General features: G+C 50.6%; 1 protein-coding gene and 1 long non-coding RNA gene across 2 annotated transcripts; one reads left to right on the forward strand and one right to left on the reverse strand.

Moving 5' to 3' along the window:
- Positions 1 to 3,881: 3,881 nt before the first annotated feature.
- Positions 3,882 to 45,727, reverse strand: RGMA (repulsive guidance molecule BMP co-receptor a). The gene is made up of 4 exons (XM_032469462.1): positions 45,354 to 45,727; positions 27,165 to 27,280; positions 13,472 to 13,986; positions 3,882 to 6,303 (listed from the first exon to the last, which is right to left on the reverse strand). The coding sequence occupies exons 1-4, from the start codon at positions 45,365 to 45,367 to the stop codon at positions 5,593 to 5,595; spliced, it is 1,356 nt and encodes a 451-aa protein (XP_032325353.1). The 5' UTR covers positions 45,368 to 45,727; the 3' UTR covers positions 3,882 to 5,592.
- Positions 45,582 to 48,009, forward strand: LOC116660294. Its single transcript, XR_004315748.1, has 4 exons — positions 45,582 to 45,715; positions 46,231 to 46,294; positions 46,676 to 46,735; positions 47,946 to 48,009. It is a non-coding gene; the product is annotated as an uncharacterized LOC116660294 (long non-coding RNA).
- The last annotated feature ends 22,831 nt before the right edge of the window (positions 48,010 to 70,840 follow it).

Below are 70,840 nucleotides of genomic sequence, written 5' to 3' on the forward strand. Positions count from 1 at the left end.
CACCTGAGCTCTGGGAAGGAGGCGGCTGGAAGGGGCTCCGCCGTGATAAATCAGTCCTTGGAGCAAACACTTGGCAGGGCGCCCGGCACATGGCAGGTATCCAAAAACGGAGCTGTCATGGCATTGGCTGGGGTGACTCCAGTCTCCAGGCATTCGGGAGTGGGGTCCACACCTGCAGGATCAAGTCTGGGATTGCCAACACGGCCTCCCCCCACCTGGGACAGCTGATGGCCATCCCTGGACTGGTGACCCAGTCCAAAACCCACAGCACCCCTGGGCCATCTCCTCCTTTGACCCCAAGCCTCTCAGGCTTCAGACCAGGGGGACCCTCTCTCCTGTCCCTTCTCTTCACGGTCCACCTTCGTTTGGTGGATGAAGAACCGCCTGCAGATCACGTGGCCAGCAAGTGGCAAGGCCACAGCTTGAAGGGGACTCTTTCTAGTCTACAGAGGTTCCACTACATCAGTCTGGTAGCTGGGGGAGTTAACATGCCCCACCCAGGTTTCCCTGCTATTCTTTTAAGTAAAATTTTTCAAATTTAGCATCATTATCCCCATCAGAATCAAGACTTTGGTTCATGCATAATTGGATATTTATGAGCATGATATTAAGCTCAATCTTAGAGAAGCCAGCTGTCTTTTCCCAAGGGTGTGGCCCAGGCCACCTAACCCACGGGGCTGCCAAGATTCTCTGCTCGGGCACGGCCTTCAAACATCTTCACCTCCCTCACAACAGCCAGGAGACCCCTGCCAGGCCTCTTACCAACCATGGCTTCGCAATCGACTTGGGCAACTACAAATAACACTTTCCCTTTGTTTGGGAGGTTTATGTTGAACCCTTCACTCCTTACAAATTTGCTCTTGGAATTTTCACCATTTAGATTTAAAAATTAAGAACAGTCCAGCTACGTGCGGATACTGGTGTCGGTTTCCCAGAGCCACTCCCCACCTGGTCCCCTTGGTCTCAGTATGTATTACTCCGGCTTTCCCCGGAGCCCAGCCCCCACACCTGGAGGCAGCATCTTGGTTCTCTCTCAAATTCTTTCACTCCCCAAACCCTGCCAGCTCCATCTGCACATTAAACTCCAAAGCCCATCTTCCGCATCATCTCTGGCTTTGCCTCTGACATCCCACCTCTGACTGGCTTCGTGCTGCAGCCCCTGACCATCTCCCCTGATGGTCCCACTCTTTCCTGCAGTGATTCCTTTGAAACCAGAGTCAGGCCCATCTCTCCATGCTCAAAGCCTGCTGGCGGCTTCCTAGGGCAACTGGAATAACTAGGCCTTCCCTGCCCCGGCCACTTTGTGGCCTCACTCTGGACCCTGGTCTGTCCACTCACTGCTCCCCAGTCACATTGCTTCCTGCTGCCACTAAACTCTCTGGGCTGCTGCTCTCAGGGCCTTTGCACTCACCGTACTTTCCATGGAGAACACTCTCCCCAGATCTTTGCACGGCCTGTTCCCCAGATTCACGCAGGTGAACTAGTCAGAGGTCCCTGCTGACCTCACAGGAGAGGGAGGCTCCTCCCCACCCTCCCCTAGTCTGGGGTGCATCTGTCTCCGAACCTTTGCCCCATGAACCCTTTTCTTCATGTCGCTGTCACCATGGGGCACTCACTTCCAGAAGTGCTTAGTGACGGACCTGTGTCTCCAACGAGAACGCAAGCTAGCGTGCACGTGCCTCTGCTGTGCCTCCCAGCACCAGCGATCCTGAAAGCGGTATCCGATGAACCAAGGAACACAGGCAATCGCAAAGGGAGATGATGGCCGTTTCTGGCGGCCTCCCGGCGCTGCCCGGGCGCGCCAGGGCCCATGTGCGAGGCAATTTATGAGCGTTAGCTCATTGGAGTTCTGTCATGGCCTTGGGAGGCTGGTACTCATAATTCCATTTTACAAATAAGGAATCTAAGGTTCAAAAAATCCAAGGGAGACCACACAGTCAGCGACAGGCAGAGGCAGTCTGGAGGCCAAGTCGGCCTGCCGCCCAAGACCAAGTGCCACCCCTGCTCCACCCGCCGGCTGGCTGGCCCGACTCTGACGAGCCCCCCTCTGGCCTGGCTCCAGCGGGTCTCTGTCCAAGTGTTCTGGTGATCATTTTCATCCCCAGATTTGCCCCCTGCATTATAAATGACTCGCATTGATTTGTTTCTGGTAGCTCCTTGTCTCCCGTCTTCTATTCTGACAAATTCTGCTTCACCAAGCGGGATCTCCGGGAGTTCTCGCCGCTGCGTGTGCCTCCAGGCCACCCGGCCGGGCCGAGCTGCGCAGGGTCTCTGCTCCAGACCCGGCCCGCCCAGCAAGATGACCCTACTTCTTGGGGACCACGGAGCTCGAGACTCTGTTCCATATTCACGATGAATGCAAACTTCCATGTTCACCAGCAGCATAGTACTTGGAAAAGAATTCCAGCAGGTTAAGTTCAGGGTCCTGAACGAATTCCAACCCAAGACTAGTTTCTGGCAAGTGCCGTAGCATTTTCACCTGATGGTGAATGAGACATTTTTTTTTTCCCCTCCCGTGTGCCCTGGCTTCTCAATAATGTGTTCTTCTGTGCTGGCCAAGGGCCAACAGGGGTGTCAACACCTCCCCACCCCCAACCCCCAAGTGAGTAATTTATTTCATCCCAGTTGCTAGCGAGGATGAGTCTGGGCAACTAGGTAAGGTGCGTGGGGGTGGTCCAGCCTGGTTTTGTCCCTTCCAGGCTGGTTTCGTCCCTTCCAGGCTGATTTCTCCCTCCCGAAGCCCAGGTTCCCCTGTTCTCTCTGGGAGCCTGTGTAAGAAAAGGAAGTTCTCTCTTCCTATTTTTAGCTTCCTCCTCGGCTTGGGACTGGTGTACACAGTCACTCTCTGGGCTTCTCAGTTCCTCTCCCTACCAAGATTCCAGGGTCCATGTGGCCCTCTCCCCCTCCTTTCACACATCTTCCCACTCAACCCCTCTAGCTTGGGCTAAGAATGGCACCAACACTGGACATTCACTGTGTGCCAGGTTCTGTCCTAAGTACTTTACATGAATTAATTCACTGTATCTTCAAACAACTCTATGGGATGGGCAAGCCCATTTTACAGAAGAGGGAATGGAGGCTCAGAGAGGTTAAGTGACTTGCTCAAGGTCACACAGCTAGGAAAGTGGAGAAGCTGAGATGTGGTCTGGCTTAACTCTGCTGCTCATTTAGTATTCACAGCAGGGATTTGGGGGCAAAACAGACCTAAGTGTACATTGTGGCCTTGCCCTTGCTAAGTAACCCTAGGCAAATCAATCCAGCTCCCCGAGCCTCCCTTTTCTGATCTGTAAAATGGGCAGGCATTTGTTCTTGACTCACTGGTAGTTTCAAAAGATAAAATGTGAATACAGCCAGCAGTTAACCTGGCCCCAAAAAAGCTTCGGTCTCTTGCAGGCTGACAGACCCCTCCACAGTGCCATCACCCTATCCCTGGGCTGCGAGCCAGGAGGGGGACCTTTGGGAAGGAAGCAGCCACTCCCAGCTTGGGGGTCCTAGCCTGATGGTAGCAGCAGAGATGGTCTCATCCTGAATCTCAGGCCAGCCCACCCAACCTCATCCCAGAAGGCCCTTCCTTGTCCCTCCACCATGTGGCCATCTGTCTTCCAGATGGTTCCAGCTCTGCAAGGGAACCTGGACCCCTCAAGCCCTAAAGATAGCTCATTATAAGGAGAAAAAGTAATTTTAGAGAAGCATGAGGATTTGGTTGTTACACTGCTTCACCTTCTGCAGGCATTCACAACACTCAGCTCACACATGCACACGCACTGTCCCCCACCCCAGGTACACACACTGTAATGGGACACCTACCACCAAAGTCAACCCTCCACCCTCAAAGGAACCAAAGCCTGTTCAGAAAACAAACTCCAACACGTAGTCCAAAAGAAAATAACAAAACAAAACCCAAACTTTACTTGCATTTAGCCATTAATAAATAATTTACAGTATGTACATGTGGTGACACTCCACACAGGTCGCAGACACAGGACGCAGTGAGGGGTCCCCACTTCCAAGCAGAACTCGATCAAACACAACCAAAATAAAGTGCTTCACTTTTGACTTCCAACAGAGGGACCATCTAAAAACCAGCAGGGAGGGGCTGGGCCACGCCTCCCACCCACCTGCCCGCCCACCCGCCCATGCCCACGGCTTGGCAGGGAGAGAGGACCTCTTGGAGGGGGAGGCAGGGACATCCGCAGCCTCCTGGGCCAGTGTATGAGAGGTCCCGGGGGAACAGCAGAGAGGCTGCCGGGGATGTGGCGGGCGAGTGGGGACAGTGTGGGCCTGTGGGGGCTTCTGGGAGGATCGCCCTCTGGGGCCCAGCCGTACCTTTGGGAGTGGAGCCCAGCCCAGTGCTGGTCCCTGGGGTTCTCTGAAACAGCAGCAGAGGTGGGGCTGGTTCGGGGCTCCTGGGACGGGCAGCCTGGCTGACAAGAGGCTGGAGCCAGGCCCAGCGGCAAGACTCCTGGTTGTGTGGCCACTGGGCTTAAGGGAAAGGCTGAGATGGAGGAGACCCTGCCAGGGACGCTAAGGGCTAAGACCCCTTCCAGAACCTGCTCCTCTCCCCAGAATGCATACCTGGGTGGACAGGGTGGGGAGGGGGGCTCTGAGAGGCAGGTGAGGAGACAGCAGAGGATCAGGGCAGGCCAGCTGGCCCTATCCACTGGGTCTCCAGCCCACACCCTGTGGCCCCAGCCCCGCTGCCCACAGGCTCCTGCCACCTGCTGGAGAGGAAGGAACAGAAATCAAGGGAGCAGTTCTCTGTTTAGACGTTTAGAAACAAAGACTCGACTTCCTTAGAACAGTAGGGAACAGGGGACAGGAGGGTGGGGGAAGGGCCATCGCTCAGAGCACGTGCCAACATGTGTTGTCCTCCACCTGCAGGGCTGAACCCGCACCCACAGCAGCCGGGGCGCACACGGTGGTCTCTCCCTGGCTCTCAGGGAGGCCATGGGCAGAAAGGCACCGGGAGGGCACAACCTTTTGGCCTAAGGGTTCTATCAGTTTCCTAACGATGCTCAGCAAGCCCTGGGGGTGTCCTCAAGCCCAAGGGGAAAGGATGCCCTGCCTGCCCAGGGGGGTCCAGCCTTGAGGCTGCCTCAGACCCTGGCTTCATGTGTGCGAGTGTGTGTGAGTGTGTGCGTGGGCGTGGGTGTGGGCGCGGGCGCGGGCGGCCCCAGGATGCGCGTGCAGCAGTCAGCCGGGCCTGTTTCAGTGCATTGCGAGGGGTGGGGGCAGCTCGACTCTGCCCACGCCCAGTGTCTCTGGCGGGGTGGGGGCTTCGGGCGGGGGCTTGGGCCTGAGGGGCTCTGATTTGCACATTCACACGGCGGGGCGGGCGGAGAGGAGCGGCTCTCCCTCTGCACAGCTCTACTGTCACAAACATCACAGCACCGGTCACCACAACCTTGTCACAGGCCCCGGGGAGGGGAGGGGATGCCCCACGCCCCCAGCCCTTGCCAGCAGGCAGCCCCAGGCAGCTCGGAGGTAACCGTCCCATGTGGCTGGCTGGGTTCCAGACCCCTGCAGGGAGTGCGGGGCCACCAGCCCTCGCGTGCAGCCGCCGACCAGCTTGCAGACGCCTGGCTCTCCGTCCTACGCAGCCTCCAAGAGCGCAGGGAGCAGAGTCAGGAGCAGAAGGCTGCTGAAGAGGGGCTGGGGGGCCGAGGGCGGCCCCGCAGAGGCTGCCCGGCCCGGGGGCTCCCGAGTCCTCTCGTACAGGTGCAACTTGTCCTTGTTGGAGTGGAGCATCTTGACGTCCTCCAGCGCGTAGTAGGCGGCCAGGGTGAAGTTCACGTCTCCCGTGGTGAGCAGGTCGAAGACGCAGGCCTGGTAGTAGAGGTCCTCCACGGGCAGCTTCTCCTTACACTTGGCCACGGCCGTCTCGTACGGGAAGGTGTCAGGGGCCGCTGGGGCGGGGCTGGCGGCTGGCGGCCGGCGGGCACCGGGGCCCTCGGCGCGGAAGGCCTGGAAGTCGATCTGCTGGTTGAGGGGGCAGCCCCGCAGGCAGAGGTAGAGGCCCTGGCTGTCCCGGTCTTCCACGGCGTTGACCACCTCCTCGGGCATGCGGACCGCGAAAGTCAGGTAGCGGCCCACCTGGCGGACCACGATGGTGGTGCCGATGTACTTGGCCTGGATCTCCACGTGCTGGCCCGACACCTTCTCCGTGATCTTCAGGCTGTTGGCCCCGTGCTTGTCCCCGCCGTTCTTGGAGCCGTCGGCAAAGGCGGCCGGGAGCTCGTCCATCTCAGCCTGGTACACCTTCTGGTCCACACACTCCTGGAAGTTCTTGAAGATGATGGTGAGCTGCGCGGAAGGGGACAGAGAGAGGGCGTGAGGCCCAGCCCCGTTTTTATGATGCTCTGGACTCCGAGGAAGGATGGCAGGAGCCCCCAGGTGCCCCAGACTGTCCGTCCCCCATTCTGGTCACAGCTCAGTGCCACCTGCACTGTTATGCATTTCATATTTTTCTTTAAAACAATTTGCTTTTTTGCTTAAAATTTTTTTTCTGACTAGAAGGGGAACTTCATACTACTACACTAAGTGGGAACCAGTTCATTGACCATAAGCAGAGGTGAACCATAAAAAGAAAAGCCCAGCCAATTAAAAATAAAAAGGTCCTTGTCCACTGTAGTGGGCCGAATCATGGCCTCCGAGGTATCAGGCCCTAATCCCTAGAACCTGTGAACGTGTGACCTCATATGGCAAACGGGCTTGTGCAGGTGGGATTACGTTATGGTTACTGAGATGGAGAAGTGAGTCTGGATTTTCCTGGTGGGCCCTAAAAGTGATCACATGCGATCAAAAGGCGGAGGCAGAGGGAGATCTGACCACAGAATAGAAGGCTGCATTTCCATGGAGACAGAGATGATGCGGCCTCAAGCTGAAGGATGCCGGCAGCCCCCAGAGGCTGAAAGAGGTAACAAACAGATTTCCCCCTGGAGCTGCCGGAAGCATCTGCCTTGATGTTAGCCCTGTAAGACCCATTTCAGACTTTCGCCTTCAGAAGTGTAAGGGAGTAAGTTTCTGTTTGAACCACTCGGTTTGTGGTACTTGTTACAGCAGCAATAGGAAATGCATAGGCCCACAACCATCTAACATCACCTCTCACACTGCCAGGGGACCCGCAGCAGAATTCCTGGAAAAGGGCTGCAAGCCACTGGCCGAACGTAACAGCAGGTGAAATGGAAAAGGCTGATGTTCAAAGAAAGAACAAGCAAACAAAATCCATGCAGGTGACCAGAGGCCAGCAGAGGCCACCACAGCAGGGCTGCCCCGAGGGGTAACCAGCTGGGCCTTGGAGGTGAGCAGGAGGCACAGGGAGGAGAGGGAGGGGCCGGTCAGCAAAAGGGAGAAGGGGGCTCCAGACTGGGACAGCCAGGGGAGCAGGGAGGCCCTTTTCTGCTGGAGCCTGCAGCTGGGGCAAGGGGAAGCGCTGAGCTGCTAGAGAAGCAGAGGGCTGAGTGGCTCCATCAGTAACTGTCCTCCTGAGAACCACAGACACGCTCGCTACATTCATTACTTCTTGTCCTGTGCGGTGCAGCAGGGCAGGTGACATCACCTCCGATTTACAGATAAGGAAATTCGGGTTCAGAGAGGGAAAGTGACTTGCCCGAGGTCACACAGCGAGCAAGAGGCAGAGGTGGGATTAGGCTCTTGGTTTCCAGTGCCTGGGCATTTCATTGGCCACAGAGCCATAGGGTGGGAGGCTTGGGAGAAGGATAAGAGACAGAAACAGCCCAGGGAATGGTGTGTTTCCCCGGCACCCAGGGTGAAACGTCCAGCTGCTCCTTCCTCCGTAATCCTAACCAGGAAGACTGTATGAGGCGGAGACATGAGGGAAACTGGGAAACGGCCCCGCTGACGTTCCTGCTGCGGGTGCCAGTGGCTTTACCACTGGTGGCTCTGGGTGCCTCTGTGGTCACAGCACCCCCGGGCCCAAGGGCCACTGGAACCTGGACTCCCAGCCCAAAGCCAGGGAGGGAGGCAGGGTGATGGGGGCAAGTCGGTGCCCAGGCTTTTTGGAACCCCCTGCTAAAAGGACCCCCCACCCCAACTTCTACACGGCCCCTGTACACCACTCCAGGCTTTGTTTGTCCCCTCACCCATGCCACCAAGCCTGGAGAAGAAAAGGCCTCGCCAGCTGGCTCACAAGGCTCCCTGAGGGGTACCATGCCTCCTCATAACATATTAGACCTGGGGGGCTCCAGCAAGGGGCAGGGAGCTGCTGATGACACGTATGGCTGGCCATGGCTGAATTCTCTGCCTGGGAAGCCCGGGGTACATGGCTGTTCAGGGGCATGAAGATGGCCTGGGTGGCCTGGGTGGCCTGCGGGCTGAGGGCAGCACCTCAAGGCACTAAGGCAATTTCCTGCCAGGCACCAAAGAGGAGACCCAGAGCAACTGTGATGGGGAAGGGATGGTGGGGAGAGCTGCAGACAGACCTCAGCTCAGGCAGAGGGTAGGGAGAGGCCAGCCGAGACAGGCAGGACCCAGGCCTGGAGCATGTCTGGCTGCAGTTCTGGGGTGGCTGGGGCACAGCCAGGAGGCCTAGGGGGAGGCTGGCAGGGAGTGGCCTCTGCCTGGGGCCTCAGGAACAGGTGCTGAGGACTGGAGAGAGAGGTGGCCCAGAGGCTGCAGAAATTTCAAGGCTGAGCACCCCAACAGGGTGGCAAGAGCTGGGGTGGAGGTGTCCCTGGCTCTGATTCATCACTGCACAGGTGGGTCCCCCTGCCCACACCACCAGAGTAAAGCTCAGTGGTGACCAGGCAGGGAGCGTATGAGGAGCCTGAGGCCTTTAGAGGGAACTCAGAGGAGACCCTGGCCCTTCTTACCCTGCTCCTGAGAAATGCAGGGACGAGAGGGTGTTAGGGGCGCACGCAGGCCGCAGTGTGACGCCTGAGAACTCTAGGCACTTGAGGCTTTGTGGGGCCCGCCCTCCATCAGAAAGGTTGAAAGCTGCATTTCTGGACCGCGTTGGTGTGAAGGCTAATACAGTCTAGGTGGGATGACACTGACTTTTCCCTTCTGCCTTGAGAAGAAAGGAAAGCCTCCTCGTGGGCCCTAGAAGCCTCGGGGCCACCATGCTGTGCCTGTGGGACCTGACAGATGACGGCGGGGTGGGCAGGGGGCACACTCTGGAGTCTTCCCAGGACACAAGGAGGGGCTGGGCTCGGAAGCTGAATGCCAGGGGGCCCCATGCACAGCTCCCTGGGCCCGGGGCTCCCTGGAGGTCATAGGCTGTGGGATGTCCAAGGCGGCTGTAGCCTCTCCATCCCGCCTTGAGCGAGTCCTACGTATTGAACCACAGGGAATGGCTGCCCCCCTCCCGCCCAGACCTACCACTTCACCTGGATCCACCTCCTGCTCCAACCGAGGCTCCTGCCCTGATGTGGAGGCTGCCTGCGGGGGGCCGGGAGGTGGGCCAGCCGGGTGGTCTGGGCGCTGGGTGGTCCTGCCTTTGAGGGAGGGGAATGGGATGAGGGGCTCCGATGTCCCTGCCTGGTGTGCCTGGTGTGCAGGGCCACACAGACACAGAGACACTGGGGGCGGGAAGGGGGGAGCGGCTTTCCAAGGGCCATCAGCCTCCCTGGAACAGGAAAGGCTGGTTTCGCTCTAACCGCCATCTCTCGTGGAGACAGTCTCCTGGAAGGCTGACAGGCCGCTTGACTCTTCTTGGCACCAGTGCCAGGGACTCAACCACAAGTAACAGCATGAAGGGGGCCTGTCGAAAGCCGGGCGGCTCGCTGCCAATGCGGCCACGGGTGCGGCCGCCGCTCCCCTCTGCTGCCCCCCTTCCCGGAGGGGCCCGCGCCCTCTCCACCGCCGGGCAGGGGGCAGAGCCCCACTTCACTGACAGCTATTTAGGGAGCACTGACTATGTGCCAGGCCTGGGACTGGGGGCTGTGTCCCCAGGAGGGGAGGAAACAGGCCAAGTCCCAGGTTCTCATGAAGCTCACATTCCGGGGGGTGAGGGGTGGTATCACAGACAAGCCGAGCAGTGATGCTGGGTGAGGGGACGTCAGTGCTCCCGGGGGGCCTGCAAGGGGGCTGGGGGAGGGGGGAAGGCAGGGACCCCGGAGTTCCTCTCCTCCCTAAGGCTCAGTTTCCCCACCTGTAAAATGCACAGCTGGCAAGAGGGAGACAGAGCAGGGGGGGGTCAGGGATGGGGTCGGGCAGGGGAGGCAGTCCCCGGGAGCAGGAAGCTGGCTGGGAAACACTAGATCTTGACCCTCCAAAGAACAGAGGGATGGGAAGGGCTGGACCAGCCAACAGCACACTCTCGGGCGGGCACTGTGGCTGAGGGGAGTGGGTTCCTGTGAGCAGGGAGTCAGGCAGAGGGCTCTTGCAGGGGGAGGGGGTACCACAAGAGCCCCCGGCCCGAACACCTCAGAGATAAAAGCCCACATTCTGCTTGGCTCTGCTGCCACCTACTCCTGTCCATCCTTCGGGGTGCAAGCTCGGTGCAAGTACTTGCAGGAGCCCTCCCCTCAGGCGCCCCCAGGCCCTCAGCATCCTGCTGCCCAAGCACCCATTGCCAGCACCCCTTGGCCGGCTTCTTCTCCATCATTAGCCTGGGAGCTGTTGGGAGGGAAGCATCCCCAAGAACAGAGACCGTCACAAAAGAGCTGCCTGGTCAGTGTCTTCTGAATCAACGAAGGAACAAACACAGCTGAGTAATGGAGGCCCACGAGAACAGGCAGAGGCAGGCTGAGGGTGCTGGCAACCAGCCACCGACATCTCTCACCTGGGTACCATGAGGCCCCCAGTCTGCCCTGAGACCTGAGACCCGCCAGGCCACAGACACTGAGCCTGTCACTGCCTGGCCTCCAGCCAAGAGCCTTGCGCTGCCTCCTGGCTGATGGGAAGACAATAGAAGGCTGTCAGAGGGCCCTTAGCCTGCTGACAAGAGCAAGGGGGTCCCTGGTTGCAGCAGGAACGGTCTGGGTTGGTTAAGGGGCCCAGCTGCCGAGCTCCCTACTCTTCTGGAGGCTCCACACTGGGAGAGGAAGGGAGGCCTCCCCCCCCAATGTCCGCTTGGGCAGGTCTGCTGACCACAGTGTCCAGCAGTGAGTCTGGAACAGAGTGGGCATTTGAAAAATGTGGGCTGAATGAATGAATGGAACACAGGAATGAATGATTCATCCATGTGGTTTCTGGACTGCCTTGCTGAGCTCAGGGTCCTTCTGCGTGTCAGCGGAGAGCCTAGGGTGGGGTCCAGGGTCTAAGCCCAGGCGCATCACCCCAGCCTGTGGGACCCCCCAGTGTGGGACCTAAAGACTTGCTCTACCTGTCACCCCCCTCCCCAAAGAGGGCAGCAGCTCCGCCTTGCTGGTCACCGACCACTATTCCTCCCAGGTCTGTTATCACATTTGATGCCCCACCCTGGGTCAGGAGGGGCAGGCCTCCTGAGGTCCACAGCCCTCTCACCCCCTGGACCTCCTGGGCGCCCCCTGTCAGGATGGGACAGGGAGGTGGGGTCCCCCTCCACAGTATGTTTGCTGCTAGATTTAGAAGCTGCAGCCTCAGACTCCCAGCGTTCATTTATCTTGGCTCTGGGGACGGAGGCGGGAAGGTGAAGGGGCCGCAGAGAAGGCGGCCGGGTCCTTGACTCATGCCCCCCTTGGTCTGCGGAGGGCGGGGAATAGGGATGGGGCAGAAGGACCACCAGCCACAATTTTCTGCCCACTAGGCTTCAATGGCCTGGGGCCAAGGCCGGCTTGTTTCCTACCCAGCAGTTGGTCCCACAGAGAGACCCCTGCAGGCATGCAAGGGCCACCAGAGCAGAGGGAGGTGGCAGGAATTTTCCTGGCTGCCAGGTCACCTCACTGTCCTCCTCTGGGGTGTGGAGGGACAAGAAGGAACAGAAACGCCCTTGTGGGCCAGCCTGGCGCTGCCCCACATGCCGCCTTGCAATGTGCTCTTCCTGGGAAAACAGACCCACTGCCAAACCGGAAACCCCAGGGGCTCTGGCCAGGCCCAGGGGAGGCAGAGGTGCCCCCATCGTGGGGACTCTGATCACCCACCAGCCTCCTGGACTGGAGGCGACACCCACCCTTGCAGGAGACCCTCCTGGAAAACGGGAGGGAGAATCTAGGGTGGACAGGAATGTCCCATTGCCTGGGCCACGGGCCACATCACAGCTGCCTCTGGCTGTGGACCCATGAGCAGAGCTCAAGTCCTGCCACCCAGACACTGAGGCCTCCCTAGGTCAGAAAATGACCAGCTCTCGGTTGCCTCTGGGGCTTCAGATGGGAACCGCCTGTCCTGGCAGTGAGAACACACCATGCTCCGGCCCAGGTCAGATCCTAGCTTGGTGTTCTCAGCTGACTGCACGTTGGGTGGGGAGGCCACTTCGCCTCTTAGAGCCTCAGGTTCTGGATGTGTCAAATGGAAGTGCCTGGCTGGGCAGGGCAGGGCAGGGCTAGCCCAAGGGAGGATGGAGAGGCTGCATGGGGTGCCCAGCGGACTGAAGCTCTGTCTTCACTTGTTCTGTCTTCCCTGTACCCAGACACCATGGCCCTCTCTGCTCTGAGGCTGCGGCCTTTCGGTGTCTGTGAGGGGCAGAGACAAAGGGCAGGATGGAACCCCGCAGCCTGGACTGGCCCCAGCAGCAGCCTATAGCCCTGGCTTCCCACCAGCCTCCCCAGCGCCCACCAGGCACCAGAATCACTAGGGACTTTAAAAAAAGAACAAGTCTGACCTCACTCAGAGATTTGGAGTCAGACCGGCCTGGGGGGCTGAGAATCACTATCTTTTAAAATCTGCTTAGTTTGTAAATGTGCAGCCACAACGAGAACCTCTGGGTAGGACGGTCGCCTTCAGGAGGCTGCAGGGTCCACTTGTCCTCTCACTAGACAGGAAGCTCCGAGAGGGCAACGATGAACACGTACCACAAAGAGGTTTCCCTTTATCGGAATCGGTTTCTCTTTATTGGGATTTACCACTGGAATTCTACCGAAACATCGTTTGGGGGGTGGTGGGCAAGAAAAGAATATTCCAGAAGTTTGAAACTAGATGTACTGGGAGTGTTTCTAAACTTCCTGCACTGTAACTCCAGTAAGAAATCCATCTTACATCTAGACCCAATGCGTGTATACACAGGAACTGTTTCCTAAATCTTGACCCTTCCACCTACAAAGTATTCACAAACTGCCTTTAATGGATGCTAGGTTTGGCTTGTCCAAATGAAAAAAAAATGTACGTGTGTATGCTGGTTTCTGACCCCAGAATGCTGATTTGACAGACCCCCAGTGCATGGTGTCCAGATGAGAAACATCACATTCTAGGAAAATGTGCAGAAGTGGTTCCAGGGTGGTTTTTAACCTATGCCAAAGAATCTCCAGAACATTCCTTTCTAAAGAATGTGCTCATTTACTGACAGTAACATCACAGTGGGTGCAGGAGGCGTCTGGGCCGGGCGCTGTGACCCCACCCCCACCAAGGGCGGCCCCACCTGCCCACCGCCCCTTACCTTGCTGGTGGCAGTGGCTGCGGAGCCTGGCAGCACTGGCGTGTTGGTGACCTGCACGTTCAGGTAATTGTTGTCGATGAGCGGCCAGGCGCCCTGCACCTTGCAGGTCTGGAAGCGATCTGTGAAAGTCCGGAGGTGCGGGTCCCCGAAGAGGCCGCAGTGCGTGTAGTTGGGTGCGGCCGCGTGCTTGTGGAAGCTCTTCTCGTAGTGACAGATCTCGGGGCTGTCGGAGCGCTCCTGGCTGTCCCCTGGTGGCGGCAGCGTGCGCACATGCGGCTGCGACGTGGGACCATCCTTGGAGCAGTTGTGCTGGCTCATGAGGTCCTCGATGCCATGGACGGCCGAGTGGTAGGCGAGGTCGCCCCGGCAGGTGCGGGCCGTGCGCCGTGTGCACAGGGCGTAGGTGCGCAGCGCCGCGCAGAACTCGGGGGCGTCGTCCGGGGCTGGCGCGTGGCTGCCCGCGGTGGCGCTCCAGAACTCAGAGTTACACTTGAGGATCTTGCACGGGGAGGTGGCTGTGGGGATGGGAAGGCATGCACAGTCAGGGGGGTGTGGCCAGCCCAGGCCTCCTCCACTCCTGGGGGGCTAGGGCTGAGGGCCGGGCCAGGGACCAAGGATGCCTCAACTCAGACGGCACCACCCACACGGCCCGTTTGCACACAGAGGACAGGAAAAGTTCCTGCAGGTGGCAGTTCAGTGTGGGACCTGCCCCTCCCACCTTCTGGATCCTTTCTGCAGCCTGTAATGACCCCGAAAAAACAGGCCTGCAGACTTACAGGCTGAAAGGGCTGGCGCCCCGCATTGGGGGAGTGGTTTGTGTTTCAAGGCAGCAGAACCGTGGGAGCTGACAGGCCACCCTTGGGCCTCTGACATCTGTTGGCACCTTCACAACCATTCCCAAGAATTTGGCAAAAGCAACAGAAATCTGGCAGAGAATTAAGGCCCACTATTCCGTATGTGTCCTGATCTCTGCCACTGTGTGACCTTGTACACATCCCTTAACTTCTCTGTGCCTCATTATACCTATCTGGAAAATGGAATCACATAATAATAGTATCGACTGTATGAGGTTGCAGAAAATGTTAAAGGGCTTAGCACAGCACCACTGAAGAGCAGAAGCTCAATGAATGTTGGCCAGTGTGATGATTATATTCGCCCTGCTCACTGAGGACCTGGTTCCATGACTTTGTCTGCAGAGTGAGGGTACCTTCACTCTTAGCTGCTACAGCCCCATCCCTCTCTCTCCTGCTTGAGAGAGCAAGGTGGGAAGCAACTGAGAGTGTTAACCTTGGATCTGCTCTAATTCATGTCTTTTTAAAAATGTTTACGGTCACTCACAAACTTTGAGACCTTAGAGTTAATTAGCTACGTATAACCATGCCTGAGAATGGCGGCTTTAACACACCTGATTCCTGTCCCTAGACACACGTAACCTGTCCTTTCCTGGCCTCCTGGATTCCGCCGCACAGTGACCACAGGTGGCAGCAGGAGGGAAGTTTCTACACAGGCTCCAGGTAAAGTGGTCAGAAGACCAGCTGGGAGGCCCGGCCCTGGGGGTCTCAGCCACTCCTGGCTGGGCCACCAACCTGGCTTGTGACCTTGGGAATGTCAGTTTACTTCTCTGGTGCTGGCTTTCTACCCTCGTCTGTGCTGCCAGACCCCGCACCTGGATGCCTGGACGACCTCCCTCCTGGGGCTCGCCCACCCCTGCAGGTGCAGGCACCGCACTCTCGGAGCTGAGGTGACCTGCCCAAGTCACACACCCGGGTGTAGGGGAGCCGGGGCTCGACCTAAAAGTCAGGCTTTTCCCTTAACTTGGCCTGTGTTTGTCACACTGTAGGCACAACAAGGTCGTTTCAGGTAGTATCCAGGTGAGCATTTTTCTTTTTATTTGAGACCCAGCCGGCCCTGAGGCCCTGGCTTCCGCACATCTGTCAGGCTCCCAGGGGACAGAGAGGGTCATTTTCTTTTCAACAGCCTCAGAGGGGCCAAGTCGGCACCCCCTGCAGCCTGGCCAGTCTGGAGTGTGTGAACGGAGCTTGTCCTTGTGGGCTGGAGGGGCTGGGGGGGGGGGCAGTCAGAGGGAGCCAGGTCTCCCAAGATGCAAACCCAGCAGGGTCGCAGCTGCCAACCCTGAGCGACCCGGGGCACTCAGGCTGCCAGCCCTCAGAGACAAGGCCTTTCATCTCTGTTCAGTGTGGCTCCTTCTCTTGCTCCCTTCCCCCTCCCAGAGCCCCCAGTTGGATCTAGGCCGCCCCCAGAGGGGGATATGGCAGCTCCGTGCACCACCCCTAGGTGGCGTGGTGACAGTGGTCACTCTCCAGCTGCCCTTGCACCCAGGAGCTGGGGGTGGGGGTGTGTGTGTGTGTGTGTGTGTGTGTGTATGTGTGTGTGTGTGTGTTTGTGAGCTCCTTTTGCCCCCCACTCCCTTGAGGTCCTGCCAATTCCATTTCTTAGCCATCTAGAGAATGTTCTCGATGCTACCACCCAGGACTGGGCCAAAAATGAAGAAGCCTGAAGGGGACACTGACTGTGCAGGATGATGGGCAAAGGAGGGGGAGAGTCTGGCCCACAGCCCTGCCCTGTCCCCTACCAGTAGTTGTGGGGAAATCTGACTCTGCCTCAGTTTCCCTGTCTATGAGGCAGGAAGTACCCGCCTCCGAGGCTGCTGAAGAGATGTACATGGCCTGCCTGGGACCAGTGAGCACTCCACTTACAAACAGGGTCCCCGAAAAAGGTCTCAGAGGGGGACAAATTCAACCCCCTGTGAGGTCAGAGGTTAAGGGTCACCAGGTAGAGTATGGAAGGGCACTGGGTGGGAGCCATCCCCTCCCTCTGCCTCTCCCCTAGTGAATCTCAGGCACTGCCCTCCCCACCCCCTCAGGTTAGGGACCTGGCCAGCACACCTTTCCACCTCGATTCAGATTGGTTCAGTCTAGGCAGCTCTTCCTGCCCACTGACCACTCACACCCCTTTGGGCGTGACTGTCCCCACAGTCCACCTGGATTGGTCCAGGACCATGATGACTGGGGGCTACACTTCTCTGCTGTCCTGGGTTTCCCCAGCTGCCCTGAACCCTTGGGCCTTGTACATCTTTCCTAAGAGTTTAAAGAAGTCCAAGCACTCCCATTATACAGGAGAAGCTGCAGATCAGGGTGGGGGAGTGGTCTGTAAGAGGCCACCGAGAGTAACACGAACTGGGCCCAGACCCGAGGGATCCCAGTCCCCTGGGCCATCTCTCCAGGCAGTAACACAGCTCTCCTGGGCCCTGCTGCCTCAGGCGGGCCTTCAGTAGCCTCCTGGGGGCCTCAGGGGAGTGTGCTGCGGATGCCAGGGCTGGACAGTCCCCACGGGTGGTGAGCCAAGGGGCCCCAACCCCCATGGAGTCATCCTGCCACCCCGTGTCCACTCTAGTAAATCACAGGCCAAACGTCCCGCAGGTCAGGGACCTGAGTGTAACCTGGCCCAGCATCAAAAGGAAAAGCCCTGGGCTGGGGCGGCACCTGCCAAAGAGACCCCAGAGGGCTGAGTTTTATGTGCTGTAAGTTAAAAAAAAAAAAAAAAAAAAGCAGGAGATCTGAATTCCAGACAGTAAACCTGGGACTTTCTGATGTGAGTGTGCAAGGAAGGAAGGAAGGAGAAGAAAGCCTGAAGAGTCTGAAACATCTTTCTGCAACTTGCGTGAGCAGGAACAGGAAACGAGGTTTTTCTGAGTGGGCCTCCCCTGGTGCTTGCAGTGTGACGGAAGGCCGCCAGCTGCCCGGTTCCTGCCTGGCTCCTGCAGACGGCAAAACGGCCCTGTGGCCCGCCAGCCACCTCCTGACGGGGCCACGCCGGCCCCTTTGTGCAGAGCCAGGGGATTAAAGAACTTGACTGGAAGTAAGAAGTTTCCCTGGGCTTCTGTTTCCATCTCAGCCACTGTGTCCTTGGGTGGGGGTAGGGTGGGGGGTGGCTGACCCTTGGTACCTGGAGCTCCATTTCTGACACCCAGGAAAAGGCAGAGGCTGCCTCAGAAGCCTATAAGAGGTGTGTTTTGACTCAAGCCTCTTCAGACTTAGGACTTTCGGGATTTGCTACTAGGGAACAAACTGAGAAGAATCCAAAGACAGTGGCCAGCCCGGGCTCACCAACAGGAAGCCCCCGAGCTCCCTCTGGTGCCCATGAGGTGGGACCCTTGGCTCAAAGGGTGGGGGTGCAGGCAGCGCCCTCGGTGCTCAGGTTGAGCCCCTGGGCAACCATTGGACCCATATGCCCCCAACCTGTGCAATTAGGGCCAGAGCTCCCTGCTTCTCTGTGCAACTGACTTTGTCAAGATCACTTTATCTAATGATCACTTTGTGACCAAACTCCATGCTGGTTTCTCAAGGTGGGCCAAGGACCCTGGGGCCCAAAGGACGCCAGAGGTCACTGGTTTGCACCTCCAGCCAGCAGGAGATCTCCCTGCAGCATCCCTGCCCGGTGGGAGGCCAGCCTCTGGCCTCCACTGCCATCGGAATTCTGCCGGGCAGGGTTGGCCCCTCCTGCCCTGGGCAACCCCGGCTGTGGACCCACAGCGGCCTCCCAGGGAGATCCGTGAAGTCCTGGCCCATCCCTAGAGCCAGAGAGAAAGGGCTCAAATGTAACCCTCCAAACACTGGAGATGACCCCTCTGCTCCCCAGAGTCCCCTTCTTCGGTCTCCCTCTCTGGCTGCTCCTCTCTGTGGGCCTCGTTGAACTGTGTGTCAACCATGGATGCCCTAGAGAGGGTGCCCGCAAATCCCAAGAGCAGGGGGCCCCCATCTCTGTCCAAGACTCCTCTGATTCCCACCCTCCACACTCAGAGCATCTGTGCCGCAGCCCCTCACAAACGTACCCTCTCACTTGGGAGGAGGTGGACTGAGACACAGCAGGGAGAGAAATCACTGCCACACAGCTTGCCTGATTTAACTCCTTTCCTTTAAACAGCAATCCAGCGCCTCTCTCTCTGAGAAACAGAAAGACTGATAGGGGTGGGCAGGGAGCTGTGGGAGCACCAGCTGTACCAACCCAGGCAGGATGAAAATATTTATGCACCAGTGTGGCGTTCACTGCTTTCAGAGACCTCCTTTGAACTGTTAATCAAGCCCAATCTTTCAGAATAATAGCCTGATTATTACCGTCTTGTTTGCATAACAAAGAAGCCCAATCAAACTTATTTCGCCGAACGCCAAGGGGTGGGAAGGCTCGGCCCTGAGAAAGGAGTCTTAGGAATGCGGGAGCCACTCCTCAGCCTGAACCCGGGAATAAAGACAATGCAATTTGCCACCAAGAAAAGCCCAACAGACCAATAAATTACCCGCGTGCCAAGGGATTAGATCAGGTTTCAGTCGCCGCGTAGGGAGGGTGGGGTGGGCTGGGAAGAGAAAAACCTGCCTCTTCTTGAAGGAAGAAGGCTGTCACGGGGGTTCTGCCCAGCTCGGTGGATTACAGAGGAACTGCTGGGATTCGTGGACTTGCTGAAGGTTCTGGACCCCACTGTGTGCCACGCACCGTGCCTCCTGCTGTCCCCGGCACAAGCCCCAGTGGGTTTCTGTGTTCAGGTGGGGTCAGCCACACAGACTGCCAGGACGCAGGGCAGATAAGGTCCATCTGAACACTGAGGTTTGAGGACGGAGGCGGAGAGGGTATCAGGGCAGCGGCCTTTGCACGGGGGCTTGAAATGCACTGGGATTTGGTGGGTGATGCGGGGCAAATGTCCCGAAGCCCAAGGGGCTTCCAAAACAACTGGCATTGGTCAGAGGCAAGATGCCGGATGGTGAGATTGTGGCTGGGAGTTTGGGGCCAGATGTGAAAGTCCTGAGTGAAAGTCGTGATGAAGTAAAAGTCACTCAGCTTCACACCGCTCTCCCCTGCTCCGTGTAGGGCCAGGACTCCGCAAACCCCATTTCCCCAGTCACTCAGCTTCCTGTTAGATTCCACCACCAGGGGGCACTAGATGAGGCCCAAGCGGGTTTACCTTGTCCCCTGGCTGTTTCTATCACCACTGCCCAGCAGTGGTTCTTCTTTCCCTCCAGCAGCCGCTGGTGCTGCTCCGAAGCACCAAGACCAGCAGGGCAGCGGGCCCTCTACCGAGCCCTGGGTCCCCAGGTTCCTCTTCCCTTTGTCCCCCCCAGCCCAGGGGTGGAAGCTGCTCCCTGCAACTCTGTGCGCCTCTGTGGTCCCTTGCAGCCTTTTCTGTTCTCTCACGCCCGTACAGACACAGTCCCCTATATTAAGTTCCCTCCGTGGCAATACCTTGTATGGTTTCTGTTTTCCAGACTGGACCCTGGTACACCAGCCTAAGGATTTTAGACTAGGTCCAGTGGATCACGGTGAGCCCCCCAGATAATTTCCAGTAAGTGCATGGCATGACCAGAACGCTATTCTAGGAAGTGGTATAACTTAAGAGGCCATGGCTTTAATTAGGATAGAAGTAGGCAGAGCACAGGGAAAGTAGCTTCAGAGAGAAATTGCCACACAGCCTTGGTGGAAAGGGCAGGACTGAAGCCTGACACTGCCTGTCCCCTGTCTTCACCGCCCACCTGCCCAGGCAGCATGGACGCTGAGGCTGTTAGCAACATGTTGGGGTGGGGATCCCAAAGGAGGTGGGACGTCTGCCCGCGCTCAGAGGGAGACCTGTGCTGCCGCGTGGCCACTCTCCACCATCTCCCATCCCTTAGCACCGAATCTGAGAGGTGACAGCAAATGGATCTAGTGCCAGGATTTGGCAAACACTAGCCAGGGCAGTGTTCTGGCGTCTCCTTGCTTGCAAGATGCCAGAGGCTGCTGGTCCGTGTCACTCCATCGTCCTGACGTAAACATCCAGGTGTCTGGCCTCAGATACCGAGAGGAACACGCCCAGGTGAGGGACTGGAGGTTTCACCAGGTGCAGCGGACCCTACCTTACTTAACCCACAAACAGCCAGAACCGATCACCTCTCCTAAAAGGTGTCCCTCCCAGTTCAGCTTAAGAATATTCCAGGGGGCTGATCTAGCCTGTGACTCCAGTGTGTCTCTCACCCCTTGAACGCACTGGGAGTTTTCTCAAGGACTGGCCTCCAGGAGAAAGAGCGAAGCAAGAGGAGCCTCTCCGAGAATCTGGATTGACCTAGGATGGGAGGAGGGAAGGCTGGGGAGCTGGGGGTTAACTCACTGCCAAGTGTGGGCAGAGGTGGCGGAGTGCCACTCGCCGGGCTGAGGCAGGAGGCACTGCCCCTTCGTCACACCCAGCCAGGCTGCTCTGTCCCAGCCTCCACACATGCCAAGTCGCTGCAAGAAACCACGCTGAGTGCCAAGGAAAAGGGCACACCTCAGCTTTCCAAACTGGACCCGCTCCCCCAGCTCCCAAGGGGGCCACACAGAGCCAGATCAACAGCAAAGAGGACATGAAAAAGCACGTGTGCTGGCCCTCGGGCCCAAGGCCGTAAGCAGTCGGGCAGCTGTGGGCTTCTCTGGGGAAGCGGGGCCCACGGTGGGCGGGGGCCAGGCCCGAGATTCCGTGCCGAGACCAGCCTGTCTTAGGGCAGAGACCTAAGCGACCCTGGGTTCCACCAGGAAGGTGGTTACAGGCAAAGACATCATTTTTCAGGTACAAACGAAGCTTGCAGGTGAGCAATCTGGGTTTCCTGTTCTGAGGCAGACCCCTTTCTCCTGAGTCCTGGCTTTCGAGATGATAATTTTCCATTCTGGCTCTGCCTCCAGCAACCCTGGGCTCATGTGCTTGGCTGCTCTGGGCCAAAATTCATTTGAAGTGGCTTTTCTCCCCTCAGCCCTGCCATCTGCAAGCAGGCCCTCCTCCACCGTCCTGATGAGTGGGAGGGCACCCGCCCGGCCAGCACACACACGTGTGTGAGCCTGTGTTCACGGAACATTCCTTAGCACGGGGAGCAATAATGGGTTCCTTTCTGCGGGGACCTGGGCGCAGAGGGATCACTTTAATAGGCGTCTCAGTATTGGGACTGCCCGGGTGAAATGGGACGTGAAATGAATAAATAAGCAAAACCCCAAAGACATAAATCTGACTTGGGAAAATCTGCACCATGACAGCACTGCCAAAGTCGTTTTCCTAACCTATGGCTTGATGGCATCTTCTCTGGAATGCTAAGCCAGGGATGGAGAGGGAGCGGAGAGGCCTTTGGGAAGAGGCAACTACCCGAGATCCGTGGTCACTCTTCATTCTGCTATCTAATCACATCTCCCAAGTTTCTTATTTTTTCCCCACCTTGAAGCCTTATATGCTACACAGCACAGAGTCTAAAACGCTCCCTAGCAAGTTTAAGGAGTGTGTTTATCCAAAATGTGGTATATGGAAAAGGGCAGGGGTCTGGGGTCTACTGGTTCTGCCACTAACTAGCTGTGTAATGTTAGGCAGCCTCTCTGACCCTCTGTTTCCTCCTTGATACAGTGGGAATGATGACGGTCATTGGGGAGGGGTGACCATCTCATGAGGGGACATATTTATAGCATCTAGCAAAGTGCCTGGTACACTGTGGCCTCTCAATAAATGGAGGAGCTTTAAAAGATATTGTACTGCTTCAAATGATCCTATTTTGGAGAGAACAACATGAAGAAATTATGTCTCAAAGGCTGATTGTGAGTGTTAATTCGTGATGGGAGCCCGTGGAAGTTGGAACGTGGTTATTTTCATTTTCTTATTTATCCTTTTTGGCATGAGTCTTGTTTTTATGACCAGAAAACCTTTTTTTTTTTTTTTGAAAAAAAGATTAGGGTATCTGGATAAAAAAAAAAATCAAAAAACCCGTAGTCTCCGCCTACTGAGCAAAAACTTAAAAAACCCCCAGAAACACAAATAACTTGTTGAAGGTCCTGTAGGGCCGGGTACACTTGGGGTGTGTTGCAAGGAGGGGGCATAAAGAAACAGGAAATGGGGTTCCTGCCTTTATAAACAGACCTAGTGATTTAGAGGAGGACAAAACCCACAAGACCCAGGAAGCAAGAGGCAGCACAGACGCCAGCAGCCAAGATGACAGGCACCCAGGTCACTGGAGGGATGGCACTGACCTTGGACTCTAATCCAGTGGGCACTCCCATTCCAACCTGGGCAGTGGCATGAGCAAGGCCCAGGGGCTGCCCACGGATGGTACAGAGTACCAGGAGGCCAGGGGAACCTGGAGCCTGGGGATGTGACAGAAGCCATGAGGATGAGGCGGGGGAGGAGTGTGCGACCAGATGTCAGAGAGTTCTCCCTTGTGGATGCTCCAAAGAGGGCCATGGGGAGCTGCGAGTTTCCAAGCAGGAGTTTTAGAGTGAGTGATTCATCTGCCTACTTGGAGGGCAGGGTGGGGGGCACTGGGGAGGCAGGTCCTAGGGCTGGTGAGGGTCTTGAAGCAAAGTGACAGTGGGCACTGGCAGGAAAGGGCAGAGGAAGGAGCCCAGCCCCAGGTGAATGGGCAGAAGGAAGAGGCCACTTCACACCCAGGACTTCATGGTCCCGGGCCGGGGGTGGGGGTGGGGCGTCTAACAGACACAGGCCAGGCACTAGTCCAGGCGACAGGGGAAGAGTTGAGGGTGACCAGCCATCCTGGTGTGCTCAGGACGAAGAGCACTTCTAAAAACATGGGATTCTTCAGTTTTAAAGCTAGCAAACTGAGATGAGTTGGTCGCACTAGAAGAAACAGCACCATCAATTTTAGGCAGGCTGAACGTCGCCAGGGCTGTAAAACAGGGTGGCACCTAACCACTCAACCGAACGTAAAGTCGGAGCTCTCTGCCCAGTTCCGCCAAGTGCCTTGCACATTGCGCCCCAGAGGGAAATTTCAGCAGGAATCACATGCCCCCCAAAACCTGTACCGTGGTCCCCACCCCATCCTCACCTACACAGAGACCCGGGACCCCACTTCCTCATCTTACGGAGCATCCCTATCTGAGCCCATGGATCACCTCTCCCCAGTTCTCCTTTAGGCGCTGGGGTGCCTGCTCGCAATTCCTCCAACCTTGCAGAGGTTTCCCCTCTTAAACTAGCCAGAGAGCCTCTCCTTACCCCTAACCCACCCTCAAGGCCTAAGGGGCCAACCGGCTTTAGGATTTTACATCTCACCCTCCCTGAGAGCCGGGCTCTGCCCTGCAGACCCTGGGGTGTGTCACACACCAGCCGGCTGGCTGGCCCTGCTGCCATCTGGCTCTTGCAGTGGGACTTGCTTCATTCTCTCCCTCTGGGACACAAAGTCCTACCGGAAGCACAACAACAAGGGAAGCAGGCTGACCTGCTCGCACATTTTGAGCAGCATCTTTGAGATCAATATTCTCATCTCTACAATGACACAGATGTTCTTGGACACTTCAGAGGGCCTGGGTCTCTGCAAGCCTCAGTTTCCCCGCTGAGACCTAACATTTCTAAAACAGCTGTAGTTTAAAAAGGAAAGGGAAAGATGCAGGAAGGAGAAAGGCCAGGGCAATAATTTTTAGAACAGCAGTCCTCACACTCGAAGTGCATCAGAACCGCCTGGAGGGCCTGTTACGGTTACAGGCTGCGGGCGCCACCCTCAGAGCATCTGCTGCCATGGGTCTGGGGTGGGCTCAGAACTTGGGTTTCTAAGAAGTTCCCAGGGGAGGCTGGCGCTGCTGATCTGAGGACCACACTTTGAGAACCACCATTATAGCATCCATATGTAGTTGACGGGAAGCATGCCAACATGTCTGCAACATGCAACTTTGATGGCTATCTCTTAGAAATCCATTTTATTAAGTCACAGTGGTTTCAAAGTTCAAAAAGTATCTATTAATTGTGTTTTGATGCAGATGGAAGACTCTAAGAAGACTTTCATGGCCTCCCGCCATGGCCCCCACCCTTCCCAGCCAGACATGGCCACTCTGTCCATCCGCTGAAGGCGAAAGCATCGTCTGAGCAGACACCCCGAAAGCCAGAGGGACACTGAAGGGCCCCTTTCCTTTCACTAGGCCTGAAGGCAGACGCCAGCCTTGCTCAGATGAGGGCCTGGAACGCTGTCCCTGAGTCAGGACCACAGGAGGCGTGCCATGCACGTTGAGTGGGTACATGTAAACACTCCCCAAAGACACAGACCCTCTCAGTCTAGCAGAGGTTAAGGCATCTTTCTCCACATAACTACGTCCAATTTAATTTGCACTCCTCTGGGTTTACTCCTGGAAGCCATTCAAGTCTAGCACGGAACAAGCCTAAGCTTTCAGGAGGCAGCTCCAGCCAGATTCCACCTGTCCTCAGTGAGAGGCCTGCACACAGGGCCACGGACTGTCTCCAGTGCTTTCTTTTTTCCTTCTTTTCAGTGCCCATCCTGCTCCCCTGAGACCTGCAGCTTCTCGGACTTTATCCCCAAGCAGCCCTCTGCCGACAGGTCAAGAATAAAATAGTCCATCTCTTTGTGGTAGAAATTGCCCACCTCGTCTCTCAAGAAACTGTCTTTGGACCCAGGTTTCCCAAGCACACACGTTTCCAGAGGCCCCTGGTGTCTTTTCGTTTGGACGTACTGGAAGCTCAGTTTTCAGCAAGGTGGGCAATTTTGACTAAATGTAGCTGTCAAGGCCTCAAATTAGAAGAAACATCAGCCAGTTGGCATGACAGTGCAACAGCTATCTGCTCTATCTGCCAGGTTTTAGTTACCAGCCTAGAAGCCAAAAAGAAATGGGCTTCTTGGAAGCAAGTGGTGGAATTCGGGTTGTGAATTATATAACCCACCCACTTTCCTCAGACTATGGGGGACATTTTAAAGTTTTTAAGGTGAAGAATTGAGCTGAAAAACAACAAATACCCCACTAGCCCAGCCTTCGAGGCTCCCTCCTACCTCTGAATACCTCCCGCCAGCCCTTCCTTTCCTCCCTCTCCAGCCCAAGAAGTTAACAAGTGCTGTTGCTTTAAGAGCGGGAAGGTGTTGTTTTAAGGGCCTCTAAGCCCCCCTTCTCAATTTCAGCTCTGAGCTGAGATCACATCCCCCACAGCAGCCAAGGGACAAAAGCCATTTATCAACCCATCTGATAAAACTTCCAACGGGCTGGATCATTATCTGGACCAAACTGAGATGCACACATATGGGGAATTCCTTCTTCTGCAAAAGGTGGGGGTGGGGGGGTTCTTTTTTAAAGAGAGGATCATTTTAAATTTTATTTTCTTAGTTCTTGGGAGGGAACCAAATCTGCCTTTCAGCCAGGCTCTTCTGTAGGTGGAGAAACTGCCTTTAGAAAAGGAGAGCGGGGGCAGGACAGCCCGCTGCTTGACCTACTATGCAGGTTGTAAAGTTCCAGGGCTAGGGCGAATGCGTCCAAAGGCTCTTTAGGGCACTGACACTCCCCCCACCCCTCATCTTGTCTTTGGCCCGGGCCTCCTCCGTGGAATCCGGGGCTACGAGCGAGCAGGTTGAGACTCTCCCGGACGCCCTTGGGGCGCGCAGGGCCCCCTGAGAGGAGCTGAGGCGGGGAGGTAAAGGGATCCTTATTGCCCGAACGGTCCTCCCACCGGGAGCCCCAACTTGCAGCCAGGCCGAGCCCGGACTGCCCAGTTCTGCCAGTTCCTGAAACCCAGTTGGCTGAGAAGCAAAACAAAACAATCCAATCCCAGTCTTACTCAAGTCCTTTCTTGCACAGCTCGGGTGTTGCGCGGGGGCTGCCGATCCGTTTCGGCTGCGGAGCGAAACAAGCCCTCGTTTTTGCAAAAAGACACCTTGGAATCCCGCAGCACAATGGAAACAGCCGGGAAATCCCGCCTTGCATCGGGGACCATTTGGCCCGCGACACTGGGTTTATTTGTATTTTTAGTAAGGGAAAAATGGGTATAAAGGGTTTAACTGGCGTTTCCAGGCTGTGAGTAGCATATGGCAAAAATGGAATAAACTTTAATGAAACATTATAAAGAAAACAGACCGGGGATTTAAGTTTCGTGCCTTCCCCCCCTCCCCCGAAAGGGGGAGGGGGGAAGTAAAGAAACTGGAGCGTTTGGGAAGGAACAAATGCTTCTCTGTGGAGTTAGCCTCCCTTCCCCCAACAAAAACAAGAGGTCCGGGCTCGGAGGAATTTGAAAGCAGCGATCTGCCAAAAACATTGTGAAAAACTATGGGGGATTCATTGGAAACAGATGGGCTTTTTCAGCTTTAATTCTGAAATTCTCTCCCTTTCTGACACAATAAAAACAAACAGGGGGCGACGCGGAATGTTATCAAACAGGAATAAGGACCCGTTGCCTGTTGGAGCCCAGTCCGTGGGCTTCCCCGCGTGGGCCAGCGCGCGGGGGCGGAACGGGGTCCCGCAGGAGGGCGCGGTCGGGGACTTGGCTGGGACCTCAGGGGCGCCCCTGGCTCCACCCCTGGGTACCGGGCAGGTTTGCAAACTGCTGGGGGAGGACCTGGAGACTGTGCCCCTCGCTCCAAGTCAGTGCCTCTCCTTCTCTCGGCCCCCTAAGGGGCGCGTTCCCGGTAACCCCTTTCTCGGAAGCTGGGAGATCTCTCCCGCGCCTGCGACCTCCCTGCCCGGTTCCTTTTAATTGCAGCCTGTGACGGGTCCTCCCGGGTCCAGCCCCCACCCCGCCCGGGGATCTGTCGCGCCTTCGGCGAGGCGCGGGAGAAACAAAGACGCGTGGAAATGGGAGGCGAGGGCCCAAGGTGGGCCGGCGAACTTGAGCTCCGACGCGTTCGCAGACCTGTGGCCCAGCGCTGCGAGGAGACCCGGGGAGCGGGCCAGGCCGGCTGTCCCCAGGCCGGGCGCAGTTCCTTACCTGCGGGTAAGCTGCAGAGAAGGAAGGCGAAGGTCGGCCAGAATCCCAGGGCTGAACGTCCTGCCCCTCTCCCCATACCCATCCATCCAGCTCGGCCTGTTACCACTAGCCTCTCCCTGGAAGAAGAGTTCAGAAGAAAAGAAGAAAATAAATCACGCTGCGGAGAAAGGGCAGCCTCGCTCCGCCGGCGGGAGCAGCGAGCCGGGAGGCTCGGTCCACCTCGGCTGCGGGCGCCCGGCGCGTCCCCCCTCCCCGCGCGCCCCTCCCTCGCCATCCATCACCCGGTTCCCCGCCAATGTCGGCGCGGCCCCGCCGCCCCAGCCGCCGCGCGGCCCGCCCCCTCGCGCTCGGGTTTCAGCGCCGCCCGCGGGGCTGGGGGGTGAGGAGCTGGGCGGGGACCCAGGCGGCCCAGCTGCGGCGCTGGCCACGGGGACCTCGGGAACCCAGGGCCACAGGGCGCGCCCTGGCTCCCCCAACTCCGCGACAGTCCACGCAGAAAATGCGCAAATCCCCCGGGAAGACCAAGGCCTGCAGAGTGCAAGGGCGGCCGTGCCCTGCTCCCCGCCACTCCCCTCAATCTTCCCTGTACACACCCGACTCAAGTAGAAACAGATTGGAGAGAAACCCCAGGACCCCTTTACAACTAGACTGCCGTCCTGAAGACGCCACCGACACCCCGGCTCATTTCCCTCACTCAGAAACGTCCCCAGTGCAGGAGGCTGAAAAACCCGCTTCCGAGTTGTCCGGGGTTGGGCGGGATGGCCCGCTGGATCTCGGCCACTAAAGCACCTCGAGGGTCTCGCCTGCAGCAGCCCCGGGCCACCCGGGCCACCCACTCGGCCTGTGCTCTGCCGCTTCCAGCATCCCCTCCAGGCACCTCGCTGCTTTCCCAGGACTTGCCCTGGCTGCGCTCCCAAGTTGGGGGCCTGACTGATGGAGGCAGCAGGACAGCTGCCACCGGGGAGGTGGTGTGGATGGTGTGGTCTCAGCCGTGTGCGGGGCCTGGCCTTCTGGCGCTGCCAGGGCAAGGCCACCAAGGCCGCTCTGGGGAGGGCATCAGGGTGGTGACTTGCCTTAACTTGGTCACTTATTTTTCCAGGAGCAAAATGTCTCCTCCCCAAGATTCCCCAGGCCCCGCAGATCCCTGCCGCTTTTGGGATATTTAAGGGACTGGAAACTTCTCCCCGAGAAACATCTTTTGGACCGAACACAAATAGGCCAGAGCAAGTGATCTTAGTTAAATCAATTCCCCCCTCAGCCCCCCTCACCTCACCTCCAAGCCTGCTTGTCTGGTTCTTTGGGGAAAAAAATTGAGTTTTTATCCAATTTAGATTTTCTCTTAAGCACTCTCACAGTCTTCACTTGCTGAAGGCCACAGAGGCTGCATTTAGGACTGTGACTGCCAGGAGGGGAGGGGAGCTCTGGAGAAGTGGCTTTGGGCCAGGGGAAGGGGATCCTAGGTCTGTAGATACAATCCGAAGCTTAGTAATACTTGTGAATCTGGCTTCTCTGAAACAGGTTGGTAAAATGCTACAGGTTTGCCCAGTGAAAGCCCCAAACCTCAAAATTCAGGTCTCCAATCACATTCCTCTCAGGCATGACCCACAATTAACCTTCCAGAATCACAGGACAGCCCTGGCACACTGAGGCAGGCAGAGCCAGACTATACAGAGGCACCTGTCAGGCCCACCAATTAACACCATTTGCTAGATTCTGCCTTTTCACAAGTTAATTCTAAAGCTTCTCACTAATGAGAGAGAAGGGAGCCATGAGCATTCCCAGCAGCCCAGACAGTAAATTCACCACCATCACTACTGCTGCAGCATCTCCAGGTCGGAGGACGTGGCTCAGGACCCAGCGAAGAGGCTGTGCAGGCAGCAGAAGACCTGAAAGCACCTTCCAACACCGTCCACTGGCCCAGGAGCGGACCTTTGGTGCAGGGCTTTTAGCCTCTATACCACTGTTTCTTCATCTGCAGGGGGCAGGCTGATAATATTATCACCCCCAAACTGCACCCGAATATAAGCATACCTCAGATATTGTAGGTTTGGTTCTGGACTACCACAATCCAGCAAATATTGCAATCAGGGAGGCACAAAAACTTTTTTGTTTCCCAGTGCATATCAAAATTATGTTTACACTATACCGTAGCCTATTAAGTGTGTGATAGCACATGATAGCCAAAAAAACCAATTAATACCTTAATTAAAAAAATATTTTATTGCTAAAAAATGCTAACCCTCATCTGGGCCTTCAGTGAGTCGAAATCTTTTTGCAGGAGTAACATCAAAAATCACTGCTCACAGATCACATAACAAATATAATCATAAAGAAAAAGTTTGAAATATTGAGAGAATTACCAAAATGTGACAGAGAGATGTGAAGTGAGCAAATGCTGTTAGAAAAATGGCGTCGATAGACTTATTTGACGTAGGGTGGCCACACACCTCCAATTTGTAAAAAATGCATTATCTGTGAAGCTCAGTAAAAAGAGGAGTACCTGCACAATGTGGGAGGGGCACTGGGTCGTGGGAGCTCCCCAGGGGTCCTGCCAGGGGACTGGCCGCCATTTTGGGAGGAGAGCCAACTCCTATGACGTAAGCAAGTTGTTTGGGAAAGGGACGCAAAGGGCTGTCTCCTCAAGAGAAGTGTGTGAGGCTGAATTCGGGCATCACAGAAGTGGAGACTGGGCCTTTACACAGTTTAGACTATGAGGAGAAATCCAGGCTCAAATAGAGCAGTATGGCGTTGTGTTGACCTTGAGAAATCTGTCTATAATGGCCAAACCAACCAGCCTACTGACAACTCCTAACTCTTTGCAGAAATAAGAAATTCTTGAAATATGGTGAGGAAGGGGCAGGGGGCTTCTGAAAGGCGATGTCTGCGTAAGGCTGAAGCCCTCCCAGGGGCAGGGGTGGGCAGGGACTCCAGCTTCCCCTGCCTCCTTGTATGAACAGGGTGTTCCCAAATCCAGGAACTGAGGTGTCAGTCAATAAATACATATTCAGGACCAGTGCATGCTAGTCCCTGGGGGATAAAGGAATCAATAAAATAGCTCCTATCTCAGAACTACTGGTAGAAACAGATATTAGGGGAAGGTGCGGGGTAAAGCAGAGGTGAGGAATGAACAACTAACTACCCAGGGAAAGTTTTACCAAAAAAGGTGGTGTGTCTTATGAGGTGCCTTCAAGGGTTCACTTTCAGTAAGAATGACGGTAATAACAGTTAACGTCTCAACGTGCTCTTACATTCTGTCAGATGCTGGCTAAGTGCTTGACATTTTTAGACACTTGGTAAGTTTAGGTCTGTTCTATTATTCTCCCCATTGTGCAGATGAGAAAACTGAGGCCAGGTGAGGTTAGGGACTCACCCAATGACCAGCTAATAAACTGCAGAGCCAAGCACGCCCAACCCCGTCCCTGACGTGCTGTATATGCCATTCGTTCCAGTGATGCAAGTCCACACTGTGTTTAAAGTCAAGGCGAGATAGATAAGTTAACAATCACTTTCAACAGAGCATCACCCAGACTCTGGCAGGGGCGGCACAGAACATAGGTGCCAGGGGCCTCCAGCCCAGTCTGGGGTGTGGCAAGGGGAGGGAATTTTGCCCAGTGTGGGAATGTGCCAGGGGAAGACGGTGGGCAGGGGAAGAGGAGAGGGGCAGGGATTCTAGGTAGAAGGAACACTGAGTATGTCACAAGCCAAGGTGTGGCTTGCTGGAGGAGCTGGAAAAGCTTGGGAGAGGTGGCTATAGGAGATAGAGGCTAGGCTGCAGAGAGAGCAGGAGCTTGGGAGAGCTGTAGAAGGGCCAGCATGTACTCTGCTAGGGTGTGCATTTTTAGTATTTGGGAGCCCCACCCACAGCCTCAAGAAGGGGAGGGATTTATTCTCTTGGGAGACCATTGTGATGGGTTTAACAGTAATACAGATGCCCAGGCCCCACTCAGAGCAGCTGAATCTGAGTCTTGGGAAATAGAGCCTGGGCACCGCCATCATAAAATGAGCTCTCCTGGGAGTCTCATGTGTAGGGGACTCGTAGGTTTGTTAAGTTTCCTCACCTTCCATCAACCCTGGATGCACAAAAGACCCAGGCTGAGTCACAGCTTACCCTGCTGGACTTAAAGTCCGAGCAAGACGGGGAACTTTAACAATCACTTTCAATAAAGCAGTGACTGGCACATGACCCAAGCTGACCAATTAGAACCTGTCCTGAGACTGTTGCTATGGGAGAGCCCACTGATCCCGTTCTGCTCTCTGTAGTTTCTCATCCTACACAGGATGGGTCTCGGGGTAGCAATCTGATGGCAAGGCGAGTGTTTATGGGTGTTGCAGGTTGAAGCTGTGTTTGCAGAGTTGGCATACTGGTTTTTTTTTTTTTTTACCGAAGTTGCATTTTATCTGGTGAGCTTTTCAGGGACTGATGGCAATTTTCAGGGCCAACCTTCCCCATACCACTCCTCAGCATGGGATTCTCCATGAAGCTCCTCCTTATTAGCCCCTCTGAGCTATACCAGGATGTGTTCCAGCTATGGGAGCCAACAAAATTCTTTATTTTGCTGAAACTGGTTTGATTTCGGTTCCTCTCGCTTGCATGCACAGACTTTTGACCAATAAGGAGAAGCTAAGGTCTCAAGAACACTGGTCTCAAGAATTATTTTCACCATCCCCAAAAGCACAGGGATATATTGTCCATGGCTCTTAATCCATCATTCACTTACTGGCAAAATTTCATGAGTCTACTCCCATCCCGTCCACCCTGTACTTCTGAAACCACGTTGCCTATACCATGACTTGAGAAACTCAGCTGCTTCACTTTACAACTCAGAATGGGACCTAATCCTTCTTTGTAATTTATCCCTCAAATTCCCCTTTCAACCTTCAAGGGCTACCCTGGGTCGGGTCGTTTCAAATTTGATGAACCAGACCTGCTCATTCTCTGCACAACCTTCAAGGTCTTATAGACTTTGATCATATCACCTTTCTGGCTTCATCTTTCCACACTAAACTCCTGAAAGAACAAAGCAGCCCAGCTTCTCGGGAAAAACTTCTGCCTGGCTGATTACTCACCTTTCTGCAGTTCTGAGCTATTCTCCTCTAGCTCATAACCCTGCCAGGTTTGGGGGAAGCCCAGGGAGAGCAGTGTTTTTGGCTTCGTTTCCAATACTATTTCTGAACACTTGGTCAAACATTTTGCCAGGACCCCCAAACCCCTTTTTGTGGCTATAAACAGACTGGACCCAGTCCTTTTTCTTGTAACTTGGATTCTGTTCTCCTAAATGCATTAACTGAGGCTTGCCCCCCTGCAAAAGCTTAATATGTATGTTCTTGCTAACTCATCAGCTGGTCCTGCAGCGAATCACCATTTGTTTGCCATCTCTCTGCAGAGCCTTCATTTCAGCTGTAGGCCTGGAACCCTTCTCTCCCTTCAGATGATCTATGGACATTTAAATGAAGTCTGGGAGCACCAGCCATCCTTGGGGATCCCGACTGTTTATAATTCTTCATCCAGAAAAGCACCTGTTTATCCTATTCTGTGTTTCCTGTCTCTAAGGACAATTCCGGTCCACGGTGACTTCCCCCTAAGTTCTGGAGGAACTTAACTATTGGAGATGACCCTCAGGGAGGAACTTTGCCAGAAGGAATTCTGAGAGTCTAAACATAATTCATCCCTGGCTTTCTCTCTCTCTCGTCTCAGGCCTGTTTCTACGTCCTCAAGGACTGCAAATAGACTGGTTCAGTTTCATGTTCTCTTTTCAGAAAGCGTGTGCTGCTCTGCCCAGGTAATTAGGACTTTAAAACATGTTTGCTGATATTACATTTTTAGTTATCTGTTCCGCCAAAGTGGCTAAAAGTGACTCCCTAGAGGGGTGGGCTTCCTTTGTGGACTGGGGGCCCAGCACGTCTGCCCTTGGGCTCAGGCTCGACGTGGAAGAGAGATGTATATTTTGATCACTGAGATACAACTGCCATCTTTAATCATCAATGCTCCCTTCCCTCCAGCTGGTCCTGGGACAGAGGGCCACAGGCTTTCCTTGACCCATTTGTTTCCATGACCATTTAGGAATCGCCTTGCTTCTCTTCTTCCAAAGCATTTTTGGGTCTCGCTGTCCTCACTCAGGCATTGAGGAACCTCTTCACTGTTCATGTCGGGAAGCCTTCAGCGTGTTCCTACCCTGGTCTAGCTGGTTTTTTTTTCCTTTCTCTGCACGTGTGCACGCTGTTTTCTTGGCTTACATGCTCCCTCCCTCCCCACGAGAGTGCTTATTCTCAGTAATTAAAACATGCAGATTTTATTCCAATATTCTAATGGCTTTTTTTGAAATGCATCCTTCCCTGACACTCCAATAGCTCTTCTTAGAAACTGAAGCAATATCTCACTTTCTCTTTAAATTCTCCTGATGGATTTAAACCCCTTAGCAGAGGTTATTTGCTCTCGGATCTGTCTTTAAATGCATGTGATCAGATGAGTAATGTTCCCCCCTCACCCCCAAGGCAGATTGTTTTAGTTTATTTATTGTTTTTCAGTACTGGGCTCGGAGTGAGGTTTTGGGAGTTCTCAGATGAGCAGCAGACAGGTCTGCACCCACTCCGGACAGCCCAGGGATGTAGCCAGATGTGGAGACAAATCATTCCAGCACAGTGTGGAGCACTCCGACAGGGGTGTCTGCATGGTGTCTCGGGAGCCCTATCCCTGTCCCCGCAAATCAACTCAGGACTTAAGGCTGGAGGGTCTTTCGGAGTTGGGGGCGGGAGGTCTCTGTCAGGAGCTTCTTTAATGAACTGGACCACTGACTGCAAAGCAAGCCATCGCTAGTACCCGGTCTGGCGACGTCTACACCACCATCAGACGCATACTGTCTGGAACACCGTCTGTCAAAATTCCACCTCGTGGACAATCGACATCAGACTGCCCTGTGGGACAGGATTCCTACTCAGGAGTCCACTTTCAGGAACAGAGTCTGGGGATTTTCAGGGCCTGGAGAACCAGCTTGGCATGGACATCTGTATGGAGGGCCTGTTTCAGAACCTTCCAGAAGCACATCCCCCGCTGGTAGATACGGGCATAGTCACAGTGCCGGGAAGATATAAAAGGGATTTTTTAAAAAGAAAATGCTGGGAAAACAAATTTTCCGGACTTTCCGTTTCCTTCAATCTAACATCACATTTATTTCAAGAAATGGAAACAGTAATAAAGGCATATGTTAAAAAAAATCAATTTCCTGTTACATGAAATCGGGTAACTGTCCCTGGAGAGAATAACCGTGAACAGTTTCATGCACATCTTTCTAGGTATTTCCATATGCATATAAGCATGTATAAAATCAATCAATCAATTTATCTAGCCAGCTTACTATAATTTTACCAAAAACTATTAGCAACCTCCCAAATGCTCCCTATTTCCTGTTTTTATTCTGGGGATATTTCATATTTTATTCTGTCTCTCAGTTAAATAGCCCTATGAACTCGTCCATCATGGCAGGAGCGGGAGCTGAGCAGTCCGAGGAATGAGTTCCCCAGCCGAAGGGGATGTACTGATGGAAGACCAGACAGACTTGAATATAAAACAGTCCATGTGAAAAAAGAAGCAGACTCCCAGATGGAGACAACAAACTAGTGGTTACCAGTGAGGGGAGGGAAAAGGGTGGGGCCAAACTGGGGTTGGGGGTTCAGACGTACAAACTATGAAGTACAAAATTAGCTACAAGGATATACTGTGCAACATGGGGAATACAGCCAATATTTTACAATAACTATAAATGGATTATAACCTATAAAAATTGTGACTCAATATATTGTACACCTGTAACTCGTATAATATTATACATCTGCTATGTTTCACTTAATAATAACTAAAACTGACTAAATAAATAAAATAAAATAGTCTCTCTGTGAGGAATACCAAATGCCTTTTAAAAGCTATATCCTCTTCTCTTCCTGGACTTCAATCCCCATTTAAAAACACTTCATCTGTCCCTTCTCATCTGGAAGTCAGACAACCCACATTTACGCCAACTTATACTGCAGAAGGTAAGGCACCTGCCTGAGGTCACCCAGCTGGCGTGGTGGCAGAGTGGGGATGGGGCAGGTCTGGGTGACTCCCAGCTGTCACACCACCTCTGATGAGTTCCCCAACGCCTTCCCAGGCACAGAGATGTTTGGTCTTCTCTCTGCCTCTGTTCACCCTCCTCCATCTCTGTGCTCCTCCTCTTGCTCTGAACAGAAGGAAGGACTCCCTTCGAGTTCCCCCAGCCTCAGCCCAGGCTGGGCTGGAGCCCTCCTGATGACCTGCTAACAGTTTGTCCGGTCCCATTTCCATAAATGAAGCCCCTCCTGCCGTCCTTCTGCACGTCTCCTTCTTCACCTCTGAGATTCTCAGAAAAAACACCTGGAACAGCCTCATTTCTTCTTTGGACACATCTCCCCTTCCTCCCTAACTGGGATGATAAACTAATATATAATCAGAGTTTCATTTCTGAAAGTCTTCCTCCCGTCACTTTCCTCTTGAGCTCTTGTCTGAGACTCCAGTGCACACCTTTCTGGTTTACACTTGCAAATTCTTCCGTCTACAAAGCGCAGGACGAAAGTGATAGCCTTTGTGAATTGCTTAATTGTCAGTATTGAGACTGAGACATTTTAGACATTGCGGTGGAAATGGGGAAAGAGAGAGGCCAGGAATTTGGGGCGGCACTGCCCCTAGCTGGGGGACCCCGGCATGTCCTGTCCTCTCTCTGGACCCAAAGCTTCTCCACCAGCAGAATCCTGGCCTGGCTGCCCCCGGGGAGGTGGGGGTGGGCTTCCAGCTCCGCAGTCTGTTGTCTCGAGGAAGTCACTGAACTGGTGTTGGCTCTGTAACTGACTGGTTTTGCCCACACCCGACTCCGAGGAGCCATTCTGGAACACTTCTGGGTTCCCCCAACGGAAATGTTGCTGAGCAAGTAGGTAATGTTATTTGAAAAGTGACATTTTTATGTTTTAGTGTCAGTACGAGATTCTTCAGCAATAATCCCCAGCAATACTACTGCATACCTGAAACCACACCTTGAAAACATCTAGTGACCTCGTTTTAAAGCAGCTTTTGGGTACCCATACCAAGACATGCCAAGTTCCTGTGACGGAGAACAGACCCCCCAGCATCCATCTCTCCCTGTTCCAGTAAGTTCTTGGGAGAAGAACCAGCTTGGAACCATTTATCCACCAAATGGCAACTGTTTGAACTGACAGTGAGTCTGCGTCTCCCTCTCCACCAGCAGAAGGCTGCAGTATTTGGATTAATGAACAAGTTGGTGCCAAGCACAAATACCATAGACGTTTAGCAATAGGATCAGAGATAACCAAGTTATTCATCAAATTCAAAATTGTTTAGAATGGCTAATGCAAAGCTGAAATAAAGAAGATCACGAGCTGATGGGAGGTGGGGAAGGGTGCCAATCCAGAAAGAAAAAATGTGCTGTTTTATGTGACATTTTCCTCTACCACCGTGGTCTTCTATTTTAAACTTGTTGGAAGGCTGAGGGGCTGTCTTTACTTTTACGTTAGAGACGCAATACATCACGCTAGCTGAGAACACGCAGTCTGAACCCAGACCCCTGAGAAACCTCAGTTATCTCATCAGAAAAATGGGGATATTCTTTTGCTCTCTCCGAAGATTATTGCGAGGATTAAATGAGTTATAAGAGACCATTTAGAACAGATATTTGGCGTCGAGTAAGTGTTGATAAGTAGTTGCCAATATTAGTTTTAAGAATTGTTTTCGTTGTAACAAAATATCTACTATGTGCCTGATTCTGATTTGTATGTGTGGGAATTGGGGGGAAACCTGCAGAGTTCCCCAAGAACTTTCATTTTATTTTATTTTTAAAATTAAAAAAATTAATATAATTTTTAAAGGTTACACTGCGTTTACAGTTACTACATGTTGCACAATACATCCTCATAGCCTGTCTTACACCCAATAGTTTGAACCTCCCACTTCCTCACCCCTATAAGCCCCTCTCCCCACTAGTAACTACTAGCTTGTTCTCTGTATCTGTGAGTCTGCTGCTTTTTTGTTGTTGTTATGTTTACTAGTTTGGTGTATTTTTAAAACTCCACATATAAGTGATATACAGTATTTGTCTTCCTCTGTCTGACTTATTTCACTTAGCTTAATGCCCTCCAAGTCCATCTATGTTGCTGCAAATGGCAAAATTTCATTCTTTTTTATGGTTGAGTACTACTCCACATCGTGTGTGTGTGTGTGTGTGTGTGTGTGTGTGTGTGTGTGTGCGCGCGCGCGCGCGAATGCATGTATCACCACTTCTTTATCCACTCATCTGTTGATGGACACCTAGGTTGCTTCCATATCTTGGCAATTGTGAATAATGTTGCTATGAAAATTGGGGTGCGTGTGTCTTTTTGAATGAGTGCCCAAGGACTCCTAGTGGGTTCTAAGTGCATTATCAGTTCAACTCAGGTTCTGTTGAGCAATCTCTATTAGACAAAATCTCCCACGTAATAGTAGAGTCATCTCAACTATGACATGGACACAGCTGTCTCCATTTCGAAATGAGAAGACTGAGACTCAGCAAGAGTAAGTGACTTGTCCCAGGTCACCAAGCATACAAATAGCAGGAAGGGGCTCAAATCCAGGCCTGATGATGCCACGTTCAGTGTTTTTCCCACCAAATCACAGCCCATTCTCATCTTCACCAGGTTTACTTTTTCCCGTTAGACAAATAACGTGCTTCATATACATAATCATGCACTTGAACTGTGAATATGTTTAGAGACACACTGCTTCCCAGAGCAAGCAAAAATACTAAAATGTTTTAAGAAAAGAGAAAATTTCCCTGAATAATCTCCCCCACCTGCCTAAAAACTTTGGAAGCTGAAATAGCGATAGTATTCTTCTTCTTCCTTTTGGATGTGAAAATGGTGTTTTGGGGTCAAGTTTTCATAGAGTGCTTACCAGAATTTAATAGCCTCTGAGTGACAAGTAAATGATACACAGGATGATGTTTAGGTAAACCTACCTACAGCAGCCATTCCCTGCGGTCCCTTCAGACCACAAGGCATTCAGAGCATGTTCAACTTCACAGCCAGATGGGCTTCTGCCCCTAGAAGTTGGTCACTGACCCAGAAAGGGAGGGCGTGGGTGCCGTCTTGGTTTGGGTGCCGTCTTGGCTTGGGTTGGTTTTGCCCTCGGTGACTCCTGGCCGTGGTGTGCGTGTGCTGGGAAGACACTACGCTCCCTGCCAGGCCTGAAGTCGACAGACTCTGCCAGGAGCATCCATTTGCGCATGAAGAAATCAGATGCTTGGAATTTAGGGATCTCTTTTCTCAAAATGCAACGTAAAACTCTCTCTGCATGGAAGAAAGCGGCACCTAGCTTTTCCTGACTGTATGATCTTGAGATACCCAAGGATACAAACCCAAGTATGCTGCAGTGACGGAAGTGAAACAACATAAATTAAACTCCCACGAGTCCCTTGTTCTGGGGCAGAACGACTTGCCAAACGTAGCAGTGAGGGTTTATGAGCAGGTCCGGGCCTGTGAGAGAACACCCTCATGAACCTCGTGACATCCACAGGTGCGCTGGCCCCTAAACTCTACATTGCTTTTTGCGTAAATGGAAGAAACCCATCTGATAAAATGCAATTGCATTAAAAAGTCGATTTATGGAGGGAGGGTACAGCTCAGTGGTAGAATGCAGGCCTACCTAGCACGCACAAGGTCCTGGGTTCAATCCCCAGGACCTCCATTACAGATAAATAAGTAAATAAAAACCTAATTCTCTCCCCCTCCCCCAAAATTTTTTTAAAAGTTGATTTATTATTTATACTCTACCTCTTTCCATAAAGGATATTAAATTAAATGTAAATGAGAGTATATTATACACCAAAATTTTCAAACAAGTATTAATTCTTATTCTTTCCAAAAAATTCTGATTCTTTTCAAGGTACTAATTGTTTCGAGGAAACCGTGTAGTTTTTTCAATTCTGTGAATGAAATGTGCATTTCCACGTGCTCTTCTGCTATGAATCTGTCAAATTCACACTTGTTCAGTGGAGCACAGGGTGCCGGCAGGTGAGCTAGGGTTTAACAGATCAGGACAGAAACTGAAATACAGTCTATGGCTCACAGGTCCTGGAGGGAGTCCCGCGCACACCTGGAGGGGCCACGTGGGAAAGTCAAGGCCGAGTGCAAACAGAGAGACAAGACCCAGGGCACGTGCCATTATCAGGGTCTGTGGTTAGAGCACGTTGGGGTTCCTGGAGCTAAGGCCAGTTTGGTTGACACAAACCAGAAGAAAGGGCTTTTGGTGAGCCTGATGGGGAACTTAGCTTAGGAGCAGTAGGCCCTGAGGAGAAGGGGAGACTGCTGATCATGATGGCTGGCTGCCATCCAGAGCAGAGCATGCACTTGTATTAAGGGCTGGTGTCAATTTAAGGTCCCCACGGGCCACGTGGTCAAACAAAATGGATGCGGAGGCAGCAATACCATGGAGTGGCTTAGCTAAACTCTCAGCAGTCCAAGGGACCTGTTCTTGTGAGAGCCTTCCATTCTGTTCTATTCTAGAGCTGAAAATGCACCCTGGCAGCAAATTTCTAAGTCACAGCGATTGCCTTGCAGATGTTTCCTGAGCATGCCTCTTTGAGAGCCAGGGAAATGGCTTCTCGGCAAGGGGTTAACCAGCAAGGTCTCGGAATCTCACAAGTGGGTCAGGCTTTGAGAGAGAGGACAAAACTTTGTGAAAGCACCTAGCACAACTCAACACTGCGGATTTTAAACAGCCAACCTGGAGGAAGAAACACACAGCGGTCCAGAACAATCGGGAAATGCATAAAAGTGTGTCAGGGGAGTGAATTCTAAGGTGGAGTGTCTGCATGTGACAGACAAGACTTATACCACGACGGATGTTTAGGACACCATCATGGGTTAAGTCTTTGTCTGCTTGTATGTTTCTAGCTAGTAGACTTTCAAGAAGCCAGCCAGGAGAGAATTCCTAACAATTCCTAAAGAGGATGAAAAATTATTTGCATGTTTCTTCAAGAACAAGGATAAGTAATGGGAGGCTTTGCAAAAAAATAAAATTAGACCCAGCAATTCCACTCCTGGGTATGTATCTGAAAAAAACAAAAACACTAATTTGAAAAGATACATGCATCCCAATATTCATAGCAGCATTATTTACAATTCACAACTGCCAAGATATGGAAGCAACCTAAGTGTCCATCAACAGATGAGTGGATAAAGAAGATGTAATCTACACACACACGTGCATACATACACACTGGAATACTACTCAGTCATAAAAAAGAATGAAAATTTTGCCATTTGCAGCAACACAGATGGACTTGGAGGCATTAAGCTAAGTGAAATAAGTCAGACAGAAAAAGACAAATACTGTATGTTATCACCTATATGTGGAATCTAAAAAATACAATCAACTAGTGAACATAACAAAAAAGAAGCAGACTCATACATATAGAGAACAAATTAGTGGTTACCAGTGGGGCGAGGGACCCAGGGAGGGGCAAGATAGGGGTAGGGGATTAAGAGGTACAAACTATAAAGTATAAAATAAGCTACAAGGATATATTGTACAACATGGAGAATACTACCAATATTTTATAATAACTATAAATAGAGTATAACCTTTAAAAATTGTAAATCACTATACTTGTACACTGTAACATATAATATTGTACATCAACTATACTTCAATTGAAAAAGAATGGACATGAATGAAGAGGGTGAAGAAAAACTCAGGAAACAGGGGACACATTTCCAGGTGAAATAGTAGTTCGGTGGGGTTTTTACCTCTTTTAATACTAACGCTGTACGTGAAGGTATTATGCATACAGTAATTGACATATTCAGAATAATAAGGGATTTAGAAAGGGTTGGTGCCATCATAATTGTGATGTTGTGATTTGTAATAAAAATATACACATTGGTTCTTCATCCCCAGCTCTGACACAAGATTCCTAAAACACTTGTAAATTCCTATGTGATAAGAGCACTTGGAGCATCTTTTGTTCCAACAGGGTGACTCTGGGGGAGCTCCTGGATGGCTCCTGGATCAGGGCTGATGGCCACTTCTCTAGGAAAGGGAGAGGGGCTGGAAATGGAGTGAGGAAGACTCCATAAAATCCAAATAGTGTGGTTTCAGGGAGCCTCCAGGTTGATGACCACATCCATATACCAGGAGGTGACACACCTCCCCCAGCTCCACAGGGACAGAAGCTCAAGGCGCTCCCGGACCTCACTCTACATTTCTCTCTCTGGCTGTTCATCCGTATCTTTTAATAAACGGGTAAATGTAAAAAAAAAAAAAAAAAGAAAAGAAAAAGAGAAAAAAAAAGAACAAGTAATGGTACCAAGGCTGTTGCTGAGGACTGAGGCCGAGTGTCTCTGTTCACAAGGGCAGATGGAGCACAGAGAATTACCAGGAAACAGGACAGACTGTTGCTGTCAGCCAGGGTGAGCTGGTGCGGAGATGTGGAGATCTGAGAGTCTCCAAAGATGAAAACATGAAACGTAAGTGGAAGCCACAATGGACGGCAGCTACTACACGTGGCCCTAATGAGACAGAAATTAGCAAGCTTTAGGGCATCTGTCCTCATATCTGCTCCTCCCTGCTATGCCCGCGGGGGACACAGGATCTACAGGAACTGGCTTTGTGTTACCAGATTACTGACAGAATCTTTTGTTTTCAAGTTTTTTTTTTTGCCAGATTTTCCTACGCTGGCAAATCCAGTTATCTTGGTTCCTGAAAGTTCTCCATCTTGCAGTGTTGCTTTAAACAAACAACTGGAAAACGAGAAGTAAACTCAGCTAGCAATTTTGTCATTATTTTCTGCGTAAACAGTGTCTGCTCTGCTTTTATTCTGTAGCATAATAATCTAGATATGAGACTTTTACAAGTCCAGGAGGCAGTAGTGCAGATTTATGTCTGTCAAGTAGCAGTGACTTTAACTCTTTTAGATGGGGCTATAAAAGAGATTTGCATTTGCCTTTTTTTTTTCCCAATTTCTGCCCAAGATTTCAAAATTTCTTCTTCCTCCTGCTCTTAGATTTGTCAAGTGGGCATTCTTATCTCCTGAACCCAAGGCTCCAGTGTGAGACAGCATTTGCCACTCTTAGGTCAGACCTGGCTAAGAAACTGGGCATCCTTTTAAAAGATGTTCACTTGTTCATTTGTCACCAAGGAAACTGACTTCTTCCTGACCTTGTCCGTACACTTGGGTGAGGCAATCCTTAATTTTTTCCACTGCCCTGTTCATTGATCTTCAGAGCTCTGTGGCTAAGGGAAGGGAGGCTGAAACTGCACTGTTATTCAGTCAAAATAAGAAAAAGAGAAGCCTGTCATCTGAATAGGGCTGATACCACAGATGGGAAAGCCTGGATCTCCCTGCTTCAGGTTAAATCTGTCTTAAGTTTGTTGAATGAATAAACAATGAATGTTGTTTGAAAAGCAAAGCCATTCTCCTAAGAGCCACAGGAACACTGCAGATGCTTAAAAGTTGTCTTAACTTACATTTGGGATGTCGTAAGTCAAGTTCTAGAACTTGACTTTAAGGTGTAGTGCCTTCTCTTTTCACAGGACTCACAGATTCCAGTGAGCCTGCACTGGTTTCCGATAATCCCTGTCTGTTTATGCTCAGTTTCATTTGGTTATATTCCATCTCTTTTCCTGGATGTCAGCCTTCTGGAGAGATCAGTGATCATACCTCCTAACGCAGGCCTAATTTAGGGACCGTGGCTGGTAGAAGCAAGTGCTTGAGTTTAATTCATTCGGTAGCAAGGTTGTAGGCAAAAAAGCACTTTAAATGCACAGAACCCTGGCTATACCCCTTCACATCAGTGGGCATCAGTTTCCTCTTCTGAGAAATGGGAATGCCAGCATTTCTTACTGCCTGCTTCCTAGAAGCAGCAAGCATCACTGTGAGAGCGACCTGAAAAACTCCCTGTCCCAGCGTTAGGTGTGCACAGTACCTATTCTTTTTATTTTGCATCTCTTCATCTAAGTCCTGTATTTGGCCTCCATGGGGTGGCTGAAGAGCCAAGTCGAGGGTCATATTAACTAGGGGCTTCTCATTCTCTATTCTGTATTATTACACATGCTGGGGAGGGAGGGAGTCACGCCTTGGAGAGGCTTGTAAGGAGAGAAAGACAGAGATTTCTTAGCAAAGGTCAGAGAAACCCCTCCTTGAATAAGGTTACTGCAAGATCCTTTTTGTTATAAATCTAGTTATTAATTCAATGCCTGCAAATGGTGAGACAGTTTCCAGCAGTGTCGGGGGTAAGCAGCTAAGCCACCCACCATTCCAAATGTCTATTCAGAGCATAAGCACCTGTCCGTCACCTGGGAGGGAAATGCGAGCAGGGGTGTTGAGCAAAGGAGGCTGGGATCTCCCTCACCACTAGCGCCACAGCTCAGAAGATCCCAAGAGGGCAAGTGGTCTTCGCCACAAGAACACCACCCTGCTCAACAAGAAACCAGCCTGCCCTTCAGAACAGGGAGAGCCCAGCTCACTGCTAATATCAGCTGGCCTGGAAGGTGGCAGCAAAAACCAGGCACGGAGGATGCGGAGCCCTCCTGGATGTGTGGGCGCCCCACCCACAGCCTTTGTCCGCTCTGCCTGCCATCCAGCAAAGTCCAGGCCCAGCTGCTAATTGGAGCTCATGTCCCTTACACATGTGGTAATGGAAGAGCAGGAAACCTCCTCTTTGGGTAAAAAACTGCCATTTTTGTTACATTATACCTTTCCTGTTAAGACCTGCACCTGGCTCTTTCCCAGTTCTCCTTCAGCTGCCCTTCAGAGAACACCAATCTCTTTTCTAGGGGTCACGGCTCAAGATTCGCCTGAAAAATCACTTTTTTTCTGATGCACGGGAGAAGAGAACGGGGCCGTGAACAGGTTTTTCCCATATCTCGGATAGACGCCCAAAGAACAGGCACCGCCTTACTGGCAGGTAACATTTTATGCTGTGGTTTTGCTAGAGGACCCTAAAGCCAGATGGAGAAAGTGTCGGATCTCCTTGAGGCGACGGCCTGCCACTCAGTACGGCCTGCAGTTCTGACCCTTGAGCTTGCCAGGTGGAGCCGGGGACGTGGCGACGCTCAGGCTCAGGAGGACTGTGGATACACCGAGAACTACTCGCTCCGGGTCCCAGGACCCTCCTCTGCCTCCCCACCTCGGGCCGGAGTCTCCTACTTTGAGAACACCCAACTTCGCCGCCTAAAAGAAACGCGCAGCTTAACATTTCCGCTAGATGGCGCGATTTCCCCTAATCCGCCCGCAATTCCCCCGATTTATAAAATAAATACAATCCAACGCCTTCCGAAACCACATCACATAATAGCAGCTCGCAGGCTCCCATTAAAAATCTCAATTTGGGGGAATTGATTCTACCACTGAGCAAATCTAAAGCCATTACATTTAACAGGATGCAATCAAGAAGTGCACCCGAGCGTTCCCCACACAGGCCCTCCCCCTAAATACACCTGTGCCCCTGCCCCAGCTTGTTCCCTGGGATGAGCCACGTCTTGAGCCCCGCGCGAAGCCCACCTGTACACTTAGGAACGTCAGGGCCACTCGGGAATCCTGTCCCTTAAGCACTTAACCCAAGTCCCACACCTTCCTGTGCACCTGCGCTCCCAGGCAAAGGACCGCTCGGAACCGAGCTCAGACAGTGCGCACCGCCGATGCCCCGGGGCAGGCGCTCGATCCGCTCCTCTGCAGCAGGTTAGGCAGCCTGGCAGGGAGCAGGAGGAGGGGGCCCGGGCTAGTCGGGCCAGTGAGGGTTCACGGCGGGACAGCCTGGTGGTCCGCTCCGTCCCAGGCTCCACGGGCCGGGCGGAGAGGTCGCCCGATGCGGGGGTGGCCGCGCGGGGGAGAGGGAGCTTCCAGCAAGCGCACCGTGGTAGGGACGTTCGCTGGGTCTTCCCAGCCACGCGCGCTGCCGGCTGCCCAGGGAGAGCATTTTAGGAAAAAAGAGCAAATACCAAACCACAAAAACTTTACTGCTGCCAAGAGCTAAAGCGATGGAGGCGAAGCAAAGCTCCAAATCTGGGCAGGATGGGAGCAAGATGAGACGGGGGGTTGGGGAGGACCAAAGCAGTGCCGCGGCCCGGGCAAGTGGCGGCAGCGCCTCGGGGATGTCAGAGCCGGGTCCGCCCCGTTCCCGGCCCGCGCTTACCTTGGCGGCTGCATGAGCCCCTGCAGCCCGCGGGGGGTGGCGCTGGCGGAGCTGCGGGCGAAGAGGGGGTGCCGGGGCGCCGCTCGTCAGCCCCGGGGCAAGGTGGGAGGGGCTCGGCAGGCGCTGGTCCCAGCCGCCCCGGCCGGCTCAGCAGCGGCCCGGGGCGCGCCGCCTGCTCCCGGGCTGCATGCCCACGAGCGCCTGGAGGAGCCGGCCCGGGAGCGAACGGCTAGTGCTTCCCCAGCCCAGCGGCTTGGGCGGCGCAGCCCGCGCTCGGGAGACAACTGCAGAGTCAGGCGACTCTGGCCAGCCCCCTCCCTCGCCCGGCCCCCGCCCGCCGCCGCCAAGCGCGGCGTCTCGAGGTTCGTTTGCGCGCGGAGGGGAGGGGGCGGGCCAGGCGCCCCAGGCGAGGGCGGGGGGCGAGGCGGGCGGGGACGGCGAGGCGGGGGCGGGAGACGAGCGGGGGTGCGGGCTCGGTTTGCCCCGCCCCACTGCGGCCGCACCTTCCCGCATCAGCACCAGTTGCGGGGTAGGGGGGCGGTGCGCGCGTTGCAAAGTCAAGAGTTCCCTAAACGCCTGGGTTGGGGGGCGCGGGCGGCCAGTGCGGCGACCCTCGAAGCGCTCCAACTTTCCTAACCTCCCGCTGGGATGCCGCGGAGAGCACATTTCTATCATCAGTTCCCTGATGGTCCAAGGGTGAGGGGGAGCTACTCTGAGGTTTCTAGAATTGACGGTCACATTCGGGAGAAACGCTGCTGCTCTCTGCAGAGGAGCACCTTTGTTGTTCTGAGATATTTGTTTAAGACTTCTTTTGAAAATAATACATGAAAGACGCGTTGAAATACACAAATACGTTCTTGTGTGTAATTTTACACAGCCCAGGCACATCTAGAGTAAAAGGACCGTACACATCCCCTGCCCATTGCAGCCGCTCCCCAGAGGTAACCTCGGGTCAGGGTGTGCCCGGCTGCCAGTCCTTCCCGTCCTTGCTCTGCGTTTTTACATGCGCACGCACACGCACGGATTGCAAGTGGACGCTCACCGGCTTTTCAAAAGAATGTTTCCCTATGCAGCGCATGCACACACTGGCGAGAACACCGCCACTTCAGCTGCGGTAAATTCCCCAGAGGCTTCCAGAGTCCGGGGAAAGCGCCTTGCAGGGAAACAGCAAAGAGCCACTCAATCGCCCTGTGCAAATCTGAAACCCCAGCTGGGGCATGAAGTCAGCCCGAACACGCAGCTCACGCCCAAATTAGCATTGCACGGTTAGAGAAATCTGCCAGTGCGTTTCAGACAGGGTTATGGCCTTCGCGTTCTTACAGAAAACAAGCTGTCTTGGATTTTGAGTTGATGAGAACTGTTTGGATTTACAAAATAAAAAGGTATCATCTACGTTAAGACATGATCGTTATTTATGCTTGTGGTCTTGAGGGATGTGGTTTTCACTCAATATTACGTGTTTTATTGGCATGGAGATAATCTATAGCTGGGATATAAATAAAATCCATGTGATTTAGCAGGAAGCCATTAGGTATTGAGATCGCTGGTTTCTATAATTAGCTGTGACCTTGGGCAAGACATTCAGCTCTGTTGGGCCTCAGTTTCTTTATCTATAAATAGAGGAGTTGTGCTAGATGCTGGGGTGGGGGCGGGGAGGAGAGAGAGACAGACAAAGAGAGAGACAGAGAAGTCTGGCCCTAATAGTTAGTGAACAACGGATTTCCTTTATTCACCTTTCAACTTGTCTCCAACCTCCCCTCCTTAGGGAGTGGCTCTCCCAGCACTGTACACTTCCCTTCCTAAAGCTGATCACACTTCGCAGTTATGCACTGGTTAGGGTGACCCTTCCGTAGGTGTGGGCCTCTCCTACCAGACTGCAAGTGCCTTGCGGGCAGGAACCAGGACTGCCTGAGGCCATCCTTGAGTCCCCAGCACTTAGTGGAGTGCCTGCTACACGACGGCCGTGCTACAAGAATATGAATGACATCACCCAGATGGTAGATTTCTTACTGCTCTCCCAAATCCCTTGGCATTTTTCAAAGATCTGTTAAGTGGAAACATTTTCAAATGAAGCCTTTGGAAAGCACCCAGCAGTGTTTTCCCATCTTAGGGGGACAAACAGTCCACTGTCTAGATGAGGACAGACAATTCTCAGCTGAGCCACAGGCTGTGGAGGCGGCCACCAGCTATTTACCTTGATGAGCCTTGGCTCCCGGGGAGAAGACAACGAATATTAATGCTACTCATTAAGTGCTTGATTAAGTTGGAACCATGCGTAGGCAGTTGCATTGCACACATGAGCACTTAGAGTTAAATGAGGCCGTGAGGTGTGTTTAGGGTGCAAATTAACAAATGTGCAGGCTTCCAACCAACAATCTAGAAACATTCCCACTATCAAGTTTCAGGGAATGCTTGTCTTTCTTTACTGAAAAGGGCCTGAATTCCTTAAATATATGAACAGGAAATGGGCTAACCTGGGTTCAAGAGTTAAAAAAAAAATTAAGGCCACGATGAAACAAAAGGTGTGGGGCAGTGAATATCTAATGCAGCATTAAGACTAATTTCTCTGTCTCTCTCTCATCCCATGCGCAGAGTTCCCAAGGGAGAGGTTTAAATCTGGCCTCCAATGGAAAAGAACTGAAAATATATATGTATGTATGCCTATGTATAAGTGAATTGCTTTGCTGTACACCTGAAACTAACATTGTAAATCAACTACACTTCAATAAAAAATAAGAATAAAAAAAATCTGGCCCCACAATTCATGAGGAAAACAGGAGTGCTGGAGTTTCCATCTCCTTCTCTGCCACTCTTTCCTTTTCTCTTGTTTGTGACGGGGAGATGCAGTCCCTGGTGTCCCTCCAAGCCCCTTGCGGAAGCCCTTAGTTTAGTCTGCAGGGAAGGGCGCTGTGTTGGTGAGGCAGGCAGGACTCAAACTGGTGGGAGGAGGCACCATGCCCAGCACAGGGAGAGAGGATGCTCCTGGGGTGTGGAGCAATGTACTGTCTCTGTTTCCAGTGAGGGGTGGCGCCCACTGGGCCAGAGGGCACCCTCAGAAACTGGGTTCCTGCTAAAATTGATTTAGGATTTCTTTCCAGCTGACAAAACAATGTGAAATGAATTGGCACAACTCTCCACTGGGGGCTGGCACCAGGAGCTGTCCCTTTGGATTGCGTACCACCCCACAACGTTTTTTTGGGTAAATTCAGTTTCAAAAGTAAAAATGGATCCTAAAGGAGAAGCAGGTCAGGAGCTGTGGGAGCCTGTTAAAGCGGAAGGGGCTGACTGTCCCATCCTTGGTGTCAGTGGGACACCGGGACGGAATTTGGGTGCTGGTGACTTACTTGTATTGCATAGACAGCAAAAAGCTATACAAACTGAAAACACCTGACATTCCATGCCAGCCTGTGACAGGAAACTGTCATCTCAATGACTTCTGAAAAAGGAATTGAAGCAAACTCTAGATGTGGTGGCTATTGTTTGAGAGACAGACTTTGCAACACAGAATTGTGCTCTTTCCACTTCAAGCCACAGACCAATTGGAAAGATTCGAAATTTAGTGCCATTAATAAAAATGTTAATCCATGCACCCTTCGACCCAGCAAATCCATTTCTGGGATTTTATATCCAAAAATGCTTCACATGGGTACAAGGATATGTGAGCAAGAATGTTCACCAAAGTAGAATAATTGGGAAAACATGTTTGCATAGAAGATTATGCAATCTTTTTAAAGAGATGTGATGGACCTCTTATTTATTCAGAAAACCAAATAAAATCTTAAGCAGGGGAAGCAAGTTGCTGGGTTAAACACAGTATGATCCCATTTACAAAACAATAACAGTTTTATTTTCTTTTAAATAAATGTTAGAAGAAAAAGCTAGAGTGATTCGCCCTTAGGGATGGAGTTGTGGATGGCTTTCACTTCCTGCATTGCCTATTTCTGAGAGATCTGAAATTTTCTACAGCAACATTTTTATCATTAGAGAAAAGTAATCAAGATTTAAAGTGTAAACATTAAAAAAAAAAAAAAAAAAGCTATGCGGGCTAGATGCGGCCCAGCAGCATTGCTGCTCTCATAAATCCAGTGTACCTTGTGTCAAGCATTTACTCCAAGGTTGGCACTGAGTGCGACCCTGGGGATGTTGGCTTGAAGAACACAGCCTCTACCCTTAGGACACTTGCAGTCCAGTGGGAGAAAGAAAAGAAGAACAAATAGGTGTCAGTAGCTGGGGTTGGGGGCAGGACCTTAGAAGCTCCATTTTTCATCTCATTAGCCTCTCTCTGCATATAATTGTAGTGAAGCATGGTGCTTGTGCAAATGCAGCTTTAAGATCAGTCTCTGGCCTTCCCTGCCCATCAGACCTCAGCTCAGAATCCCCTACAGACACGGTGGAGTTGACATTGCAAGGTAGAAGGGAAGAAGAGACAGAAGGAAAGGGCAAAGACAATGTCAAAGGATTTAGAAGGCAAGCTGACTACTAGTTGAAAGGATTGGCAGTCTTTTTTGGGGGAGGTAATTAGGTTTATTTATTTTTGTATATTTATTTTAAAATTGGAGGTCCTGAGGAATGAACCCAGGATTGGTAAAGTCCTTATGGAAGAGGTGTTACTTTAGATGGTCTCTGATGGATAGATTATACTTTATTTGTTTTGTTGGGGTTTTTGGGGGGGGTGGTAATTAGGTTTGTTTGTTTATTGCTAGATGTACTGGAGATTGAACCCAGGACTTCATGCATGCTGAGCACAAGCTCTGCCACTGAGCCATACCCTCCTCCTGGATTTGATTTTAGGGTGCAGATATAAGGAAGGAGGGAGAGTATGCCAGGCTGGGGGATCACGTGACTAAAGCCTGAAGACGCCAAAAGGTGGGCAAATTCAATAAAAAGTGGTTAAGTCTAGTTGGAATTCATGTACTGGAATAGAGATGTGATGGAAAAGGGGGGTTAGGGCCATACTATGGAGAAGCTTGGTTGCAGAATGACTAATAGGGACCCATCAACGTTTACTGAGCAGAATAATGTAAGTGCAGCTGCACTTTAGGTAGGTCAGTGGTTTGGAGAGACAGGAGGTAGAAGACCAGCCAGAAGATTCTATTAATCTTGGCATATCATTGTCAAGAACGTGGCCCAGGGTGCCAAGAGTATACTGGGAAGCGTGGGGCTGGTGGAAGACTCAAATGCTTTGCAGAAGAGGGAGAGAGAAGCAGCCGTGTCAGGGGTGGTAAGTGCTCATTACAGAGACTGGGAAGTTTTGAGGAGAAGCTTGGAAGGAGGTGGATGGCGCCTGGACCAACCAGCACTGTCTCACCATGGGAGGGAACCCCCAGGCTATGCTGAGCAAATCCCCTGATTGTCCATAGTTGATAGTATGTACATGTGTTTAAGCTAAAACCCAGTACCTCTGCTCATCACAAGAAAAGAAGATCGAATTAATTCATTGTTTCTCTTCAGCTTTCTTTCCCACAGGCCAGTCATTTGCTGTCTAATGGTAAGAACCATAAGACCAAAAAAAAAGGTGTTTTTGTTGCTATCGTTGTTAAGTAAGCAATCAGCCAGTCTCAGGAATGGGAAGCAAACGACACATTTCTCCATTGTTGTTTTGTAAATTTGGACAGCAGAATTAGGTGACGGGAAAGCAGACTTCCCTGTGAGGCTCTGCTGGCTGGTTTAGCCAGGAGGCTAGCTGGAGGTTTTGGGCAGCCACAGTTGCAAGACAACAACTAGGATGTGGTTGGTCACCACGTCCACCCGCCCCACGACGGCCCCCGCAGAAGCCCGTCCTTGGCAATTCAGAAACCGCAGGGCCAGACCGCGGGGCCAGCTGGCATGCTGCATTCCCTCCTGGTGATGTGACCAGGAGGGCAAGGCTCGCTGAATTCTCCTGTTTGTTTGTTTTTTGGGGGGGAGTGGGTTGGGGGAGGTAATTAAGTGTATTTATTTTTAAGCGGAGGTACTGGGGATTGAACCCAGGACCAAACGCATGCTAAGCACACACTCCACCACTGAGCTGTACCCTCCCCCCTTTGCTGACTTCTTTATCTCGAGGCAAGATGGGTTTGGATTTTGTTTTGCCCTTGTTTACTGCATGCTGATCCTGCCGGAACATTCCGTCTTTGTTATCGATGCTTCCTCCGTCCTCACAGCACTCTGCATGCCAGGTGGTGGCAACTATTACCATTTAATGAAGAACTGAGATTCAAAGAGGTGAATGAGTTGATGAACACGTTGTAGAGTTAGGATTCGAATCCATAGCCATCTGAGTCCTCCAATGGTGCATTTCCTGCTAAGCACATGGCGCGTTTTCCTTACTGTCCTCCATCGGTTTAAGCCAGGAACGCCTGTGCTGACAGCTCTGGGGTGTAAGCTCATGCCTTTCTGCAGTGTTGTCAAAGCTGGTGGGGTGTGCATGCCGTGCTGTCACCCCCAGCCAAATGCACCGGATGTCCACAGAGCAAGGTCTGCTGATGGGATGTTTTTCTGGTGGGCTTTGGAAGGCTTTGTGGGTCTGTGAGCCACAGAGAAGGTCAGGGAGACACTGGGTTCCTTTTAATACTCAGATGCGCTTCCCAGGAAGTGACTGAGTCGCACCTATTTCTGGGGCTCTTGGGTTGATATTCCAATTTGGACCCTTTGTGAAGGAGCTCATTGGCTGATATAAATACATGCTCAGTGATCAGCTAGGGTTTTCATCTTGCTCCTTAACTCACCAACGTTTTTAGTAAAATGATTCACTAATATATGGAAGTCAGATCTCATGATCCCCAGAAACTCGCTTCTCTGGAATAAACTTAATTCAATTAAGAAAATCTATTCCTATTCTAGTAGAATTAACATTAGATTGCATGATTTTAAATTTCACTTTATCAATTATTAAGCATTTATTAAGAACAACAAATGTAATACTTACTCCAAATTTTTAAATAAATAAACTATAGTATGTAAAAGAAAAGAAATTCTCATCCCTCATGCAGGGAGGTCTTGTTGATTTTGTTTTCCAGCCCCAACTGGGTTTTAAAGATACTCCTGGGAGAGCACCAGGCATTGAACCTAGTCCACAAATTGGATAAATTTAGCCATGGACTGGAGAGGGGAGACACAAGGATCATACCTGTTGTCTGGAGATACTGTTTGTGGGGTTCAATTACTTTTTTAACAAAAGAGGCCACTGGTATTTAAAAATATATAGATCAGTTAGGGTAAGGCTGCTGTGCTGTAATAAAGAGACCCAACAGTAAGATGGCTTAACGGAGAACATGTATATTCTTTTTCTCTCACAAAATAGTCAAAGGTGAGCCTTCCAGGCTAGTGATCCCTGTGGTCATTCTGGGATTCAGGCTCTTTCCCAGTCATCGTTCTGCCATCCCCCAGAGCCTTATTGTGATCTGCATAATTGAAGCTGGCTTGCTGCCTGTAGGAAGGGGAAAGAGTGTGTGTGTGTGTGTGTGTGTGAGAAGGGGTGGGTGTGGCTTCTGCTTGCATCATCACTTCTAACATTCCACTAGAGGAAGTCATAGGTCCGCTCCTAGCTGCAAGGGAGGCTGGGAAATTAACGTAGTTAGGTAGCTGCTGTTCTGTTTCCATGGAGCCAGGGAGCTTAGACGACTAGCAGTAGTTGGAGACAACCAGACGCTGGGTGCATCATGTCCATCTAGCACATGGCTTAGAGGAGGAAGTGCTGGCTCTAGACCCCGAAGACCTGGGTATAAATCCTTGCTCTGTTGCTCTGAACTAGACAGGCTGCCTGACCTCTCTGAGCTTTGCTGGCTTCAATTCTGTGTCCCCCTAAGAGGGCCATGGCTCGATGGCCTCAGTCAATGTTGCAAGAAAGGAAAATCAGCTTGAGTCAGTTTTGAGGAAACAGGGATTTGGTTTATGGTCCAGGTAATCCCACAGACCCCAAAGGCAGGATGTATAGATGAACCTTGGTAGAGAAGGACCGGAATCAGAGCTGGGAATGGGAGGAGAGAGGGGAAATCCTAAGAGTCATGCATCCATTTGCAAACACTATTGGTACTAACTCCAAAATCAAAGCTGACTGCACCCACTTCTCTCCCTCTCCACCTCCTATCCTCATCCAAGCCACCCTCAAGCCTTGCCTGGACCAGCACAGCAGCCCCAGGGCCTGATCTCTCTGCTTCTATTCTTGTGCTTTCAAATCCATTCCTTCACACAGCAGACAAAGTGAAATTTAGTAACATTAATGAGACCATGTCTCTTGTTTGAGATCTGCAATGTCTTTCCATCACACACATAATAAAATCCCAGCTCCTTACCCTGGTTTACCAAACCCACAAGACCCAGCTTCTGCCCCGTCTCTGACCTCACCTACCACTCTGCCCCTCTTACACTTTGCTTTAGTTCCATGGCCCAGCTGTATCTAATCACATCACCTAAAGCTCACTCCTGCATCAGGGCCTTTGCACTGGCTGTTTTCTATGCCTGGGATGCTCTCATTACTTTCTCTTCTTCATTATTCAGATCTCAGTCTAAAATATCACAAAGATGTGTTAATTAAGTCACCAACTTTAATTCTCTGCAGAGCAGTTATCAAAATTTGATTGTTTTCTCACTAATTTATTCATTGTTATCCAATCCCTAGATCTTGTCATCCCAGTAAATACAATTTTGGAAGACCAAGGAACGATCTTGATCACTGATGTATTCCTCTTGTTTAGTAATATTTGCTGAATAAAACAATGAGGAAACAAAAAATGTATGCTGTTTGTAACCCTTTGAACACGACAGCTAGGACTCCGGGCATCACCCCAGGGAGCAGGCAGTGCTGCCACATTCAGGTGGGCCTCCCCTAGGCCACCGGGCCGCCATGACTGTGTGGGGGAGGGTGTGGCTCAGCCCATGGGAGATGCCGCCTTGGCACAGAGGGGGTGTCTTCTGATCACGGGCCTGAGATCGTTCTGGAAGGAAAACCCAGGAGATGAAGAGAGGGCAGTATCTCCTCAATCACTAGTTCTTTCCTCTTCCTCCCTGCCTCTTGGCTTCCTCCGACGGACTCATTTTAAGAATCTCGGGGCCTCCAGGGAAGTTATTTAAGAGGCCAGTTTATGCAGCGGAAGTTAACTAGCTTTTTGTTTTTTTTAATAACCAGGGTCTGGGCGTTGAATATTTAATTTTAGAAAACTCCAAAAATAAGGCAAAAAGATAAATATAAGTAAAAAAAAGAAGCTTCACTGTTATCTATCCCTGCTGTTGGAAAAGAAATGCGCGATGGAGTTTTGGAGAGCTGAAAGCACGCATCACCAATTAATTATGCAGACCAAGGGCAGGCAGCGGTATCTCCTTATCGCTCTCCATGTCACCATCCTCGCTAATTCTCAGGGCAGGAGACTTTGCAGGTATTATTCGGAGATAAGAGGACGGGCTCATTTTCTTGGTTGAACAATCCCCTCCCCCACCAACGACTTACAGAGAGATCTTGGATTTGACCTATGACTTCCGTGTCACTAAGGGTCAGTGATTTCCATTTGGTAACAGTGCAGGCCAAGCTCGACTGTCCCTCCCACCCCCCCTCCCCAAAATAACCTCAGTTTCTTTGGAATCAAGCAGCAACCTTATGAAACACCAGGGGCAAGCTGGAATCCACATTCACTGTGTTTTGGGGCCTGAATCCCTACCCCCAGCACCGCCCCCCCACCATATTATTAGCTACAACTCTTAGTGCTGGGTCCCCACCAAGACACCCTGGTTTGCATTTCTACCCAGCTCGGGGAGGTTAGCTTGCTTTCATATTGCTTATCTGCAGGTGGGGCTGGTGGAGGGTGTGCAGTTTTGCGCTTGGAGATCAGAAGGACCTGAGAAATGTAATTTAAAAATCTTAAAGGTTGCAAAGGAGAGCCCACAGCTGTGCTGGACCAGAGCTGCCTGGCCCTTGGAGCATGGCTGGCACTGTCTCCCGGGGAGGACCAGGGCCCAGCAGTGACCCCCTGGAGGGAGTCCAGGCACAGCTCAGAGGGGACTGGCCCTCGGGCCATTGGGTTTCTGGAGGGGGTGGGCCGAGGAGAGGGATTGTTGAGTTCAAAGAGAAGGCTTGCAGCCACCGGTTACGGAGGAGGAATTGTCAGGGAGGCCTGGGGGCGGGCGGGAAGGGCAGGGAGTCCTCTGGTAATGAAGCAGGTGGAAGATTGCCTTCAACACAAGCACACCCAGGGGGACCCGAAAGCCGGCACTTTGGAGCCATGACCCCTTGTCCCTGCAATTGGCCAGAAGTCACAGCCACTTCTAAATGATTAAACATTTTGCATGCTTCCAAGCCAGTTTCAGCACTTTTATTATCTGGTTGAAAAATATACACAATGGAAAAAAATCTATCATTAAATTTTTTAAAAATGGATTTGTGAAATTATAACTGAATCTGTATACAACTGAGAAATAACACCTAGGTGTGTGAGGCGTGTCACGTGCTGTGGAAGATGTCTGTGTGGTGATTGGTGGGCCCTCTGCAGCCGTCCCCAGGGGCCGGGCCCCATGAGGGAACCAGTAGACAAGAAGTTTAAAAAAATCAGCTCCCCCCTCTCCCTGCACCACTAATTTTAGAGACGGAAATTGTTGAGTTTCCGATTCCATATCTTCAGCCCAGATCTGACCCTGATTTTGAAAGCTCATATCCAAATGCTTTGGGCTACATGGATGGTTTGCAGACAAAACTCGACATTTCCAGACTGAATTCTTCTCCATCTGAGTTGGAAACCTGTAAGTTATACCGATTTCCTCTTCCTGTCTCCCTGGTCGCCACATTTGGCCTACTTTACTTCCTGAAGCATTTCTGGAATCTCCCACTCCATCCCTCTCTGTCCCTTCACTCTCATGGCCTGGCCCCCAATGGTCCTTAGGTTTCAATAGAAACCGCTTCCACATAGTGACCTTTCTCAAGGGCCCGTTTGCTGTACCTCTCTGGTGCTTAACAGAAAACATGCTTAACATCAGCTGTCGTCAGGGAAATGCAAATCAAAATCACCGGGATATACCACCACACACCTATCGGAAAGGCTAAAATTAAAAAAAAAAAACACACCAAATGCTGGTGAGGATTTGGATTACTCATCCACTGCTGGTGGGAATGCAAAATGGTCCAGCTCTGGAAAACAGTTTGACAGTTTCTTAAAAAAACCCAAACATGCAACTACCACAGAACCCAGCAAGTGCCCTCCTGAGCATTTACCTGGAGGAATAAAAACTAAGTTCACACAAAAACCTATACACAGATGTTCATAACAGCTTTATTATAATAGCCAAAAACTGTCCTTCGATGGTCCAGATGTCCTTCAGTAGGTGAATGGTTCATAGATATATGCAGACCATGAAATACTATTCAGCAAGGAGCAGACTAGCAACAGATGTAACAAATTGGATAAATCTCCAGGAAAGGATGCTGAGCATAAAAAAGTCAGACCAAGAAGGTCTATTTGAATGATATGAATGTATGATTCCATTTATATAACGTTCTTCAAATGATAACACTTTGTTTCATTTTGTATCATTGTCCATGGAGGACAGGGGTTTGGGGTTTGGAGTTTGGGGTTTGGGAGGTCGAGTAGGAGGGAGGTGAGTGTGATTATAAAAGGACACCATGAGAGATCCTTGAGGTGTTGCAATTGTTGAGTAGTTTGATGGCGGCGGTCCCCCCCCCCCCCCCCCGCACCTTTGTTGATGTTATCTCCTTGTTGGGGCACTCAACTTCTTTCCGCCTCACAGATTGTTTCAAGTTCCTTCCAAGGCCCTGGGATGGGGACTAGCAATATGTTCACATGACCAGAAGTGTTTACAAAATTTGCAAAAATAAAATATCTTATCTGCAATCAAGTATCACCTTGGATGTTTTCTTTTTTGTTCCTCCTGCTGCCTCTACCCTGCCTAAAGTCCTTGACTATTTCAATACGTTGCATCGGTTCCATGTTTTCTTTCCAGGCTGGCCAAGACGGGATTATTCTTTCAAGACTTTGTGTCACGGGGAGATCTGCCCATTTTGTAGCTTTACAAGCCTTGCAACGTGGGATGCGCCAAGGACTCTCGATGCGTCAGATAGACTTCTGAAGACTTGGAAGAGGAGCCCGAACATAAACGAGAGGCAAAAAGCTTATTCAAAAAAGTTGATAAACCTTGAGTGTGCATTTTTCTTGGAATTTGGAAAAATGTTTTGGGACATTTCAGTAGAAGAAGTGAAAAATTACAGTCTCCTAATTTGGATGTAGATGAAAGAGAACTTATTTTGTCACCTTTGAATCAGTTTATTTGAGCGCAAATTCAAGGAAACTTAATGGAATATGAACGAAATGTAATCAAAATAAACAATGAAATCAATAGAAATATTCTGACGTTAAAAAATTGTAAAAAAAAATTTTTTAGATAGATTAAAGGCAGAAATTCATTAGGAGAAGGGTATTCAACTTCTAATAGAAGTGATGACCAGTGCTTTGGATTTTTTGATAATTTAGTTAATTTAGAAGAGTGAATCATATGAATACATTGAGTAAAGGCTTATATTTCTTGCTAATTTGCACCAAAATACTGACACCAACAACATAATTTAAACTTGTAATACATACTATATTGAGAAAGTCCACAACAGATGATCAAAGAGTTTCATCAATTCAAAGACTTTGAAGACTATAAGAGTAGTCACTGAATAAGAAAACTTGAAATACCTGAAATTTCATAGCTCATACATAAACCTTGAGAGGTCTTCTCAGTTTTGGCAACAATCCTACAATTTATATGACCAAACCAGAAATTCTTTCTAAGCTGATAAGAATAAAAATAAAATTTCTGTCAACCATGTCAGAGGAAGGGCTGAATGATCTATTTTCTCTGTTGAAAATATTGCATTTTCATAGGAAGATGCAATCAAGGAATGTGCAGGATAAATACGTAGGCATTGAAGTATTGTAGCGGTCCATCAGGCAGTTGATTAATAAAAATGGTTTTTTTGGATGGTGTAATGTTTATGGTAGTTGGTCAGTTTTACAAATTTGCAATTTGCTGAGTTGTTTCTTATTCTAAGTAAATATTTATTTTTGCTCCTTGTGTTGTATTGATAACTTTACATTTTAAGGGAGAACCCCCCAACTCCGTGAAATCTAGGTGTACTCCTATCCTCCTTCTCCCCTCACTTCTCTTTGTTTCATAACTCCCAGGCATATTCTAAGACTCCTATCTTCATCACCCCACCCAACATATTAAAAAAACAAAACCAAAAAACCTTTGTTGATGCTTTCATCTTCCTGACAGTAAACGGTATTGTATAATGGACAAGAACACATTCTTGGGAGCACGGCTGCCTGGGTGTGAATTCCATCAACCCGGCCTGGGAGCCTGGTGAACTCAGGCACCTCGGTGCCTCCACGTTTCCTTCTGCAAACCAGCGTTGAAAATAGTACACACCTTCAAGTATCATTGTGTGGATTAAATGAATTCATACACATACGGTGCTTTGAAAAAACCTGGCATGTGATCCCAGCACCTATCAAGGGGACTGGCAGAAAGCTTGGCATGTGATACTCAGTAGAGGTTGGAGTAACTTGAGTATGTGGTCTGGTTGGAAAGAGGGGCTGGGACATGTGACTTAACAGGGTATGACCTTCAGTCCATTGATCTTTTTGGTCCTGGATTTTTTTCCCCCCATAAAACAGTGGTCTTGGATTGAAGTCATTCCTAGTTCTGAAATCCTATGACTTAGTGGAGATACAATAATATTTAATTTTACCACTCACTAGAGTGTGAACACTCAGTGACGCTCAATAATTTTAGTTCTCTTGACAATTCTGGAGTTTTGCTCATGACTCTGATTCTTCAAATATTTTCTGTAAGCAAGGAGGATATAAATAGTAACAACATCCCAACTCCAGATTTTGTGATTACGTTGTGATCTTATTATTAACAGTTGTCAGCCTTGAACATCCTATTTCCCTTCTCTTCAGCAGTATCATAGTAACTTTTATTTTTATAAATCTCTAGATTTGGAGGTATATACTTGTGATGGCTAATTTTGTGTCAGCTTGGCTAGGTTAGGTGCCCTAGGTCAAACACTAGTCTAGATGTTGCTGTGAAAGTATTTTTCAGATATGAGTAACATTTACAATCAGTTGACTCTAGATAAAGTATTTTATTTTCCATAATATGGGTGGGCCACGTCCAATCAGTTGAAGACCTTAAGAGCAAAGACTGAGGTTTCTTTTTTTTTTTTTTTTGGTTTATCAACTTTATTTATTTATTTTTTTAACTTTTTTATTGATTTATAATCATTTTACAATGTTGTGCCAAATTCCAGTGTTCAGCACAATTTTTTAATCATACATGGACATATACACACTCATTGTCACATTTTTTTCTCTGTTAGTTACCATAACGTTTTGTGTATATTTCCCTGTGCTATACAAGACTGAGGTTTCTGAAGAGGAAGGAATTGTGCCTCAGCACTGAAAAACAGAAACTCTGCCTGAGTTTCCAGCCTACCGGCTTGCCCAACAAAGTTTTTGCCAACCTCACAATCATGTGAGTCAATTTCTCTTTATATACATAGATACATATATATAGATATTTATTTTAAGATCTCCACCTGTCATATATATGTATATCATATATATGATAACATATATATATGTTAAATATATGTTTCTCTGGAGAAGCTTGACCAATTCAGCACTCAATCAACTCAAGACATCTGAGAAGTATGCATTCATTCATTCCTTCATCTCGTCAGTAATAACTTATTGAAATAAACACGTATGTGATACAGTAAAGGCATTGGACAAGATTTGTAAAATACCCCAGGAAGTTTGATGGACTCACACTGTGACTCCCTGGTATACACCCAGTAGAATCTTGTTAAGCAGCAGGGTGGTAATTTTGACAGGAGCTTGGAGACACACCATAGTTTTGCTTAGGCAAAGGCCCCTTTTCTGGGAACTCCAGGGTCTAAACTCCAATGGCTGGAAGATGAGAAGTTTAGCAGAATGTTAACCCAAAACGAGAACCTTCTTTTTCTCCTAGATCCTCGATGGTGCCAGTCTGCAAACTCTGGGATTTTTTCTAAAACCTTTTTAATCTGTGAAATTCTTTAATGGGACTAAAAGGCCTTGGGACTGCTTTGGAGCTGGGAGGTGGGCAGTAGGAGGGAGGAAGAGGTGTGAGAGGGAGAAGATGTCACTGCCAAGACAGAGGGATCTGGTTTTCAGTCTCAGCTCTGCTGTCAGCCGAGCGTCCACTAACTCTCATTTTCTTATTTGTGAAGTGGAGAGAATCTCTCCCTGAAGAGCTGGTGTGAGGACCCGGTCAGAGCACACATATTCAATGCCAAAAACAGGATCTTGAATCACGTGGTGGGAGTGGAGCAAAAGTTGGTAAGAGTTTCTAGCTGTCCTTTCATCTCTGCATCTTTGCGTTGAAGACTGTAAGAAGCTGACCTACCATCTGAAAACCCAAACACATGCCATGCTCCCTGTTTCCAAGCTGTGGATGACTCCTTTCTAGAGGTGAAGACGCAGACCTCAGAGAGATGCTGCTTCTCACACTGACAGCCCCCTCCTGCAGCAGTCCCCCTGGGGTTCAGCCCATTCCTCTCCTGTTACTCTTATTCTGTGGTGTCGGATGATACCCAGCTTTGCCCCAGAGAGCTGCCACAGGCTTAGAGGAGTCAGAGCAGCTTAGTCCATGAGCCTAACAGCAAGGTTTTTGGATGAAAGAGATGAGCTTGAATCCTGGTACTCGAGCTGCGGTTTCCCTATGGTAAGCAGGAAGATCAGACTCCTCTTGTTCAGACTGTTGGAGCTGAGTTTACAGAATGGAAGCTGGCTTTATTTTCGCTGTTGGGGTCGGACGACAACGGAACCCATCCACTGCAAAGAGGACTCGCTGCTGGGATTAGCACAGTGTGTTTAGGGATCTAGTTCCTTGTTTCCCAAACCTCATCTGGCATTGGAATCAGTTGGGGGTCTTGTTAAACGTATAGGTTCCCAGGACTTACTCCAGAGCTAGTGAAATAAAACCTCACAAGATGAGAATTGGAGATATGTGTGTTTTTTTTAAGCTACAGATATTCGAACACACCCATACTCACAGAAGCATAATTCACAGCAGCCAAAAGGTGGAAGCAACCCAAGTGTTCATGAACAGATGAAAAGATAAACAAAATGTGGTCTATATGGTCAATGGAATACTATGCAGCCTTAAAAAGTAAGGACGTTCTGACACACCTACAATGTAGATACACCTTGAGGACATTATGCTAAGTGAAATAAGCCAGTCACAAGAAGACAAATGCTGTATAATTCTACTTATGTGAGGTGCCTAGAATAGTCAAATTCAAATGGACAGAAAGTGGAATGGCAGTTGCCAAGGGCTGGGGGAGTGGGGAATGGGGAGCTGTTTTATGGGGTCAGAATTTTAGTTTAGGTTAATGAAAAAGGTCTGGAGATGGATGGTGGTGATGGTTGCACAAAAATATGAATGCACTTAATGCCACTGAACTGTACACTTTAAAATGATTAAAATGGTAAATTTAATGTTATGTGTATTTTAACACATACACACATACACACTCAAACACACACATAAGCTGCACAGGCTTTTCTACTGCAACAAGTCTGGGAACTTAAAATTAAGACTAGTCCATGCTGAGGGGTGTGGAAGGTATATAGCTCAGTGGTAAAGCATGTGCTTAGCATGCCTAAGGTCCTGGGTTCAATCCCCAGTTCCTCCACCAGAAAAATAAATAAACTAATTACTTCCCCATCCCCCCAAAAAGACTCCTTTGCCATTCCAAGTGTGTATTTTCTATTCTCTTACCCCCAGTTTATCCTGCACCCTTCTTCCTGGCATCGCCTTGTCCAAGCATCCATTGAGTCAGGGATGTGGCTAGAAGTGGGAGGAGCCCAGCGTGGCCTGAAGGACCACACGATAGCAGCACTGGGAGACGGAAAGGTTCAGCTGGTGGAGGGATTTCCTTCCACAATGACCCCCTACTCCTGCCGTTCCATCTCCCCCACCATGTGCGTCACCTCGGAGTATGAGGACAGACCTGCCTAGGTTCCTGAGGGCACATGGGGCCCAGCCTTCTCCCCATTACTGAGCTGCCGCTTCTGACATCAAGCGGTCAGGATAACCCATCCCGGGGCATCTCACTCTCACCTCCCCGGAGGATGAGAGGAAATGGCAGCCTTCCTGCTGGGAGAAAAAGTACAGCGGCCATGGGAGTTGAAAGGTCAAGAAGGAGGAGACGGACAGATTCCCAGGGACCTGCCGCTCCCCCCGAAGCCTTCTGCTGCTGCCTGGGGTCAGAGCCACACTTTCCGCCAGGCTTCTCACTTCTCCCAACACAAATGTTGCCCTTGAATCGAGACTGTGGTTAAAGAGCTCTAAATAATTAATCGTTCTCTTGAACTGGTGTTCTCGGCCGGCTTATGCTTTTCTGGTTGCTTTTGTTTGTCTTTTTCTCTTTTTAATTCAAAAGTGGTATGAATAATTGAGGAGCACGTCGGTGGTCACATCCACCCAGGCCCGTCCGTCGCTCTGCAAGTCAAAGTCAATACCAGCGGAAGTTACAGCCTCCAACCTCAGGCTGTCTCTTTCCTGCTCTTTTTGGAACAGAAATGAGGGCCAAGTCTATGTATAGAAGACTGGCCTGGATCAAGCTCAAGAGCTTTTTATTCTGTTCAACAACTTTGACAGCCCCGGGTCCCAGCAGACTTTAAACGGAGTGACAGAGAGCATCTGGGGAGAGAAGTTAGGAAATGGAAAATGGAGCACTACTTTTTATTCAGCCAGGGCTTCCAAAGAAGGGAAGCAGGGGAATCTGATAAGCCGCTCCCAGGAGGCAGAGTTGCTGGAGCAGAAGGCTCTGGAAGGTCTGGAGTCCTCGTTACAGAAGTAGGTGGCCCCAGAAAAATGGGAAGCAAAGCAGGGCTGGACTTGGTACAGGCGACCTCTGGGGAACATTTTAGGTGGGCAGGTAAAGGATGTCTGGGAGAAAACAGGAGAGAAATTGAGCATATAAAATGCCCCATTACCAAATGTCTGCAGAGGACAGTTGAGGACATGCTACGTGGGGTCGCTCTTAGGAAGGAAACAGGGATGGGGGAAAGGGGTTGGTGGGAGATTCACTTTTACTGAATATGTTTCAGAATCTTAAGAATTCATGCCATTTGCATGTATCCTTTCTCTAGGAAACAGGTCAATACGTGAGTACACGAACTGGGGGAAGATTAAAAGAGGCTGATTTGTGCTGAACAAAAAGAAATCAGAAATACCTAGACTGGGAGAGGGGCTTTTTCCCTGGTTTGTAAATATTTTTGTTAAGTCTTAAAAAGATGTAAGACGTAGTTAAATGAGGTTGCACTACACAAAAGGACTTTGTTTGTAGGCCGGACAGGATAGACTATTGGACATTTCACATTGTTTCATGTTGTGGGGTGCTTAGCTGCATCCCTGACCTCCACTCTCTGGATGCCAGTAGCACCTGCCCTGTCGTGACCATCTTTGATGTTCTCTATGTCTCCAGCAGGAGTGCCAGTGTAATTTGTGGGGCCCAGTGCAAAAAAAAAAAAAAAAATGTGGAGCCCCTTATACAAAAATTGTGAAGAATTTTATGATAGTGACAGCAGAGGATTAAATCAAGTGTGGGGCTGGGGCCGTTCTAAGTGTGGTGCCCCATTCAACTGCACACTTACACACCCACAACATGTCTCCAGACGCTGTTCCTGGTGCCGACCCTGGTCTCCAGACATTGCCAAACGTGAGAACCACTAGTTTAATGTAATATATTTAGGTCTGCATATATACGTGCTCAGAGTCACAGAGACAGTCCCATCTTTTTTTTTTTTTTTTTTCTAGTAAAGCTGCGTGAAGTCTTAAGAAATACTATAGCAGAGCATTAGATATGGGGAGGTTTGGATGGCTGCCAAATCTGGCTCGACACCTGTTTTGGTAAATAAAGTTTTATTGGAATACAGCCACGCGCGTTTGTTTACACTTGGTCAGTGGCTGCCTCCCTTTACAACAGCAGAGTTGAGAAGTTGCAACAGAGACCATGTGGCCAGCCGAGCCTGAAATCTTTATAATTTGGCCTCTTCCAGAAAAAGTTTGCTGACCCCATTCTAGATGATTGAGTTTTCAACCTGAGGTGGTAGTGGTGGTGGTGGTTGTGAAACAGAATTCGCTAGAAGCCCATGGGTTCGTGGTGCTCTAGCTCTGATTATCTACACAAGCTAAAACATTTAAGGTTTTTGTGGGGAGGAGACAGGAAAGTGCTCTAGGCTCATGGAAGTAGAGGAGAATCTGTAGGAAGGGTATTGGAGGTACCCAGAACCAGTGGGTGACTTAATCAACGCAGCGTGTGGAGTGCACAGGAGGTAACACTGGTTTCTTTTGGTTCAGCTTCCTAGTTTAGGTGATATTCTGAGTGCACGTGAAAGAAAACGGTCAGGATAGAAGCTGTTTGAGTGTTAAAGAAATTGTATATGGAGCAAAGGTAGCATCTAGGTGAGTTTTAATTTGATGCAAACAGGTTCTTTTCATCCCTAATATTCTTTCGCATTGCAGTAACTTTCTTTTTCTTTCATTTAAAAAATTTTACACTTCTGGGGAGATGCGTTTGGCCAAAGCAGTTGGAAGGAAGGCGTCTGATGGAAAGCGAAGTAGTTTTGCGGGAGCGATAATAATTATGGTGATGGTGGTTTCCTGCCTAAGCTGTCTCGGTGGATCATATTTGCAGATTAAACACACTATGAAATATTTAGCCCCTTGCCACACATCTTGGCTGATTTGCATAATCCCCCTGCACGGGCTCTGGGGTGAGCTATTCCCTAATTAATTATTAAATTCCCATCTGTACGGTGTGAACCAGATAATGAAATTCTAGCAGGCCCCAAGGCAAAGCCGAGCACCGCCTTGTGGAGAAGGCTCTTGCCTTTCCTGGGCTTGGTCCTTCTCCCAGCCAAGGGTCCCTTCCCGTGCATCTCCCCTAAGGACTAATTGCAGACGTGGCCTCTGACCGAAGCAGTTTCGACCTTCTCATAACCCAGGATTCCTCGGGTCTGCTCTCAGCCCCATACCACCCACAGCTTGGCCACCGAGGAGTCACCATATGGCTTTATAAGGACATTCTCAAACCCATCATCCTAGGCTCGCTTTACGGACAGCCCCTAAGGTTCACTTCTATTCCCCTATTACTTCATTTCTGGGTGCGTTTTTCCATGTGGCAAAAGATCAGTTTTTTCTCGTCGTTCAGCAAGGAGTTTGAAAGCTGGGACACTCACCCTGCAGCGCTGTGAAAGACAGAAGCACTGGGAGGGGGGTGGGTGGGCATCGTGGGTGAAGACGCAGAGTTGCCTTGGATGACACTGATGGCTGCGTGCAGGGGGAGCTGAGGGTTCAAGTCTAATTTGGGTCTTCCCAAAGTGGGTTCCCTTAGAAACGGAGATTTCTGAGACGTTTCCTGGGGGTCCATTCAGGCTCGTCTTGCTCAAGATCTGTGCATGGGTAGCATCTTTGTGTCTAAAAACCAGCGCTCACTAGACCACGTTGTCTGGATATACCAAGAAGTCTCTGTAAAACGGCTGATAGTGGAGACGTCTTAGGGTCACACAGTCCAGTGCTTCTCCAACTTTCCTGGGCACGCAGGCCACCTGGAGTTTCTGTCAACACACAGAGTCTGAGTCAGCGAGGCTGGGGCGGGGCCTGAGACTCCACGTTCCTGGGAAACTCCCAGATGCTCCTGTTGCTGGTCCGTGGACCACACAGTAAGTGGCGAGGGATGGGAGACAAGCGCAGACTTGCAAATGGGAAAGAAATCAGACTTACAAATGAAGGAGACCATCCAATGTGCTAAACTCATGGGTACTTTTTTTTTTTTTTTTTAAATTTTAGCTTTTTAATTAAAGACACGATTAGCAGGGATTGTGGCAAAGCCAGCGTGAAACTTTTTTCTGATGCTTATTACAGTCATTTTTTTCATGTCAACTAAACTCGTGTTAAAATTGAGCAGTGGATCTAGAACAGCTCCTGGGGCTGAGCCCACTGCTGTCCTGATGCAGCTGTGAACTCGGCTGTTTTACCAGCCGGGTGTGACTTTTAGGAAGTTTCGCAATCTCCCTGAGCCTCTTTCTCCATCTGTAAAATGGGGCAAATAACAGCTCCTCTGAATGTTGCACTGCTGGGATCATGGGTGGGGGGGACTCTGGAATCGATCTGACTTGAGTTCAAATCCTAGCTCCGCTACTTGAGTGTTTTTTTTTCCTTCTCTGGTTCTTGTTCTCCTCATCGGTAGGATAGGACCAAGCTAGGACGTGTCTCAGAGGGTCATAGGGAGGATCTGATGGAGAATGGGACCTGGTGCGCGGCCGGCAATCAGTAACCGTAGGAGCGGCAGGGGTTTATCAGCCGGTGGAAACCCACCCTTCCTGCTGGTCTTGGGCAGAAATGTCCGCACAAGAGCAGAGAAGAGAGAGCGGCTGAAGGTTTGAGGTCTTTGGTTCTTCTAGTTCACATTTGTGAGATGCTCACTGTTGTGCAAACACGGTGTGAGGTTCTGCGGGGCCCTTGAGGAAGAATCTTCAAGGGATCCTGTAAGATAGTGGTCAAAAGGCTGATGGAAGCAACCTAAATGCCAAATCAGACACAAATTAAAAAATAATCACCTTCTGGGAGGCTGACGGATCTGAATGGACCATTGGTTGAGCAAAGTCACGGGGTTATTCTGGTGTAAGTTGAGAATAGTGGAAGAACAAGAAGTTAGGTTGAAGCGGGCAGCCTTGCTGCTGAAGGCCCCCACTTCTGTATCCTCAGAAACTCCAGTCATGCAAGAAAGGCAGCCACCAAAGGGACGCAGGCAGCGTGTTGGGAACTGTGCTGTGTCACCCGTTCTCTGCCCAGCAGGCTGCGCTGGGTGGAGTGACTGGTGGCCTCGGAGCTAAGTGAGAGGAGTCTGCACTGAGTGATCTGACGTCTAGGCGTTGAGTCTGCAGCAGAGCTTACAATCTGCCACATTAAGCTTCCAGATGTATTTTTTTGGTCCTCAGTGTTTTTCTTTTCTTTTTTAAACATTTGGATTAGCTGCCAGCAAAAAAATTGGAGATTTCACATTTAAAGTCCCGATTCCCAACTGTAAAAATAAAAAAAAAAACCAAAAAACCAAAAACAGGAGTAATTCTGAGTCTGTGTTCCCGTGCAGTAGCAATATGTCTGCTCTGAATAAACCCTGGGAACTTTGAGTGGACACATTTCTCTGGTGGGTCATAGTCTCCACCCACCTTGTTTCAGCCATTCCCAGTCCCTGCCCAGCCTCTGTGGGCGTGTTCACGTGTGACAGTCTTGTATTTTTTTGCGCTTCTGCCCATGATTTCTCATCCGATCTTCTGTTTGAGGGTAGGGAAGCTATGTTCTGTATTTTTACCCTCCTGATATCTTCATGTCCTTAAAGCCTTGTGACCTGGAGCTGCTGGACAGTGAGAAGAGGCACTAGACTTGGGATCAGAAGATCTGGGTACACATCCAGATATTGATACTTCCCAGGGTTGGGACTTTGGCAAACACAGTCTTTCCAAGTCTCAGCTTCTTGATTTGTAGAATGTCAGCTCATCATCATAATGATTAAATGGGGGGTGAGAGGTCTTTGTAAACTCTAAAGGGTATAGAGATAAAGTGAACCATGGGAGGGAAGGGTGAGAATGGGACATCTCCAGTCTGGTGAGGGAGATAGAATTGATGTAGACAGCTGTGTAAAATCGTAAGTGCTATGATACGGAAATGTTGGTGGCGGGGCAGGTGTTTGGTTCAACCTCAAGGTGGGAGGCAGTCAGACCAGGTCCTCATGGAGAACATGACCGGCTGAGTCTTGAAGGAATATTTGGCTTTGCAAGAGGACCAGATAATACAGTGATTAACATACAGGCTTCTAAGAGGGTCTGCTAGGGAGTGATTCTAGAGCCATAGATTTCTCCCTGGCTGTGGGGAGAAGAGGGCTCTGAGCAGACTTCCAGACACCCCTCAAATGTCCTGGTAGGAGCTGCTCTGCTGACACTGGCTTGAGAAGTTCAAACTGACAACCTGACTTTTTCCTCACCAAACCTCCTTTGTTAGTGGTGAGAAAGGAAAACGGGCATTTGGCAAGGAGGACCTTTGCAAGAAACTTTGGGTAATCACTTAGTGCGAGAATCAGCACAGAGTTAAAAACAGGATTTTGGCCATTTCCGCCTGGAACCATCTCGATGCATTGATGACTGGAGAAAATAGTGTAATTTGATGGTTCCATTGGGTCATTTCTGGGAATATGAAGACATTTTTCCAAAACTGGAAGTCCGTATGCATTGGGAGAGTATCCTGATGCTGGTCCGGCATTGCCCTTGGCTTTCCCCTCCCAGGCCCCCTGCTCCATCCACTAGCTCCCCCTAAAACTTGACTTAATTAGAGGTGACCCAGTTTTTTCCCACATTGAACTCTGTTAGGGTTGAAGATGCATTTGGCTGCTCAAGAAATCCCCAGCCTGCTTCTCCTAACTGCATCGCCTTTGGCACATGTCTTCTGCAGCAGGAATGTGGAGAATTTCCCTTCTCATCATGTCAGATCATCTGGCTTGGGCCTGGCCCTGTCCCAAGAGCCCCGTGGACACAGCTGGAGCAGGGTGGGGCCCAGGCGATCGCTGAGCTGGGAGCTGTGGCCTGCCCTGGGCTTGAAGGCTACAGTGGAGCAGGGCTGACCAAGGCCAACATGTCCCACTGGGTAGGGGCAGGTGCCCGGCTGACGCACAAGTGGAAGGAGGTGGGGCACAGGGAGGCCTGTATTTGTGTCACTGATCTAAGCTTCAGTCCTGAGATTATGGCCTGTGAACTCTCCCACAGCGCCCACTGCTCGACCAGGAAGTCTCTGTCATAAAGAAGTCATTTCTGCAGGGGCGGACCCAGGTTTTGGGTGGCCTGAAGTTCCTGCAATTTTTGGAATCCTCTTTGAGAAGATAAAATTACGAATACAGAATTAAGTACAGGGCCTTATAAGGGGCCCTTGCAAGGCAGGAGCCCTGATGTCTAGGCCCCATCAGTGTCATGCTGAATCTGCCATTTCAGTTTCTTATCTAACTGAGGGGAAGTGCAGACATAAAGGCTGAGAAGATATATTGGATTGGGCTTTGGTTGTTACTTTTTTTGGTGGGGGATGTAATTAGGTTATTTATTTACCTCATGGAGGTACTGGGGATTGAACCCAGGACCTCATGCGTGCTAAGCACGCACTCTACCACTGAGCCATACCCTCGCCACTGGGCTTTGGTTGTTAACTTAAGAACATGCCGTTGCTGGGTCACTGGATGGTCAGGGCAGCCCTGATGGGTGGGAGAGGGTGGGCGTGAGGCCCAGAGGGCCCAGGCGTGTCAGGACATCCATGGGAAATAGAACACCCCAGGGACAGTCAGGGAGATTGTCCAAAGTCAGCAGACAAGGTAACAAAATGCCAAGTGCAGACTAGCAGGATATAATTCAGAGAGGCCAGAGTTTTGCTCGCTAGATTTTGCACAATAGGTTAGAGGTTGAGAGTTCCCATTTCACAGATCTGGATTGAGGCCGAATTGCCTCTGCTTGCCCCGGTGGCTAGATCATTTCTTCAGTTGCAGATACTGACTTCTAGAAGACTGATTGGTTTTAAAAGCAGACAGGGGCCAAGCCTGAGTCTGCCGGTTCCCAGCTCTGAGATTCATGTTTCTTCATCTGTAAGACTCATACCATCCATATTTTTGAAAAACTGTGATGATCAGAATCATTGATATAGGTAAAGTCTTATACTATGATTCTAAATGCAATTCTTTAGAAACCAGGTTAAGTAGACGCATTTAGTAAGTATATGCCACTAACATGCTTGATCCAATAAATACAGAGGGAACCCCATACAGAGACAGTGCGCACTTCTCGTTCTCCCACGGGGAACGTTTCCATAAACTGACCACATTCTGGGTCCCAAAGTCTCAAGTCCTCAGATGTCTATCATACAGACTCCATTCCTTGCAACTGCCCTTGTATTCAGGGGATAAACCCAGCAACGTTGCTGAACTCCCTTATTGATCAACACCCACAGTTCCTGAAAACTCAACGTCAAGTGAAAACACAAAGATGCAGAATATAAATATAATGTGATACCAATGACCTAAAACTTAAAAAGCACAACGTTATTTGTTTTTTATGGATAAATACTTGGGTTAGTAAAAGCACAGAGACATGGGAGGAAAGATTTATACAGCTGTAGTGAGTGTTTCAGAAGTTGCTTCAATTATATTGTGTTAAAAATGTGTTGAAAGATGAAAAGGTCCAGGGAAAGGAGTGGGAGGGGATAAATTAGGAATTTGGATTTGGAGATACACACTACTGTATAAAATAGACAACAGAGTCCTACTGTAGAGCACAGGGAACTATATTCAATACCTTGTAATAACCTATAATGAAAATGAATATATATTTTTTATATATATATATACTTATAACTGAATCACTACGCTGTAC

The sequence above is a fragment of the Camelus ferus genome, chromosome 27, assembly GCF_009834535.1.
Source record: "Camelus ferus isolate YT-003-E chromosome 27, BCGSAC_Cfer_1.0, whole genome shotgun sequence".
NCBI classification, from domain to species: domain Eukaryota; kingdom Metazoa; phylum Chordata; class Mammalia; order Artiodactyla; family Camelidae; genus Camelus; species Camelus ferus.

What these genes read in the sequence shown, in the direction of transcription:
- RGMA (XM_032469462.1), bottom strand. An exon ending in TCTCTGCAGCTTACCCGCAG is followed by an intron (nt 13,987 to 27,164) that starts GTAAGGAACTGC and finishes CCATCCCCACAG; the next exon opens with CCACCTCCCCGTGCAAGATC. An exon ending in CAGCCACTGCCACCAGCAAG is followed by an intron (nt 6,304 to 13,471) that starts GTAAGGGGCGGT and finishes CCTTCCGCGCAG; the next exon opens with CTCACCATCATCTTCAAGAA.